At 37.6% G+C, this 72,089-nt stretch overlaps 2 protein-coding genes across 8 annotated transcripts in view; one reads left to right on the top strand and one right to left on the bottom strand.

Moving 5' to 3' along the window:
* Positions 1 to 27,768: 27,768 nt before the first annotated feature.
* On the top strand, positions 27,769 to 54,443 carry ECI2 (enoyl-CoA delta isomerase 2). 3 transcript variants are annotated; one of them, XM_053996226.1, is made up of 11 exons: positions 27,772 to 27,838; positions 38,461 to 38,650; positions 42,363 to 42,525; positions 43,816 to 43,914; positions 45,620 to 45,811; positions 46,629 to 46,698; positions 48,072 to 48,174; positions 49,749 to 49,869; positions 51,982 to 52,071; positions 52,927 to 53,070; positions 53,893 to 54,443. In XM_053996226.1, the coding sequence occupies exons 3-11, from the start codon at positions 42,403 to 42,405 to the stop codon at positions 54,046 to 54,048; spliced, it is 1,098 nt and encodes a 365-aa protein (XP_053852201.1). In that variant the 5' UTR covers positions 27,772 to 27,838; positions 38,461 to 38,650; positions 42,363 to 42,402; the 3' UTR covers positions 54,049 to 54,443. The 3 variants fall into 3 exon arrangements, with proteins under 3 accessions (XP_053852184.1, XP_053852201.1, XP_053852193.1); XM_053996218.1 differs by lacking the exon at positions 27,772 to 27,838 and adding an exon at positions 37,950 to 38,005; XM_053996209.1 differs by lacking the exon at positions 38,461 to 38,650 and having other exon boundaries at positions 27,769 to 27,838.
* Positions 54,444 to 62,230: 7,787 nt separating this feature from the next.
* The window catches only part of PRPF4B (pre-mRNA processing factor 4B), a 25,138-nt gene continuing 15,279 nt past the window's right edge, over positions 62,231 to 72,089 (bottom strand). For 2 of the 5 annotated variants that reach the window (XR_008437090.1, XR_008437093.1), the window contains exons 9-18: positions 71,862 to 72,009; positions 70,492 to 70,629; positions 69,152 to 69,305; positions 68,110 to 68,224; positions 67,472 to 67,623; positions 66,928 to 67,014; positions 64,925 to 66,255; positions 64,318 to 64,404; positions 63,451 to 63,496; positions 62,231 to 62,416 (exon numbers count right to left, since the gene is read on the bottom strand). Coding sequence is in view for 1 of the 5 variants with exons in the window: in XM_053977437.1 (XP_053833412.1) it covers positions 66,052 to 66,255; positions 66,928 to 67,014; positions 67,472 to 67,623; positions 68,110 to 68,224; positions 69,152 to 69,305; positions 70,492 to 70,629; positions 71,862 to 72,009 (998 nt within the window). In the remaining 4 variants the exon portion in view is untranslated. Of the gene's footprint in view, positions 62,417 to 63,450; positions 63,497 to 64,317; positions 64,405 to 64,718; positions 66,256 to 66,927; positions 67,015 to 67,471; positions 67,624 to 68,109; positions 68,225 to 69,151; positions 69,306 to 70,491; positions 70,630 to 71,861; positions 72,010 to 72,089 lie in introns of those variants that run through there. The other 3 variants (XR_008437092.1, XR_008437091.1, XM_053977437.1) reach the window with 3 other exon arrangements.

Here is a 72,089-nt window from a genome sequence, read left to right on the forward strand (position 1 = left end):
ATGCATGTAGGGAGGACACAAAGTTTGTGCCACTGAATGGTCTTTGGGAGTTCTACACAGTCTGCCATTCATGTAGACTTCCACATGAGCCTTTCTGCTTTGTTCCCATGCCCAGGATACTTGGGCAATATTAAAAACACTGGATGAACCCAGTCTCTATCAAATGAAATGTTTGGAGTCACAGAATTGGTATTTTCTGCAGGGAAACAACTGCACCACTGGAAAATGTCTCATTAATTTTAACAAAAAATTCGGGTTTTTTTGGTGACAGAAATCATCTGAATCTTCTGTAATATGATGTAGAAAAATGGTTCCCACTCTTCCAAATATCTTTGAAGAAAGAGAGGTAACTAGATATTAGAGACCCACAAAACACTAGTGCAGAAGCATGAATAATACCACAAGACCAAAATAGACAGAAATTTAAAATATAATTTTCCTTTCTTAACATTTTCTCACAGAAAATTGTCTTTCTTTATAAAAATTGTCTGACTTCACAAGACTATTCCTATTCTATTACAGACACCTGAAGAGAAATTAAAATAAAACTATAAAAGCTGAAAGTACATATTTGGGAGCAAGGTTTTTGTACTCTAATTGGTCAAAGCAATAGTATTGAGGAAACTAGATAAAAATTTTCAAGGAGAACCAACTTTTTGCAAGACTTGTCAAGACCTATGCTTTCTAAATGATAGCATGCTTAGGTAGAAATGACAGCATGCTTAGATAGAAAATTGTTTTCCTATTTTAAATTTGAAAATAATCACAATGTGGAACTATGACTTAAATATAGCTGATAAAATTTGTTCGTCCATGACAGCATTCCAGATAATCAGATAAAGTTCATAGTTCCAGGTTTGGATGAAAACTATCATTTATGGCAGGTTTGACCCTATACAGAATGTACAAAACTCTCCATCTTCAGCCCATGTATTGAAAATTATGCATTTAAGTGATCTTGTTTTGTAGTTAAGTTCCCAAATGTGACCTCTCACGCAACAGGATCAGGAGGCTGTAAGACTGTGAAAGACCTCTCGGGCAGCACACAGCTAGCCTCAAACAGCACAGGGAATTGCAACAGAAACTTGTGCAATACACCAAAAAGGGTGATAAAAAGAGGAGAAAGACCTACTAAGCTGAAATAAATGGGATAAGTACATAAATCAAATGCTCATTGCCAAACTGTTTTTGACCAAATCCAGGAAAGATGGAAACAATTTTGCAAATGGCAAACCTCCAGAACAATGATACCTTACATATGGCTCAGGGAATTTTGTCTTTGAAGTTAAAAGGCAGCCAAGTGTGAAATCTGTGATCAATATAGGAAGCAGAAGGAAAAAGCTAACCAGACACAAATAAAAATTCCTGATGGCATTTTAATTCCACATGCATTAGACAGCTCCCAGGGAAAAGACCAATAACTGTATATACTTTAAATAAACTGTATGCAAAATATGCAGTGTTCATCCTTAATAGTATACCTGCTTCCCTTATCAGTTAGGAACTCCTCCATTTCCATTTCCTTTTGATTCTCTAAGTTTTGAAAGGATGAGATTTTACAAAATTAAATAAATTTATTCTTTGCTAAGGAGTATTGTTGATATTTTTTAAAGAACATTCAGGAGATCCATGAAGCTACAAATATTTGCTCTTTAAGCATTTAGCAACTTTAGGAAGTATCATCAGCAATTAGAAGAAGAATTCATTTAATCTGAAATTAAATAAAACTTTATACTATTCCCACTGAAATTTCCCATGGTGAAATATTGGCTGCATGATTTCAAGAAGGCCTGGCTCTCACTGATACAAATAATCCACTTAGGAAAAGCTCGGTGAATAGTCTGACACAGCCTAAAAAAATTTTCCCTCTGCTATATCTTTCAGAAATGAAGTATTCCCAGCTTTGACTAGAGACATTTCTAAGGAACAAAGCCAAGCTCCAAAGATCAATTTTCCTCAAAACTTGGCAAACATTTCAGATTGTTTTTCTGATTTGTCTTCTTAAAATGAGATACAAAATTTTTGAATATTATATCTTTTAGTTAATACCTATTGTATTGCCATTTAAAATGGAAGGGCTTCAGCACCTCAACTGAACACATACTTAATATCCTGTCCATTTTTAAACAGGTGAACAGTGTTATTGATTTCAATAGTGTCTCACATGTCTTTTAACAAGACAGAGAACAGAAGAACAACTGGCCTCCTAGGGCAAACTCAAAACATGCACACCAGTCCTTTCCAATGTGCATTAAGTTGGGTAAACATGGCAAATGTCACTCCCCTTTGATGAAGAAAGATTTGGGAAGCGACAGGCTTGTCAATCTTGTCTCAGTTCCTGAGAAGAAAATGCATCAAATATTGTCCAAATGTTCCTGAACATCATTTTTGGACAAATGAGGGAGACAAAGGTGATGAGATCACTCGTTCAGTAAATAAGGGTATGAAAATGTATGTCATTTACCTTGCCTTTGGTAAGGCTCTTGACACAGTCTCCCAGAGAATCTTTCCATCCTATCTGGAAAGGTATGTACATGGAAAACTAGTTGAACTGCCAGCCTCAAAGAGGCTCAAAATCAAAGGGTAGTCAGTTACTAGCAATGCCTCTAAGTGTTCATCTTGGTACTGGTATTGCTTAACATCTGCCTTAAGAAACAGGGCACAACCAGTCACTGTCTGCTACCAGCACACTGCTGGCAGTAGGAACAATCTTGGCCACAGAGCCTCAAGACTACATGGAGATGGGAACCATCTGAGTATAATGCTGTTGACTGATGCCACTAGAAAGCGTATACAATAATTGCATAAAGAAATGTAACAGCACACATCCAATATGTAGAACTTACTTCATATTGACCTCAATTTATTTTCTTTTCATCTGCCTAGATACATCAGAGCAGGGAAGAAATCTACTTTTTAGGTTTTTGAAAACCAGCAGCAAGTGTCTGTCGTGACTGAGATTTCAGGGAAGTATCAGGAGCATGCTGAAGTACTTACAGCCACAAATTAGGAATCCTTTCTCATTTTCATAAAATGGCCTCCTTGATTTAAGATTAGAAATCCAGGATGGGATTTTTTATGGCTAGGCAGGCTCATCAAAAGTGTTTCAGATCTCTCAAAATTATAATATGCCATTTAATTTTCATGGATTTAATGCACTGTTTTGACATATTTCTGTTGTAGAAGTAAACCCTGAATAAGCTAGATGAAAATCATCACTTTTATTTTGTCTTCCTTTCTCTGTTCCAGTCATTTGGGTAACTATAGGTGTCCTGAACATTTTCTAAATATGAGTTGGCACTGTTCTGTGGAAGTCACAGCATCATGTTTAGTTTTTGTAACTTCTCTATGCTCAAGTGACCAAACACATTTGACTAAGAATGTATAGTGTACCTAGAAAATATATACAAAAACATTAGGGATTTATTGCCAGTTTTCCATTTATTTAAATATGTGAATAGTACCCTAAGATATCCTGTCAAATGTTAATGGAAGCTTTGGGAAGGAAATTTCTTTAGTAAAGTTCTTTTTTCGAAAACTAGAAAATAATTGGTCTGGGAATACTCTTCATTACTCTTAGGGAAGAATGAAGCATTTATAAAAAACCAAACCGCAAAAGAGACTTCATGCCTCCTGCTAGTGTCCACCATGACTGAATAGAAGTTGTATGAGACATTCCTGCATGTCGTTGGGCATCCCTCTTGACACATATCTCTTCAGCCTTTGACTTCTATAAGAGACCTACAAGGGCTTGTAGCCTATTAATTTGTGTAGGTCTGTTTGGTGGTGCAGGAACACTGCAGGTTTTGTTTATTCTCTTTGTATCTGCCCTAAGCCTCCACAAAAAAACACATTGTGAGCATTGGATTAGCAGCTTCTCTATGCTACAAGTATCCAGGCAGCCTTGAGGTGTGTTTAACTCATCCTAAAGACCTCCTTCACACCAAATACAATGATCTACAATAACACTTACAACAAACAGTTTTTGAGACTGATGGGAGACTACTGTGGAGGGCACTGTAGATGAGAACTATGGCATTTATATCCAGTTTTAGGTCTGCTTGCTGACTTTGTATCACTTGTATGCACTAATGCCCTTATTGATGAGAAAAACCTTGGACATAAACCATAAAGCATCTGCTGCTGGATTCTACTGGAATGGAGCCCCCATAAACTACAAAATAACAACCCTCTGAATTTTCCTATCTTGTTTTAATTTGAATTCATTCTTTCAGGAAGGAATTGAGTTTGATTATTGTTAATGCAAATAAAAGACTCCTGCAACTGACCACTAACAGCAAAAAGCCAAAGCAGAAGTAAACTGCCCAGAAAAAGCAATTATACCACCTTTGTGGTATACTGAATAATACATATACTGTAAACTACAGATTACCAAGCTTGTGCAATGAATTTCCAGATCCCTCCTAAGGATTTTCAAAAGCAGTTGCTAATACCACTAACATCCATTGACTTCAGAAGAAGTGCAATCAGGACATAAAGAAGCACATCTAAGCAAGTGTATATTGTCTTTTAACAGCATGACTACATCTAGACCAGAAACAATGCACTGAAGTTCTAATCCAAAGAAAAGAAAGTATAATTTGTTTCTTTTTTGTTATTTTCTAAATAAATATTAAGTAGAAATACAAATGGTTAAACAACAATATAAACTAACAACATATATTAACATAACAATTTTTGAGAGTTTCCCTCAAAATATAATTATACATTTTTATCCATGTAAACAATATCTTATCACAAAACTTACTAAGTGAGGTTCCTTCAAAAAGAACACCTAGACTTCATCTGGCAGAGAAAAATTTCCAGTAAAACTGAGGAGTATAAAATTTTGGATCCTTTACAAGGCTGTGGATTTATCTTTACAAAATACTCAATGGACTGTCTCAAGTCCCCTCCTTATTAATGAATATCAGGCTTTGCAATTATAGGTGGGAGATTTCTTTCAGTGTCTGAAGTTTGTTTGCAGAACCCTGTCCTCTCAAATTAGTCCTGCAGTTTACAAAACATTAGTACACTTGACTTTTAGTGACTGAATTTCGCGATGCTTTTCTTAAAGGCATTCACTGCCAACTAGCAACTGGGGAGACAAAATAACATTTGAAGTTTACCATACTTTAAACATGCTGCAGTTGACTTAGGGGAAGGCACAAATACTTAATATCTGCAATATTCCATTTCTTGCTTTCTCAAAAAGGATGCAAGGGCACAAATTAGTTTATGATTTGTTCATAAAACTATTCATATAAAATACAGTTATTAGAGGTTTCCATAGCTGAGCTGAGTACATGCTGTTCTATTTAGTTGCATTTATATAATCTTTCTGGAGGACAAGTCAAAGAACTGGGGAAGCCAAAGAATTTGGCCTTAGATTGGCTTCAAAAATATTAATACTCCTGGAAAGCTAAACAATAATTTGATTGCAACCATGGGACAATCTACTATAAAGTCCTCTGGCTCTCACAGTCTTGGCCCTGATTACACTTCTACCAGCAGCAGTGATGTGTAATTCAACTGGTGGCAGTGTAAAATGAGCAGGTGAGACCACAATCATCCCTTTGGAGTCCAGTACCAACTCCACATTTTTATTTGAAAAAAAAGTTTTTTCCTCTTGATTCATATTACACTTTTCTTCCTAGATATCCTGGCAGAAAACCAGTCTCTCTGTCTCTCTTTTACTTTTTTTTCTTCAGAGGTACATGGAAATTACACAGCACATGAAGAAGCTGCCAAGGACAGTTCAGCTCTAAGTGTCATAACAAGCATCATATTTCATGCATTTCTTAACCAGCCTTGATGTATTGCAGGAATGATCAAATGATCTTTGGCATGTGCGAGTGAAGGACACACCAATATACCATGTCAAAGCTACAGCAGGAGGAAGCTGGGAAATATTTCAGCCTTGAAACTCACCAAAAGCCCTCAGAAAGAGTTTCAAATCTTAGAAAACAAGACAGGGAGCTGAATACTTCCATCTTTTGCTCCTCCTGGATCTCTCTGTGGGTGGTGTCCCTTCCAACCTTAACCATTCGTTGATTCTGTGGAATTTACTTCCAAACTTACACTGACTGGGTTACTCCCCATCAGACTGACTCCTTGTTTCTGCCTCCTGCCTTCTCATGTACAGGCTGTAGAGTAGAACAAGAGCCCCCAGGAACCAGTAGGCCTGCAAAGAGGACAAGAGTGTATTAGAAGCCAGGTTACTGGGATTCCAGGCGGGCACAACAGAGAACCATGGTCAGTAACAAAAAGGAAACAGGGAAATGCCTGTGACCTCTATTACAACACAGAGCACCTTCAGTCTCAGTAACGCTGAGAACGTTGAGTGTCTGGAGAAATACTGCTTATAATAAAGTTCAAACCATCTGAGCCTGGTCTTTTGCCTCATCACCACTCAGAAAGCTGGACTGGATCCCTTACCCCATTGCTTCCTTTGTGTCTGTCAGACACAGCTCCATCACGAAACTGTACCTGAAGTAAAAGTGAATGAATCCCACATTTAAGAACAGCATCAGTTTGCATTGGTGTGTTAAGGAGACCTCTTGTTCATTCCAGGAAGTAGCAATTACTACTCTCATGAGAACAACCTCAACAATTTTACAGAAAATGTCAAAGGAGAGTGAGTAAATTAAGAACGGACATTTTTAACTTTGGTCTGTAAAAACCTGAGCCAAAACCCACCCAAGACAGCAGGAAAACGTGGTGCAGAACCTCTGTTGGAGCAGCTACACAGCTAATGTCTGTACTCTAGATGCAGCCTGCAGACAAGAGTGGCTCAAGGGACTACTTTGAAGATTGCTGTGTTGTTATCTGTGATATCAGCAAGCTACAGATCCAGATGGATTTTGAAACAGCATTTTCCTACCACAGTGGTAGTCAGTTGACAACAGCAGTTTTTTTCCAGGAAACTTTAAAAGAATTTGGGGAAAATAGGACTGTCCTTACATTGATCTATTTGCAACACATGTCCCACAGCTTTTTTAGCATCTCCTCCCACTATAGATCTTACTTATTCATGTATCCAGCCTCACTTTACTGCATCTCAGATTCCTATAAAGTCTTTTGCATCTTCTTAACTTTCATAACTCTAAAAGCAGCTTTCACAAAAAAAATAAGGCTTTGGTCTGCTCACAAGGACCTTCCTACATGAAGTAAGATTTTTGAAGTACTTGAAGTCCTGCAGATTTTATTTAAATAAAACGATGAGCCACCCACAATGAATTCAGAGGTAGTCAGTTTCTGCTGTGATTTACTCCTTTGCACAATGGTTGAGAGATTGAGACAGGAAGGGCAAGTTCTTACTGCACCAGCTAGAGCAGCAGAGAGGCTTCGGGCATATATGAAGGGAGGCAGGGAAGGAAGGAAATTAAGAGGGAGGAGCACTGGTTTTTGAGATGGGAGGAGGATAATAAACTCTCATCTCCTTTAGCAGCGAAACAGGACCAGATGGAACATCATCAGTTAATGTGTTCAAGTGCCCTGCTAGGGCATTCCTGCTAACCTCAAGGTTATTCTATTGATGGCCAATTAATGCTCATTTTTTCATTGGGCAAGACTGGGAAGATGCATTGCCTCACCCTTATTTAAAACTCTGTGATTGCTTGTTGAAAATAAAAGCAGAAAAAAAATGTCTGTTTCATTCTTATTTAAGCAACCCTCTTATCTAATTAAATCCAGATCATGTGCTTTCCCTCCTACCTCCCCCAAAATCTTTATAGAAAACCAACATAGTTAAGACCTTCTTTTAACTTTCCTTTTGTTAAACATGTTGATTTGAAAAAAAAAAACAAAAATAGAATTTCCTTCAAATGTCACTGAAAGTTAAAAATAGGAAGGTATCAGAAAAGCCTTTTATAGTGTAATCATAACAGTACCACATCACTGTTGAGCACCACAATTAGAATGATCCATTGTGACAGTGATGTGATACATCTCTGCATTTGGTCTTTCAGGAAGCAGATGTAGTGCAATTTTTGTTCTGTCTGTCAACCAATTTTTCAAATGGGGTACTCATATACTTTGAGATGCTAAAGTATTCTTTCCTTTAGATGTTGTGATATGGGCATTTTTAAAACACATTTTTGGGATGTTAAAGTAACATTATTACATAGCCACCAAATATGCTGAAGACAAGAAAAGAAAAACTAAGATTCTAGGGTACATAATACTTGGGTCCATAATACTGGATCCAAGAGCCACAGTTTGTTTGGAAGTCTGTGGCCAGGATAGTTATGTTGCCTTTCATGAATTAGGTAAGAGTTGCAGGTGTGAAATTACTTTTGATATTTAGATAATTAAATTAATTTAGGAGACAAATTCGTGCTGACATTTATAAACACGGATGCTGCTACAGTTCAGCCTGAAAATGAAATGTGAAAACCTTTAAAGGTGAAGCATCTAAAGAGGCATTTCTGAACTATATGAATACTGTGTTTTCTTTACAGTGAAGGGCCATCAGAAGAGAACTGTTTTCTTCAAAAAAATAATTCTGTTACATAATGCATAAATGATTACAAGGGTCCACAGTACACTACAATTTAAGTAAGTTAATATTAATTTATAATCAGCTTTAATAAGATATTAATGAATACTTTGTTCCTTTATTCTATATGAATTAAGATCAATTAATTCATTTAAGCAAACTTAAAGGAATTTTTAGATGCATTTATTAAGTAGATAAAAGGAAAAATATCTACCATTGCACCAAATCTTGGATATGTAAGGAATTGTAATAAATACAAAACTAATTTTAAGCCCTTATAGATATTTGAAGTACTGTGTTACAAACTGTGGAGATCCCTGTGGCCAGCCTCTAAGACCTCTAAGCTGTTAGACACAGAATCGTCTTTTTGTGATATGGATGTTACATACTCCAAAACATTGGATCAGTACTTCTTTGCAGAGAGGGCTTTGAGAAACTGCAGCTTCTTTTCTAATGGCTCTTTCTGCCAATACAGGTGACACAAACTTGCATTCACCAACATCAAGGTGTTTACCTCAGGATGACACCAATGGAAAAATTGGTGTAGGGAAAAATGAACCACAGGGGTAAGAGTTTAATTATTGCTTAAGCAACACAGCAGCTCACAGAAGAGCATGCTACCAATGTGTTGCACGAATCAACACCATGTGGAACCAGAGTATATAATAATGATATTTAACTCATAAAGGAGGCAACAGGGGTAAAAATCCAACAAAAAGCTCATAGCTATCTATAGTAAGGGAGACAGGGAGTAACGAGGGATGACTTGTTTGCTAGGGCAGAGTAGCTACTTCGTATCATTACATCTGCAATTGAACATTTAGAGAAAAAAAATTTCCTGATGTTAATTGTAGAGGTAGGAATAACTGGAATAAGGGACAGTATAAAGGCTGTTTGCAGAAGGTGTACTACTAGAAACATGCAAAAATTGACTGAAGAATTAACTGAAACCATTAGAATTTTCAGTTTTTCTACCACCCAGACTGTAACAGAAAAGTGCTGTGCAAGGCTTTTTCATCCTGCTGAAGTCAAACCTGACAACATCCATTGCTCCTTCCTCATTCAGAGATCTAGTAATTTCATAATAACATGAATTGGGTTGGTCAAATATATCACCTTTGATAAATCCACACTGTCTCCTCTCAGTGACCTTCTTCTCCTTCATGTAGTGAGGACTGACTTCCAAGGGGACTTGAGCTATAATTTCCAAAACATTTGGAAAGTTGACCCATCTGGTTGACCTATCTGGTCCCATGTATTTTTATGCATTGAAATTTCTCAAGTGAACTCTCAACTGGCCATCCAGCACTATCTCTCCTATTTGAACATGTCTCTGGGCACAAGGCTTGGGAAATGCTGATAAAGACAGAGGCATTTTTAAATCTTCTGCCACTAATTTACCCAGAGCTTTCAGCCATGGGTCATTTTCATTTGTGCTTTTTGCTGCTAAACTAGCAGTAAGCATGGTCTTGATGTTTATTATCTGTTTCAGCTCTAGCTGAACTTTTGCTTCCCTACTGCCACCTATGCCATTGTGGGCAGCCTCTATAGTCTTTCTTTGTAGTCTGTTTCTGCCTCTTACATACATTCTTTTTGCCTTGGAACTGAGCCACATGTTCCCTGTTTTGTCAAGCTGTGACACATGTACTCATTTTCCTGAGTCCTGGCATGGACAACATTTTGCTCCTTATGAGTAATAACTTGAGCTCCTTTGCTCTTCAGTGATGCCTTCTATAGTATCTCACCCACCAGCTCCCCATGAATAAGCCAAAGTCTTATACTGAAGTTGAATCTCTCCCTTGTTCTTTGCCTACCTCACCCTACTTAGGATGTTGAACATTGCTGCTCTATGGTCACTGAGGACAAAGCTACCACTGACCCCATCAAAAAATGACATCATCTCAGGTCATAGTTTTCAAAGGGCTGAGATACTCAGTCTTACAACACCGGAGAGTAAAGATCACTCCTATAATGCTGAAGTCCCAGGGCTCAGAATATTTGCAGAGGAAGGTTTACTGTGCACTAGAAAATGTGTTCATTTTCTTTTCCTTCCCAAAAAATGGAAGAAATAGCAAAGGCTGTACAGTGTATTTGTATGGATTTCATTATTTGGGGGAATTTATATCAGCTGTTGCAAGAAAGAGTTACCAATTTTGGCATGTCACATAATTATATTTATTCTTGATAGAGCAGATCACTCAAGGATTTGAAGCCATGCTCTTATCCATTTCCTTTTAAATACCCAGCAATGACAACTGTACCAGTCTCCCATGAATTCACTGGCAGCTGTTTATTTCTTTATGCCTCACTGTCTTTCTACACACTGTTGTCTCTTAAATTGTAAGCTCTTTGTGGCAGGAAAGCTCTTTGTTCATTGTTTTGTGGTGGTTTTTTTTTTTTTTCAGCACCCAGAACAACAAGGAAAGAGGTTCCTAAGATTTACCATAATACTAAACAATGCATGTTTATAATTTTTTCTATTTTTATATCTTTATAGGTGACATTTTAGATCCTTTTTACCCAGCTCAGATAGACTCAAGAAGCTGATCCATTCACATCTTCCCAAAGACAGTGGTTTCAGCTGCAGTAAGCAGAAGATTGATCCAAATAATCTTCTTCAAATATGTGTGATGCAAATACTGCCCAATAATGTCATTTACAGATATAATCAGCTTTCTGAAGAGAGACAGAAGCACAAAAAGATGACCATGTTACAGGCTGCTTTTGCCAGAGAAAGTAAACTGATCTTTGTTATACTGAGTGGTTTTGTTCAAAAATAACAGAAAAACAAATGAGAAAGAACATGATGTTGTTCTTCATGGTAGAGGAAGAGCATTCTTATTAACTTCCACTGAACAATTGACAGTACTTCAGTTTTTACAGTAGGTGCTTGGACCCAAAGAAAGGTTACTTTTCATTTTTGAAATCTTTGGAACACCAGAATACCAGTGTTTCATCATGCATTCAGTGATACACAGTCATGTAGAACAAACCTCACCTTTAAAAAAATTACACACTCTCCACAAGCACAGGTGCACAATTTCATGGATGATGAAGAAAGTAAAAACAGTTTGTCTCTGAAGGCCTCAGTTCCTCTTTCCATAGGTTTTCACAAACTGTTTCTTTTAAAATTATTTGGTAAGTTGAGTTCCTTTCAAAGCTTAGCAAGTGCTACCTAAAATGCCACTATGTTTAGAAGAGAAGCAACAAAATAATTCTTGCCTCTGGAGATGAGACTACTCAGGCCACCAGAGAGGTGGTCCAACGGTACTGACAGTCACTCTCATCCCAAATGCTTCCATGTTTAGGAAAATGGTCTACAGCTATGTAATCTATTCAAGCATTATCAAAATAGACCAGGATTACAAGAACACTGATGAATGACTCTATGTTCTCATCTATGTCTATATGTCAGACCCATTTTGTTGTGGGGGTACTTTGAATGGAACATCTTTTTGTTCCAGCAGTATTCTGAGCAAGATTTGAATAAATTAGTTGCCTTTCACCTATGTGAATAAATTTGCCAACACTTTTAAGCCTCTGCAAATAAATAATAAGAAAAATGACCTTTCATTAAGTCTGACTTGCATAATATTTTGTACTTCATGTGTTTCTTGAGAGAATCTCTAATACTCTGAAATCTGGATGTATTCCACATGACTCTATCAAAATTTAAACAATTTAGTCCTGTATTATAAATATGCCTATAATAAACTCCTGAGGAAAATTCACCACATTCACTTTACACCATGACATTCTATCAAAGATCTAAGAATTAAGAAACAAGCATTATATCTGAAAAGCAGCTATAAGGCTCTTGTAGCTTGCACATGCAAAATATTTAAGGTGTGCCTCTCAGAATTTATTTACATAATTTAGTATTTTTTCACAGGTCTGCTAGTTTTTCTGAGATGCTCATAGAAAACACTTTAAGACATGACTTCTTTTTAATGTATGTGAAAAAGAAATAGCTAGATAATTTGGGCTCATTTTTAGAGGATTCTGCAAACAGCAAAGGATTCTTGCGCGTCATCTAACAAGGCTGGCTTTTCGTGTTTGTTTTGCACTGCGAATAGAGTCCCTCACATCTCTACTGCCTTGTAATACTCTAGCTATTGCAGCTGAGGACTCACAAGGGGAAAGAGACTAATGGACCAACAATTTTATACCTCACCCCATCAGTTCTAGCTGTACCAGGACATCATGTGAGACAGAAGACTGTGCTGCCTTTTCACAGCCAAGATCAAGTCCCTTAGAGTGATAAAATCACCAGTGGTGACAAGTCTATTTATAAGGGTGATCAGAGGCTTATGCTGTACAGAGTGGCTTTTCCGTATGAGCAGCTTCTGTGAGATGGTCACCAAAACTGGTAAAGTCAGTGTTTTCCCTGCACCTACTAGTACTGCAATTATTGCCATAACACTAACAAGTAATTGATGCTGTTTACAATAGTACTGAATGCAGGTTTGTACAGTAAGTGCCAAAGGTATGGAAATAGAAACAAAGGAAGGCTTAGTGCATACTGCTCTAAATGAGAACATGTAACATAATATTCACACAGCTTCAGAAGATCCAGGTGTCCACCTAGTGTTCCTCCAAAGCATTAATTTATGGGACAGTCTCCAAAGAGCTCACAGAGCTTTAATCACATTGCAAATTCATATGTAGCTTGAACATCTGAACTAGACTTAAAAAAAACAGATTCAATAAAGTGCTGCACCCCTGTTCTCAGCAAAAAGAGGTTTCAATATCATTGTGTCAAAAGAGCAAGGCAGCTACAACTCCAGCTAAGAATAAATTTCTAGGAAGTGACAAATTTCACGTGAAACAACACAAAGACAGAATGTTTCTTTTGTCAGACAAGAAACAAAAGCTTCAAGGCACAAAGGAATCATGAAGGATTAATTACTTCACTGATACTGTCTTCCCGAAGTATGCACTTCAGCGAATCAGCAGTACTTATGATGACATCTACCAAGAAAATTGTAATACCACCTTTCAGAATTATTCACTTTCACAGACCATGTTTACTGAAGCATTCTTTGTTTACTCATGAGATTGTGGCTAGGAAGCCTAATATTTTTGATGTTTCTTCTTGCTGTAATGCCCATCATGACTACATGAATAAAGGCATCTAATAAAAGGAACTGGGTGCTACAAGTGTCATTACTGAGAGGGCCAGACAAGCTGAACTATCCAGGATACCTGTTTGTCTACAACATTCATACAATAACTTTGTCAGCTAGACATCTAGTTACCTACGTGCATTGAAATAAAAGATTTTGGTTCAGAGTGTATTTCAAAGCCCTTTTGAAAGTATTCTCTTAGTCCAGGTGGCAAATAATCTTTCTTAGACTTTAGGGATTTTTAAAGGGTTTAGTTTTATAAGAGGATAAGCATCACAGAATTGCTGACACCAGAGTACTTGTATATAGACATTTGGATAAACACAAGGCAACTGAATAATTATTCTGAACTCTTGCAGATGACAGAGGTTTGGGATTCAAAGAGATCAAGAGGATTTTGGGATCTTGCTCAAAATATTCAAGAACAACTGGATGGATCCAGCAAGAAGTGATCAGGCAGTTGACAGTCTGTGATACAAGTCCTACCATTTTTATGTGGAGCAAGGGGAAGACAGCTTCCAGATCTGCCTAGAAAGAAAAGAAAAATGTCCTAGTAAAACACCTACTAGAACTTTACAAGGGTTTGGACTTCATCTGAAAGAAAAGGGACTGTCATGAAATAATGTTATCCTCAAACAAGACAGATTTGTTTGGACCATGTTAAGTGTTGCTCTAATGTCCTTTTTATTGCTTCAAGAATTGCTCTCCTCCTCCATCCTAGGCTCAGTTTCTACAGACAATGATTAAAGACCCAGAATGAAGCAGCCTCAGGAAAAAGGAGCAGCAAAGAATGCAACTTGTGCTAAACCCAGCCCCTGGCCAGGTTGATATAATTGCTGGCCTAAGTTAGAGCTAAAGAACAAATACTGTTAATAGTAAATTGCAGAGTTTGTGGAGAGGTCACTGGCAAATCAAAACAGTGCAAAAACCTAGAATTGATTTGGTAATCCATACTTGCTGGGACACAGCAATAAAACGTGCTGACAGGTACAACAGAGACTTACGAAAGTGTTTGTTTTAAGGACATATCTGCAGATCACAACATGACAGATGAATATGTTTTTCCAGACCTTCATCAATAAACTGCATTTCATTAAATGCTTGACCAAAAAGGACAATTAAAAAGATACTATAAGCATAAGCATGACAAAGGTATTGGTAACACTTCTATGATACTTAAAGCAGTTCCTGTGTTTTATGGTAGCCAAAGAACACCGAGGAAGCCTAACTCCTCTAATTATCTGTAGAAGAGAGATGTATGCCTGTTAATTTGCTCTCAGTAGGTATAAAAATTTCAGTCACTTCTGAAGACATTCCATCAAGAGGAGTATAGGAATGAAATCCCATATAGAATACCAGAAAAAGATGGAGCAAGGGAAAAACTAAACCAAAGTTTAATCAGGAAGTGTGCTTGCTTGTAATCAATACTTGCAAAGCAGTGACTAGCCTTTGCAGCATTCTTGTTTACAAATTGCATCAGTAGTGCAAGGGAAAAATGCAAACACTCTAGTCTTGGCAAGCAGATGATTTTTTTCAGCAGACCTCTTCTGGGCTTAAGCAAATCTGGAGTTTCCTCAGTTTTGCCTCAAAATTTGCAGGAATTCTCATGGCATCTATATTGTTGGGTCATAGAATAGTTTAGGTTGGAAGGGGCTTTGCAGAGCATCTTGTTCCAACCCCCCTACCATAGGCAGGGACACTTCCCACTAGGCCAGGTTGCTCAGAGCCCCTCCAACCTGGCCTTGAATACTTAGAGGGATGAGGCATCCACAACTTCTCTGAGTAACAAGTTCCAGGGCCTCCCACTGTCACAGTAAAGAATTTCTTCCTAATGTGTAATCTCAGTGCAGCCTTTTTCAGTCTGAACCCATTTCACTACAAGTGCAACAACTGATATAAGTGAAAGCCATTAGCAATTCTTCTGCTCCAGAAATTTTCCAGTTCAACCCAGACAGCTCCTGCTCTGCAAAAGTCATCTGTATCAGCTTGCACCCTATGCAAAAGTAAAGCTGGACTTGTGCCATTTCTGCAGTATTGGCCCATGGTAACAGTCTCAGGCAACTGGGTGGTTGCAGTAAATTACATAGAATATAGAGCTGTATTAGCTATAATCTTATACTCTTCAAATAAACAGTGAAGTAAAGGGTGCTAAAAATAATTTTAAGGTTGACTGGTGGAAAGAAAATTAGTAGGTTATCTCAAGTTTACATTTAATTCCTTATAATTAACTTAGAGTACACCTAATGGCCTTACTCCAAGAAGACAGCTACCATGATTATTTATAAAACAATGGGTATGTGTTATATTTCTTAAATTGTGTTAAGAATCTTTAGTTACTAAAGAAGCATGGCTTAAGCATTACAGCTTGTGTTTGTCAGTAGGGATAAGGGGAATGATATTACAAATACACATCGATGCTGCTATGTTCCAGATTACCAAAGACCAGTAAACCCTAGATGTAGAGTTAAGCAGCATTAGAATTTATACTTCAAATGTGACCGATTGCTGACGTTTCTGATCTTACTCAGATTGCACTGCACCTTGCAATCTGAAAACTGTTCTATGGGAAAATAAGCATCTACAATGCTCTCGTTTATCTGTACTCAGCTTAATTATTTGACAGAGCATGAATCCTTTGATTAGGTTTGTTTCATTTGGATTTTATATTGTATTTGATTATCTGTGCTGATCCAGTACAAAGGATGCCACCTTAACGTCTTCTTTGCCCTCGTTTTCCAGTGCTTTACCACGAGGAGGAGCTGTAGGGAGCCTTGTAACGAGATAGAAAACTCCCATAAAATTTATCTTTGAAAACACTCTCAGTAAGCATTTGCTCCAGACTGTCACTGCTGGTACAAGTATTTCAGACAACTGCTTATAACAACTCTTATGATCAGGATAAAGCCTGCACTAGACTCTTGTCCTTTGAAATTATCCAATGTGATTTCTATTAAAACAAACAAACAAACAAACAAACAAAAACCACCCCAACAGTTTAGGTCACTAATAAATAGATTTAGCTATTTTTCCTAGCTTTTACTCTTTCTCCCAAATCCAGGATGAATGAAACTAATTGTTATTGCCAGGATTCATGCACAGTCACAAGTGTGTGCATGCAAAGGTCCCTTCTGTTTGGGAGGTGGGATTTTTTTCCAAGCAGGAAAGTCTACCAGAAGCTGAAATCTATATTTGAACTGTCTGCGTTCTCTCCAGAGAAGAAGGAAAAAATGAATTAGCATGTATTACACTCCAGTGTCCTCTAAAAATTTAGTGTACACATTATTTATAAATCCCAAGGGAGAAATTAGTAAAGAATTTAATTTGAAGGCTACAGAATTTTATGTTATTTCATGCTCAGTTTTACAGCAGCTTTACTATTTAGTTATAGAGATGTAAAACACCAACAGCATACTATGAACATGCTTGTCAAAGCAATAGTCCTGACAAATATTTTACAAGCCAAACATGCTCTGAAGTGTTTTAGCTTTTATTCCTAACCCAGATTAATGGCACATTTCTGAAAATTACTACAATTTTTTCACCTGTTAACAGCATATATATATATATATATATATATATATATATATATATATATAATATGCCACTATATCCTTCTTATTTTCATTTTATTACTGTGTTTCATCATTTAGCCTTCTCTTTCATAGAATGAGATATTTCAGTAATTTCCTGATATCTCTTCTCTTCCTACCTTTTCTATCATTCTATTTTTTTCCAATATATGAGCAGTAGAAATCAGCTCACTCTTCATGTCTGTTCATCCTTTTGCTTCTCTGCTGCCTGCTGCTGTCTACCAGCATAACAACTGGTGCCAGTGACTGGTATGATCTGGACACCTTCTTGCTAGGAATTAAAAATGAACTTGGTACAATTTCATTGCTTGCCTTTTTAGGATTGCATTTAACTTTGCAAAAGCAATTCCTATTTCCCAACTTAACATGTTCAAAAATATCATCCCAGCATATTCAGTCAAAGCTAAAGTTTTATTTTAATTGCAAGAACTTGACAATTTTGTTGTCAGTGATATAGTAATCAGGATAATTTGGAGCATTGAGATGTTCTACTAACAGCTTTCATGACTGAAAGCGATGAATCACTGTCACTGCCAAGGGTCTCTAGGCCATTGTAGGAATTGGAGCCATACATAAAAAGCTGCTGTCATGGCCATAACTGCATATATCAGGTACTCTCTCCATAAAATAACACTCTGTTTTCTTTGTGTACTGTTAAAACAGATCCAAAATCAACCAACAGACATATTTAGAGTCTTCAAAGATAAACCAGTTTAAATCTTCTGAGAAGAAAACTACAGCTCTGCACCTTCCAAGTAATTAATATTTTAATATTAAGGGAAATATCTGCAAAGCACTCTCCACACATGATTAAAAGCATTGGACAATTAAATACTGAAGGAAGGGACAATTGTATACTGAAGGAAGATGACCATTATCCTCTCCTCAACCAAGCAGTTCCACCACGACCGAGAGAATAAAACTCTATGGACTTACTGCAGCAATACAAAATTCTTTGTCAGGCACAATTTGCCCCTTTAAGCATGAGGCAACACTTGTTGCTCACAGGGCTTATAGCACTGTTGGGATGCACAGATTAAGTGCATATGTGCTAGAAGGAGACATCGTGTTTTACAACAGACTTTACCTTGTTCAAGAAACAATTCTACTTCTTGGTACAAAATCGGTTCCGTTGGACTGAAGGATGATAACAACTACTCTTGGCTATGCCAAATCCATTTTAAGCAGCTTGGGTTTCTTTGTTGAGCAGAAACAGTCTTGACGTTCATTTCAGCTACAATTCAAGGCCATTTACTGGTTACGCTCAGGTTCTCTCCATAGGGAGAGTATACTTCCACGGAGAAGTATAGGGCCCCAGGACTGTCCCAGTTAATTCTGTAATCAAGCTAGAGCCCAAGATCTCACTTCATTTGTAGTCATAACATTCCTGATTTCCTAAGTGGTGATTTCATGCAATTGGAAAATTCCATGGTCTCCATTACAGTGACATAATTTAAAGGTTTTCTCTTTGAGTTTAATGACTAGGGACTTGCACGAAAACAAAAACATTCTAAAATCTAATTGGGAAAAGGCATTTCTATAAACACTCTCCTCTAAAAGATGCATCTCAGCTCTGTGGATTAACCTGCCTTAGATAAATATTGAATGAAATTATTTAAAGCAAACAGTAACACAGGAGGAAGTCTGAGGCTGGGTTGCTGGGGAGCAGGGAAGAGGCAGGAGAAAAGAGACTGAGGGAGTAATTTGAAAAAAATAAATAAGAGGTAGATAAGAAAAACTTACAGGAGGAAAAGAGATGATTTACAAAAGAAAAAACAAGAGACAGTAGATTTTAAGTATAAAGATTTCAAAATTTGGACTAATAAGTAAGTTTTTACTTAAATTGACTCTTAAGTTACAGGACTCCTTAAGGGATATGAGGGATGTGTGTGGGGGGGGGTGATTTCCCTTAGGAAAGTACTCCTATTCTAATGGTTAATAGATTCCTTTATATGACCTGCTTATCAATCCAATTTAAAACAAAAATTATAACTTTTAAACAAATTAAATAAATCACTCACGTTACTTCACATCATTTCAAAGTAATATACCTCTAGTATCAAAGCATCTAGGTAGCAGGTTTACTTCCTTAACCTTATAAGATTTGTATGATATAGAGGCATTGCTATCCAATTCATACAGATGTGGACAAAGATACAAAGATTCAGTTCTGTTTTAAATGCTATTGAGCACAAAACTGATGTTATTATTACAGCTCAATACTTTAGCAGATCTATAAAAAAATAGAATGGATATCATATAAAATTTTCTAGACCAAATTCATCTGACTTTTTATCATCCAGTCACTCAATATCACAATGTCATTATGCACATCTTTGCCATTGGCATGTATCATTCCTTCTGTGTTCCTACTGTTCCTACTCCATCAAGAGTTGTCAGGTGAGTGGAAGAGGAAAGAGCATGAAATATATTGTCCTGGTTTCAACTGAGATAGAGTTGATTTTCTTCCTTGGAACAGGCACAATGCTGTGGTTTGGATTGTGGTTGAGACAAATTTTTACAACACACTGATGTTTATTACTAAGTAGTGCTTACCCTAAGTTAAGGATTTTTCAGTTTCCCATGCTCTGCTAGTGAGGAGGTGCACAAGAAACTGGGAGGAAGCATGGCCAGGACAGCTGACCTGAGGTGACCAAAGGGATATTCCATACTACAGAAGCACGTTGAGTATATAAACTGGGGGAAATTATCTGGGAGAGGCCAATTGCTGCTTGGGCTGGGTATTGGTCAGTAGGGGGTGAGCAAATGTATTCTGCTCTGGTTCATGGGTTTTACCTCTCTGTTTGTTTTGTCCCTTATTATCATCATCATCATTATTATTATTTGCTTCAGTTATTAAGCTGTTCTTACCTGAACCCAAGGGTTTTACCTTTTTTCTAATTCTCCTTGCCATCCCATCAGTTTCTCTGTGTGTGTGCTGAGTGAGAGGCTGTGTGTTACGTAGTTGCCAGCTGGGTTTAAACCAAGACATACATACTGACTAAAATTGACCACAGTTTCAAAATGAAACTCGCCTAAAAGCACAAACAATGCAAATAAAAATTACAAAGGAAAAATATTATGTATTAGGGTAGCTTCCAAGAATATCATCAACACCCCACAGAATCACTAGCTCAAATTTAAAGAGGAATCACCAGCCTCTGACACCTGAGTTGTGCAAGCAGTTCAAGCAAAGCTCTGAGATGGACCTACATCATACCCCTGTCAACAGATTTATGGTGGACTGGAGTCTGCTAGGTCATCCAAGCCCTGGGCTGTGGGAGGAAATGAATTAGCAGGACTCCGTCTTCAAATTACACTGGGTACAAGCAGAATGCCCTGCTCTACTTACCTCCAATCCAACTATGATCTACTGCTAAAACTCCTTTGCTGACACTGGTCACCACATGGAAAGGTGAAATAATGAAGGAACTAAGTATTACTCAACATGGTGATGCAGTCCAAATGTAAATGTTTCAGCAATCATGCCGTCTCAAAGAGTAAATGTGCTCCAAGCTGTGTCAGTTCCACTATTTTTGTAGAGAGAATAAATCAAAATGGGAAACTGGTCCAGCTAATGGGTTTTCTTGTGTGGGTTATTTTTTAAGTGCATCAGTTCTCTGATCTGGTTCACTGAATGCCCACACAAATATTGGTGTCAGCACTGCACAGTGGGCTGTGCAAGGGTGATCACAAACAAGCAGAAGCAGAGAATGCTGCCACTTACAATACCTCAAAGCCCAGAGAATCTCACACGAGATAAATGTTTACTACAACAATTATTTGATAGAGTACAAAGCTTGTGATGCAGTCTTTTGCTTACTGGAACCATTAATAGTTTCACTTTCTTCTGTCAACAAAAAAAAAAAAATGTGTAGGGATTTAATATCTTCCCCTAGCTCTCTGTCAAGTTTCATTTTAACATGCTAATTGATGCAGATTGCTGTCACTTTATAATATGGTTCCTGGAGGAGCCAAGTAACGGCCACATTTTACCTACTTATAGGTATAGTGCTTCCTGCAAAATAAAACATTTTAGGAATATAAACAGCCCAAGACAGAAAGCATACCAAATCCCTCAGGGCTATGACAGAAACCAAAACATCCCCCAGAGACAGTGCTGAAGACATAACTGTTGCTGAAAGAAGCAATCCCACTGCCTGCCAGGCCCCCTCACATCTCCCTCCTTCTCACCGGCATGAGCATGCATTCACGTGTGTGACAAAAAGGATAAGTCGTTTGGTCTGGATCACAATTAACCATTATTCATTTACTTGCTGGGTTTTACCTGGTTAATTGTAACACAGGTTGATTCCCTGAGCCGGGTCAATGCACGGCCATGAAAACAGCCCTGTCAGCAGAAAACAAGGCATGGGAGTGAACTGGGAGGGACTGAGAAAAATAGAAAAACTGCTCCTTTCAGTAGCGTGTTTGCTTATTCTGGCTGAGAGTTTCAACTATAAAATGATGGCCCAAACCACTTTTTTTTTTTTTTAATTTCAAGTGAAAGCACAAAAAGAGGAATGCCAGTTATTTGGCAAAAGGGTCTGATGAGCCCAGAATGAACACCTGCATCACCTAAGGGTTCAGGAAACTAAAAGGGACTCCAGCTTAAGAAGATTTCCATTCCTTTAATTAACAACACTTCTGCCATTTGTTGATTCATATGTAAATTAAGACTCCTGTAACTACCTCTCCTGATTGAATTCCAGGCAATAATGTTTCTTCACCAGGCTCCTTTAGTGTGAAAAACCAGTGGAACCCAACATATCATTTTAGATACATTCAAACAGGATTTTCTCATTTCCTGCATTTGCAGATTAATTTCAATGGATATCTTGCCAAAGTATTGACAAATGAGATATGATATGTAACCTTTCACAAATAGTTGTAGCATTTCAGAACAGGAGGATGAGAATGTAAATGTTCCACAGATTGTGAATAGGGGTTGCAATTCTTCAATATATTTGAAAACATACAGGTCTTGCAAAAGCTTAATACATAGGTTTGCTGGTTACTATGTAAAGCTCCACAAAATATCTTTGAAATTGCTTTCCATGTTATGGTATTTCATAAAAAAAATTATGTGCAGTTGCACTTTTGTTTCTGTTCTGGTTAAACATCTTTAGAATAATATTCCTATTCAGTTTAAATGTTCATTCAATAAACCAAGCAAGATGAGGAAAGCATAGCAATTTCCGCACACCAATACACTGGTTAGAGAGAGAGGCCTCAACACAAGATTGCCAAGTAGTTTGTTTAAACCTGAAACTCTGACTTGTAAGAGTAGCTAAGTGCCGGTCATAAGAAACACAAAAGTTATGATGATGATGACTACAAAGTAAACAGCCTTCTCCAGTGTTTGAATGCTGTAAGTAAATAGTGGATGACCAAAGTAAATAGGAATCTGCCCATATTCTATCTACAGAAAATTGTACTAGACCCTGCACAACACAGGCACCTCCTGCAACTGTATTGTAAAGGGATCAGAAGGACTGTACAGTGAAATTCTGGAGGAAAATATTGAGAGACATTACAGCACAGAGAGAGAAGAACTAAGCAATAAATTACAGTGTGACAGCTAACTTTATGGTACACTTGAGGTAAGTCCTTCAATAGCAGTATAGTGCCTAACCAATTACAGTAGTTTCCAAACAGGAGGCTTAGCCCCTCACTCCTTTGTGAAAATATTTCAGTGAGATAGGCCTAAACTGATAGTCCAGTACATAGGATCTTGATAAAAATTGTATGTATTGTCCAACCTTACTGAATGCTGAGAGTCCTGGAAAGATTCATAATTCAAGATAGAAGAGATTATATTTTTATTACATGAGGATAATCTGCAGCTAGATGAGATACATTAATTTACATTCATGGTAAAATAACTGCAATGGTTTGAAGTAACAGGGATGTTTTTGAATGGAACATTAGAGCAAAGTGTAAGAAGACAGAGGCAGCTCAAGGCATGCACCAGGTGGTCAGTAACTACTGAGAATTGTGGACCAAGAACTTGGTATTTTAGATCCAAAGCAAGCACAATGCTGCAAAAAGGCTATTCCTCCAGAATTAATGATTGCATGAAAATGAACCAGCAATTCAGCCAAGAAAAGTGGAGTATAATTTGTTAGCTCCTGATTAAGTCTCATGTTTATATTTCTCTGTTGGTAAAAAACCCTCTGTTTAAGTAAATAGATCCAAGTCTAATTCCTTCCTGATGTCAGGAACTGAGCATATTTTTCATGCTGAGGAAAAAACAGAACCCACGTAAACAGGAGATTCCAAAGACATCAGTGATTAAGACCCTTTGCTAATATTGTTAGGTTTCTACACTGTAGCAGCAAAGCTATGAAAATCCCTCTCCCACATGTCTGAAATAGGTCGTCATCATCAGTGCAAAAACCATGCTAAAATCATCACAAAGTAAGTCTTGCAGGATTTATTGGACTTGTTTTCAAGGGGAAAACTATTTGTCATGGAAATCAAGTTCTGAATAATAAAGTACACAACACATCCACTTTTTGGATAAACATTTCCATCAGAGAACAGCTGTCTTGTCAAGGTAAAGAACTGCAAATATTCAACTCCTGAGTTCAGTCCACTAACACTACAAAAAGGTTATTTTAGAAAATTTATAGGAAAAACAATCAAACACCCAACACAAAGACTACAGAAATTATTGCAAAGATGCAGGAATGATCATCAGAGAAAAAGAAAAAAAGATTATTGTACTGGTCAGACTGTAGAATGTTGCACAACTGAAGAAGAAGAAACTGGTGATGCAAATTTCCTGAAGAAACTGGTGATACAAATGATAGAGTGAACACCTCAGTATATCAAAATCAGCTTTGATTGTGTCAACACCGTTCCTCCCTTCCACCACAAAGTTACACAAAACACTTCTTGTGCAGGCTTGTATCAACAGATCAGAGAACCTGCAATTATGCTGAAACACACAGTACGTAAGTACAGATTACAACAGGCAATCATTCTGCAAACAAAACATCAGGATCTGGTGGTCTGAAGACTTAGTGCATTATTTGATGTTTCATAAGAAGGGCCCAGTGTTTTCTCTAGCACATAAATATGTGCCCATATATAAAGGGACAGAACAATAATGCATAACATTTAGCCACACTGAAAGCTGTAAGGTTTGTGACCTGTGATCTTGTGACCCCCAAGATCACTACTCCAGGAATAAGAATACATCACAAAGAAGAAACACTTAAAAACATGCTAAGATAAACCATATCACATATGTAAGGAAAAGACAACACCACTGTGGCAGCAGCTCTCTGGCCACAGAGAGCAACAGACAACTTTCCCAGGCATCACCCTGTGAAAGGCTGTGAGAAGATCAGAGAAAAGAATGAGAAACAATGCTTATCTTCACTTGCTGCACCTGTTGTGCATACGTGGAATGTGTTATGGAGATTTGTTTACCAAAGGGTGATTTCTTAATTGGCCACTGGTGATGGTGTTTGGATTCAATTGACCAATCTGGTCTGTCTGTATTGTACTATCTGTAAGTATAGTATAGTATAGTATAGTATAGTATAGTATAGTATAGTATAGTATAGTATAGTATAGTATAATATAATAAAGCAATTATCAGCCTTCTGGAATTATGGAGTCAATGCTAATTATTACCCAGCTGGGGGCCTGTGACAACACACAACCTATAGGACAGAAAGAAGTTTATGTGATGAGCTAGTCATAAAAAGGGGGAGTGGTTATGTCTTAGCTCACCTTAGCAGTGAGATAAGTGCTAGGAAAAGAGAGAAAAACTAGAGAAGAAAAAAGGAAGGAGGACATCTGGAGGCATAGGTTTCTAGAGACAGACACATAGAGCAAATTGCACTCTTGTAGACACAATACATGGATTGTGATCTGTATCTTAGAGAGGTGAAGAGAAAAATGAGTCTCTGAGGTTACGATTTCTCTATGCCACTCTGTAAGCACAGAATACTGCTGGTGTCTGTATTTAATCCTATAGTATGCAACCCATTTTTGAATGCAAAGATGCCTTTTTGCAGTCTTCAGGCAAAACTGAAAAATGTTCATGTATTTGCAGAAGTTCCAGTGTGACTTTATTAAAAAGCCTGGCCTATTTAAACTGACATACAGTCAGCATAAAGAAATTAAGCAAAATTAAACTTCTAGGCAGTAGCAGAAAATGTGAAGATGAACTAAAGGAAAGAGCATGAGAATTTTATCCAAGGATAAAAGTGCAGCCAGGCAAAAATTTTCATCTTACCATTAATAATAAAATGCTAGAGAGGGCATTGCCATGAGGGACTTGTTTGTCAAACAATAAATCTGAAGAAACCTACTAAATGAGTCCTCTAGGGAGCCCTCTCTAGATTCATTATTTTAGTGCTAGCAATATTACTACAGTAAACTTTCAATTGATATTCATTACATTACATTTCTGTAGTGATTTTTCTGGCCCTTACAAAAAACATGACTAAAATTGTTGTGTTCATAAGGTTTCAGTTTAAAAAAATGTTCCTTTAACTTGACAAAACAAATGCTAGCATTTTAGAGCCAAATTCTTCTCTTATTCACAGAATAAGCCTTGATCCTATATCTCAGAGCAAAACTTAGCCCACAGTTTGTCTTTATATGTTCAAAACACTGTCTCTAACAAGTTACATATTTGTAAGCCATGAGTTTTGTTTGACTAGGGGAAAATAAAGATATAGGTCAACAGAAGTATTTACACATTGGGAGAGTGCTTTTGAAGTCTTTTGCAAATGTGAAATAATTTCACATCAGTCTAGTGTAGCAGAGATGGAAATTGCTACTGAGAGGCTAAAACACAAATACCTGCTTTAAGTAGGTCTGTTAGAACTGTAAAGTAGTAAAGGTTGTTTCTGAAATTGAGAAATGTTAGGCTTTTGGATCTGTAATCATAAGGAAAAGTCCTATATCATGTTCAAAGAACATCCATACTTGAAACACAAGGCTACATTAGAAAATGTCAGTTACATGTGATTTGACTCAGGTCACGCGTTGTGACCTCCACAATATGAGGGGGAAAATGTGCCATCCTGATTGCTAGTCTCTAACAGTAACGTACTATTTGGAAAACTGTAATCAAACACTTAAGAAAGGAGAACTCTGAGGTCATTAGCAGCTTCAAAATATTTATCCTTGAGGAGAGTCTTAAACACATTTATTTTGGGGAGGAGCAGGGGAAGGCCCCAAGACTAAAAGGTGATTTTATTAGATGTCTTTTGAAAGGAAACTAATAGAGCTGTGTACCTGGATTGTGAGGATCTTCAGAGCACCTAGGCAAACACAAAAACATCTTTCACAGAGCAAGTCACACTAGCAAAGGAAAATTAAATACACCTTCAGGAGCTGAACATGAAAGAGCAAAAGCTGAGCAATTAATAGCGATATCTTTTAAGGGAGATGGGGCACACACTAGTGTTTATTCTGCCCTTACACAGTACCAGTGCCACTGAGGTACAGACACCAAGCCAACCAGCAGCCTGCCAGGTGATTTGTGTGTACAAACAAGAATGCAAACATTTTAGGAGCTTCCTAAATAGAAAGTTAGTACAATAAGTGGCTGTAATTAATGATGCAATGCCCACTACAAGCTGCTTTTGGGGACTGAGACAATCTTATGACAGGGCTCCAGTTTCCTGTAATTTCATTTTCCATTGGCCGCTCTGGTGACCTTGGCCGACCACCAGGTTTGTGCCACAGCTGGTTCCATTTCTGACCCTGCAGAATTTGCAGCATGTGGAACTGCCTGGTCTTCTTGTTACCCTTGCTGTGAGTGAGTTTAGGGTCTTGAGCAGCTCCTATAGGACCTTTAGACTCACAAGTTTAAGGGACCAGATGGGATTTTACCCAAGGATACTGAGGGAGCTGGCACACTAAGCTGCTCTCCATCATTTATTATCAGTACTTTGAGAGCTAGAGGTGTTTAGCCTGGAGAGGAGGAGACTTAAGGGTGACCTTATCACTCTCTACAACTGCCTGAAAGGAGGTTGAACCCAGGTGGGATTGGCCTTTTCTCCCAGGCAACCAGCGACAGAATGAGAAGATGTAGCCTCAAGCTGCACCAGGAAAGCTTCAGGCTGGACATTACGAAGAATTTCTTCACAGAAAAAGTGAAGAAGACATTGGAATAGGCTGTCCAGGGAGGTGGTGGCATCACCATCCCTGGAGGCATTCAAGAAAAAACTGCACGAAGTTCAGCTAGTTCACTTGGTGCCATGGTTTAGCTGTTGGACTCGGTGATCTCAGAGGCTTTTTCCGACCTATATGATTCTGTGCCTCCCGGGAACAGCATTGTCCGCCTGCTTTTACCGACTGGGCAGAAGCAGAAGCAGACCTAGAAGCAGAAGCAGAAGCAGAAGCAGAGCCCGAGCCCGAGCCAGAGCCCGAGCCAGAGCCAGAGCCAGAGCCAGAGCCAGAGCCAGAGCCAGAGCCAGAGCCGGCCCCGCCCTCAGGCCGCCCTCTCCGCGGCCGTGGAGGCGGCGATCCATCCCCGGGGCGGGGTTTGCCGTCTCCTCCCTCCTCCCGCCTTCTTTTCCCGTGGTTATGGCGGCTCCGGCGCTGACCTTCGTCCGGAGGCTGTGCTGGCGGCTTCCCTGCGGGACAAGGTGAGTGCCGATCGCTCCGGGGCTGGCCGGCGGGGCCGGGGCTGTCCGTGCCGGGGGCTCGGCGTGCAGAGCGGGTGCTCTGCCCGTGCCGCTGGATGAGCCGCGCTGGCGTTCCCTGGATGGCCCCGGCGTTAGTGCATCGGGCAGGGCGCCGCTCTCATCCCAAAAACGGGGCAGGTCGCTTTCTGCTAAAGCTGGGGGGACCCCTCCGGCCGTACCAACCACCTTTAAGTGTTTGAACACAGCGTGGGAGTGGGAAACCTGTGTTTCGCATTCCTGAGGCGAATATTTCACCACTAGAAAAGTTGTTGGTTAGGCTGGGGGTGAGGTATCCAAAACCGTACTGAAATGTGCAAAAGAGTGTGTGTGTTTGGGCCTTTTCTTGTTTTCTGTATTTTATTTTATCAGTCCCATAGACCATGTAATTATAAATGGTTTGGGTTAGAAGGGACCTTAAAGTTAATCTAATTCCAGCTCTCCTGCCAGGGGCAGGGGCACCTTCCACTGGGCCAGGTTACTCAGAGCCTCATCCAGCCTGGCCTTGACAAAACCAAGCTTAATTGTGTGTCCAGCCAATTAGGGCTTCTTGCTAAGACTGTTCTGGCTTTCCAGATAATCACACAATATCTTCTATGCCTTTATTTATTACATATTGCCTTTAAGCTGTTTCCAAATAAAGTGTCATGTGTGGGAGCATGCGCTGCAGCAGCTGTCCACCTTCAGAGTTAGCTGGGCAGTGAAAAGCAGAAGGGATGGCTTGAGTTGCAATTATACTTGGAATTGTGTGATATACATTTTTATTGAAAATGGCTGTATTGTGAAGTTGTTTGTATATGTTGCTGATAAAGTTGCTTGTATATGACTAAGAATCACAAAGTATGCCAATTCATAGAATTTCCTCTTCCAATCAAAAATAGCTTAATACTCAAGAAAAAGTAAGGTGTGTTAAGTATACTTGGTAAGCAAGTTCCTAGAGTAGTGAAGCAGGCATCATCATACCAATAGATTTAAAGATGTGTGATACTCTGGTAACAACATTCAGATTTGACTGTTATAACGCACACTTTCATAAGTGAAATGCTTTTACTCAAGTATCCAAGTATGTCTGTTAGGTATGAGCACATCTTAACCAAAGACTGTGAGGCCTTTATGCATTAAATTGTCATGTTTTTCACCCAAAGCTTTGTAAGAACTTATTTGAAGTAAGTACATGAACATTCTACGACAGAGGGAGAAACAAAGAGAATTGGGTGACTTCTGCCCTCATTTAAAAAAAATAACTCTCTAGGCAAGCTTTTTCAGCTAAATAATATTAATTTAATGTAGCTAGGTTGTTACAATGAAAGTGAGGGAAAGCAGTTCTAAATTGGGAAAACACGTAAAAGACTGGCCTGCTGATCATCATTAGGCTGGTGGAGTCAGATGTATTTGAAATGGCAAGATTCTATATGAGACAGGAGTTCATAAATCAGTATTAATAATGGGTTTATGTTTTTAGTATTTAATCAGATATAATAAAGACAAATAGTGCAATATTTCTAATACTGGAGCACCAGAAAGGTGAGCCTTATTTTCTGTCTAGCAGTATGCAAGCAGAATTTTATCAAAGACACTGGCAACTTTGCTGTGCCAGTGAATTTAGGAAGCATTTTTTGCAGTCTAAACTTGGAAAAAGGAGTCATATCCTTGGAAGACTGTAAGAGAAAGACTTGTGCAAATATAAAGGCAAAATGCAAGAATTGCTCTTACTTTATTTTGGTTTGTTTGTTTTTCTAAGCAGGACATTCATAATTCTTTCAGACGTGGAACTATGGGTTCCACAGACTCTTCTTGTCCTGCCATGTTGCAATATATAATATTTCAAGGTTAAATTCATCTGAGATGGGGGGGATGCTGGCACAAATGCACATTTAGAAGAGTCTTACTGGAGCCATATGCATTTGACAGTCTTTGCACTCAGGTCTTTGAGGTTGGGGGCCCCACAACACCACTGCTGTGAAGCCATATCTGCACTTAGGGCAGGTCAGAAAGACCGGTGGGCACCAAATGCTTGCTGCTGGGAAACCTCCATCTGTGCTGTCCTTGTTTTGGGGGTTTCCTTTGGGCTAGTTGTAGTGTGATCCCAACACTGAATGCCTGTCAGTGGCTGGAGGACATCTCCATGTAGTTTAGAAAGGATCTGACTTGTATGTGTCAAGCACAACCTGGGAGAGTGGAGTTGGCAGCAGTGCAGAGACTTTCTCCAAGAGCACTCTCCTGGTCAATCTTGAGACAGTAACATAGTCACACCCAAACTTCCTAGTGTGTTCCTTTGTATTTCAGCAACTTTAAAGGAGGTCAAAGACCAATTTCCCATGAGCTATTTTATTTCTCAGAAAAGCCTTTTTCATAGGAGCACTATTAAATGCTGGTCTTTAAGTAAAGTGAATTGAAAGCCAGTTAATTTTCTCTTACACTGTTGGCTTCTCTTTGCTTCTGTAGCCTGTTGGTCCCTCCCTGTGCCTGGAATACTTCCTGCTCACAGTAAATCTCCACTACACTATCTGGTTTTCAGCTTGGGAGGCAGCAGTCTTAAGAGTTCAAGTTCATTTCCATCTGTCTCTTGAGCAGCATTCCAAATCTCTTCTTGGCATCCACTTATCATCTCATGACAAAACATCTGGATGTTTACAGCCCACCCACATGTCAGGAGCTCAGGTGTTCCAGCACAATGCACAACAGTCCTTATTCAGTCTCTGCAGACTTCTTGTACTTCTGCCTGGGAGTTTATTGATCATGCACCCTAAATTGCATACTCTTTACTTGGTAGTGCAGTTGCATTTTTGCAACTGCAAATTGGTAATTATCTCAAGCACCCTTTAATAGATTTATGGCAAAGCAGGACACTATAACCCTTCCATCTTTTCCTTTACCTCTCTCTGACTGCAGACCTATAGACCCACAGAAAAGAGCTATGGCTCTTTTCTGCCTTGCCTCCAACTAAGCCAGTGAGATGTAAAGTCCTGGGTCTTTTAGCAAAGCCCAGAGACTTTACTTTACCATTAAACTGTGCTTTTATAAGGAAGTTGCTCCACTGAGCGCAGAGGAAGAACTGATCTTTTGCAGCTGAGATTATTTCTTGTTTCATCAAATGACTGCACTCAGGGGCCTCCTTCTTAGAAACAGTTCAGTATTCCAGGTCATTCCCTGAAAAAGCTTCTGGATTGCTGTTAATGATGGATCACAGGTGTTTGTTTGCTTCTTTTTAATATGTGAGGAGCACGTAAATACATTGTTCGACTGCTAGAGACATGCAATAAAGTTTCCTGCATTTGAGGAGAACTGTGTATGCCAGCACACCCAGAGAACAGGTAAGCCTTGCCTTGTGGAAAAACTCTTTGAGGCTGCTGCCATCCTGGAGGTGACCAGTAAGTCTGGTGGTATCCCCTTTTCTGTTCTGTTTCCTTTTTCCAGGTTTGGCCATAAGGACCTAATGGGCCTCAGAGAGAGTCTGCCTTGTATCCCTGGTGGGAAATGTCTAGTCTTTTCCATCAATGTTATTCAGATAGTTGTGGTTGGGTATGGACGTACAAATTTTAGGAGCTTTTTTCTGATGTTCTCATGCTGGCATCTTCTCAAGCATGCCTCTTCACCCACTTTCCCCCCACCAGGCCCTATTTCTGTATTGCAGCAGCTTTCATTTTCTTTCCTACTGTCTGCTGACATCCCTAAACCAATTCCCTTTACAAGGTGGAAGACTGGATTTTTGCAGTATTGCTATCAAGTAATAAATCAGACCATATCCTTAAAAACCCTCCTTGCAAACACTCCTGAGTCTCCTGGGGGTCTGTACTAAAACCTCTGATGCTGACAGTAGAAGTTGCTTTTATGCCTGAAACTTTTCCCCCGATGTAGGCAAGTGGGGTCTTGTTTCCCTCCTGACCTCAGTGGGGTGTGGGCAGCAGATGTCCTGCAGCCTCCCGAACATCTGCCTGCCGACTTCCCCACTCGCTAGCAGTTGAATGGGAATGCATCCTGGCTCACTGACATGGGAAATGTGTCCACATACAAGGGTTGTGTCTTATCCACAAAACACAGACCCTGATCCTACACCAGGAAAGCCCGGTGGAGTATGTTTTTTACTCCCTGAAGCTGTCTTACACAGGCTCTTGCATTTTAGTTTCTGACTCTCTGAAGTTGTGGCTCTTGGTGCTGTATTTCAGGCTGCGCTAGTGTGCCTTGCTCACCTCTTTGCTATTCCCTATCAACCAACATCTTTTTCTGTGACAGATTTCCATTTATCGGCTCTCCTTGGCTTGTGCTGGTTTCTGTGGTACTCAGGTACTCTGCTATACTCCTGCTCATGATAACCATGCTTATCTTTGCAAACTTCCTTTTGGTAGGTCAGATCTGTAGTTATAGTTGGTGTTTGTGATCTAAGTTTTGTGGGTCACAGACCCTTGCCTGGCCATGAGAAAAGCAAGCAGAGCACATATCTGCCTTGATTTTAAACCTATTTCCCCCCTAAGCTTAGTCTTTTCTGTCTTGATGAAGTCAATAGGAAGTTTAGAGAGCTCATCATACTTTTCTTACCTTTCAAGTAATAATTTTTTTTGTTTTACATATTAAAGAAACTACCTTCTTTCCTTTCTTGAAACCTTGTGCCATTTGACTTTTGCAGTAAGATTTTGCGAAATACTGGTAAAATCAGCTTCCCCTTGCATTTTTAAGGTAATTTTCAGAGTCTTTCAGAAAGGTTCTTCACACCAACAGTGGATCTTGAATTTCTCTTTAAGGGCCAGGATTCTGAAACATAGCCATTGGAATAAACTAATCCACTATGTTTTGAATATTGGGCTTAACTAGTCAAAGGAATGAACAACTAAATCTCTTAATGGGAGGCTTTCTCTGCAAATACTCATGTTAATTGCAGGGCTTACTACATCTTGTTTGCTCATGCTGGTTTACCAATACAACTTAAAAGACAACTTAAAAGGTAGTAGTGAGATGATTGGATAGTTTTCCAGAAAAGTGTCTTGGTAAACTTCTGTCCTTATGTAAGCACACTCTTAAACTGTTTCAGATGGAAATACACACAGCAGTTAAAATCAACAAAATGTAATCCAGAGCAGGAAGCTGTATGTAACTGAGCTGGATTTCACAGTTCTTAGGTAGTATTGAGCCAAGGTGTCTGGAAATCCTGAGGATTCTGGAAATCTTGTGTCATGGAACTCAGCTTTCTGAACAATCCCAGTTCTCTAGGACTCTCTTCATATGTGAGATGCTCCATCTTTGTGGTTCTTTTCTGGTCTCTTTCCAGTATGAAATGTCCATGTCTCTTGTACTGTGGAACTCGGGACTGCATGCAGTAATCCAGGTGTGGCCTCACCAGTGTTGAATAGAAGAGATTCCATTCTTAATTATGAATAAAAATTATTTATTGAGGATTAGAAATATTGTGTTGTATGGATTCTTTGTTGATTCTTTGGCCCTCCGAAAGAGCAGCTACTGTTTTTCTGGTAAGGTGTTCTGGTAATTTTTCTGGCATAAGGCCTGGTGTAAGAAGTATTTAGCTTATAGAATGGCCAACAATTCTTGAATAATTTGGTCCTTATAAGCTAACCATTAAACAGGGTAAATTTTAAATTTCAAATATGTGTGATACACAAGCTTGTAAAATTCTTACGGCTTCAAATATGTCAGTATAGTCCGCCTGTTTCTGAAACAAAAGAATCTGTTTGGTTTTGTGTTGATTTTCCTAATTGCCAGTACAAAGCCAGATCAAACACCCTTTTATTCAGAGGAAGAACTTCCAAGTTATATGAGTTATCCTCCTCTTTCCCAGATCAATAATTCTTCATGATCTCTACAATTATAGCAGAAGCCAGCCTGTGTTGCATCCCCACTTAGAACTGGCACAATTCAACACAATCCTCTGACCTCTTTCTTGGGAGCTGCTGCTTTAGGTGCAGCCTTCTAAATTCTCTAATTTAAACTTTTTACACTGACTTGGTAAGACATGACGTGAAGTCCCTTGGTATGTTTGTAATTTCAATTTCAGATTATCAGATTTTTGTTAAATAAATTGCCCCAGGTCTTTAAAGACAACCTGTTGGTCTGTTTGATTGTGGGTGCTGGGAATACTGACAAAACCAAGAGCAGTGTGCTACTTTGTGTTTAGACCTAAAGTGTTTAATTCTAAGCTGTCTGAAAGAGATCTAGATTTGGGCAGGATAAGCCATTGGCAAATACTGCTTTGTTACTGCTTTGTTCAGTATTTTTGGTCCACCCTTACTGTATCTAGATGTCATGGATTCAGGAGAGAAAGTAAACCTCGGACAAAATTTTTGCTTCCTTTCACTGATTCAGCTGCACTGTGAGGAGAGTCAGTGGGTGTTCCGATGTAGGTGGAAGCTGCAGAAGCTGGTTGTATCCTTGTCAAGAAGCCTACCTGTGTTGGCCATAAGCCATTGATATTAAAATATATGTTTTCTTGCTATCCATACAGCCAACAAGGTTTGTCCCTGCAAGCCAAATCAAAATGGCACTTTCCTTTCTCCATTGATTTTGAGTATTTGTTCATAACTTTTTGTTAAGTCACCTTGGATAACGATGTGTAAGGAATGTATTTGAGTTTTCTGCTCTCCAGTTGTTGCAATAAACTGAGTGATTCTCAAATGTCACATGTATGAGTATTGCAGCTCTATTTTTTTTTTCTGCTAATGTTCTTATTTTTAACTTTGAAGTGTGTTTCTGTCTGTAAATCTTTCTGCTTTTAGAGATGTCCTGCATGGACTGAGCATGTACAGGAAGTTCTCTCATGATTTAGTTATTCATCATGTCCAGTCAACTTAAATCTGCTGGAAAGAGAGAGTTCTTGTGGAGATTTCAGGAGATGATCCTAGTGTCCCTCCCAGCAGCTGTGATGAGAGCATAAATAAAACAAAACTGCGCATGTATAGAGCACAAAGATCAGATCATTTCATATCTCAGTGAATGGTAATCTAGAGCCTTCATTCTTAGCTATTCTTTAATATTGAAAAAGAAACTATCAAGCACAGCTGAGCCACTTGCACTAAACAACAGTGATTCAGCACTTCAATTTGCCAACAGACGCATAATTATCCTCTAGTTTTTATATGTCAAAACAGTGTAGGAGTGTAAAATAGTAAAAGCTGATAAGGATTTTTACACCAAACTTGTGTTTAGAACAATTCTTGAAACATTCTAATGTAAAGGGGAAAATAATTTGGCTTTAATTTCTTTGTTTGTTAAAGTAACAGTAAGTAAATTGTTTATAAAATATTTGAACTGATGCTTTCTACTAGTAAGATACATTGGAAATATGAGAACATTCTTATTGCCTAATAACAATAAATTTAGTTACTCATGCTGCAGTATAGTGGGGTACTGCCAGGGTCTGTGCTGGTGGAACAGGAAAGGATGGTTGTTTCCTTACATTCTGGGGATTTTTTAGGAAGGATGGAGTTCTGTCTACTGAATCATCAACTCCTTCATGGTGTTGCCATGGTTAATAAAACTTGGTATTTCCCCGAATGAACCAAATGCATTGATTTCTAGAGAATTTCTTTGATGCTTATAAGACCCCATGGATGGAACAGAGACTGTGAGCACACATGCAAGAACTCAGAGCAAATGGAATGGCATTGTAACCAACTATTAAACTAATTTATTAAATGCTTTTAGCAAATTTGTTCTAACATGCTGTGGTCAGATCTGTTGTTATCTCAACCCTTTGTGTTCCACATTGGGCATCAAAAAGGACTGTTGTGGTTTAACCCCAAGAGGAGTACCATGCAGTCACTTGCTCACCACCTCCCTTCTCCTAGTACCCCACATTTCCCAATATAAGAGAACAAAGTTGAAAGAGCAGACTAGAAATAAAAACCTGAAGCAGTTTGCCTTTATTAGTGTAAAAATTGTCAAGCTGAGGTTTCTTTTAATGTTATACACAACTCCTGTTTGTAAGGAAATCTGTCTATACAACTTAAAGGAAGAGTACTTTGCAGCTAAAAGTCTAACAGCAGCAGCAGGCACCTTTGATTTGATAGGCACACATGATAAAGTAATTCAGTAGCAAGAAAAGGAAAAGACCAATCTGAAAAGAGTATATGGTGACAAGTGTGGATAGTTAAGGGATATGAATTTCTTTGGGAACAGCGTGTAATAAGATGGCATAAAGAAAGACAGGTTTGCTTTTCTTCTACAGCCAGAAGAAACTACCCAGAATTTATCTGTAAATTTACCAGCTACACTCTCCATAGCTCTCCTGTATTTTTCCAACAGGAAAGGAGCAATGAGTGTTCCAAACATGCCACAGGATGCTCAGTTTACTTTAGCATTTTCAGGTGCCTCTTCTTTTTCCCAGCTCAGGTCTCGGTAGCTTGTATGGGGAGAATAACTGGAGAGATATGGCAGAAATGAGCTCTCTCCACTTTAAACAGTATGGGGAAAGCTCTTTTATTGCTGTATAAGTGCTCGGGCTATGTAAAAAATTTATGAGTCCTTAATGTTACATTATTATTTGTTTGGTTTCAGTAGAATATAATCAATGGCATGATGAATGATAACTTGGGGAACCTGCAGATTAAAATTTTCTAATCATTTTTATGTTAACAGCATAGACAATAGCTTCCTCTTGCCAGCAAAATAAAGCGAAGTACAACCCTAAATTTACTGTCTGCAGAAAACACTGCAAGTGAATATGGAAAATGATAAATATTGTTTTCCTAGTTACCAAGGAAGTGTGGTACTGTTAATGCTTTGCTCATTGTCATAATTATTTGGTAATTAAGCTTTATTTTTTAAAATCTTGTTAGAGATTCTGATATAAAGGCTTGGGGGGGAATGAGAGAAGTTGGTGTGTCAGGTCAGACTTAAGTCATTTTTTTTCAGATGGTTCAGTCATTTTCTCATGGTTACAGTTTAAATACAGGTTTCTGTTCCCCTCACACTTCTCATTTCCTAACAGTTGCTACAATTGCCAGTGGTGACAAGCTTTCCCACCAGCTCTGCTCCTGCGCCCCTTGATCTAGCTGAACTAATGATCTGAAGTTGCTATTCCATCTCTAGATCCCTTTTCCCTTCCAGGGAGAAAAACCGGGATAATTTTAAGGGAGGATCAAAGTGAGAGAAGTGCTGCTGAAAAAGGGGGAATGAAGCCTGTAACTGGTTGGAGTGGTACTGTCCAGGCACCAACAAGCAAGGACTGCCCCAGTGACCTCGTCAGGGAGCACGTGTGGTTCCTTGCTGTGGATGGATGTGTCCCCACAGCAGGAGGACAGAGAGCAATGAGGTCTGATTTGGTTGTTCTCCTGTGTGACTTCATAGGAGTCTTTAAGAGCAGCACTTGCTGGGGCAGGTGAAGCTCTTGAGATAGGTTTTAGGCTCCTGAACATCATAGAGAAATTGGAGATTTGGCTGGCACCTGCAAATCAGGTGTGGGTTGGGCTGGGGAAACATGTGCTGCCTCTTCTTTGCAAGGATTCAGGAGAGGCATGCTTGTTTTAAGGTGTTTAAAACAATCAGAAGGTTGTTTTAGGTTATAACCAAACACTGAGCACCGTGAGATTTGTGGGAGTTGATTGCTTTGTGTCATAACTAAACAAAAACCAACCCATACAAATCTTTAAATAGCACCAGCACACCAGTATTTCATGCAATTTTCTCTTAAGATGGAAAGAACATGAGCAGAAATAGTGCCACTTTATGATGCTGCAAAACTCTGTGTGTGGGAAATGCCAAGGGGTGGTTGCCGTACCCTTTGCTGTTCTGCATGAGCAATGTGTGGAAAGAGCAATGGAAAAAATGACAGCACCTTGAGATCATGGCAAAGAAGGAATGTTGTACACATGATGTGAAGTATTACATGTAATGGACAAAAGATGTTGCCGGATTCATTCAAGTGACAGTTTAATGTGCTTCTTGCTTCTGTCTAACAACACTTCCTGCTCTTTTTCTTGCTTGTCTCCCTGAAGCTGCTTAAAATAATATAAAATGAGTGTTTTCCATTTCTGTCAGGAGTTTTAAACCCATGTGTATCTAGCACCACCCGCTGCTTTTAATCCTAATAGGATTTTTAACTGCTTTTCTATGTGCTTTATTTCCCCAGGATCTACTAATGTTTAAAAGAAAACTTGTCCTAAGTAAATGGAATATAGATTTCAGGTATATCCATCCCTTTCTTCTGCTGAGTGTGTCTGATGTTTCCAGTGCAAAGAGATCTTTTGACTTCTGTTTAATCTTTATGAGGAAATTGCTGAGTCACTTTAAAAGTTGGCATTTTTAACTCTTCTAAAGTCCGTATGCAAGGACTACACAGAAGTGAGAGGCCTGCCTTTAACAGGCTTTGCAGTCTTTTTTTTGAATAATATAAACAGTGAGAAATTACTTTCAGTGGAATTGCAGTCCTAAATTTAAGAGACATTTGAATGTTTATTGGGATAAGGGACATTTAAGTGAACAAGTAGAGTGAATAGGATGAATGATGAGCCTCCACGGTATCCTAAATGACTGAATGGCAGCAGAGAGATGTCTGAACCAGGGGAATAAATACAAAATGGTTGTCAAACTGCATGTTTCAAGTTCAGACAGTGATGCCCAGGATTTATTTCTTTTTTCAGAGTGTACAACTTGCGAAGTCCCCAGTGACTGGTCTTGCAGGAGAGCACAGGCGTTTGTCATGGACTCTGACTGCGCTGCCAAATTGTGACTCATCTTGCTTCTGTCTCTCTGGTGGGAGCTGGCTTTTTACCCAGCTGGGGGAGGTTGCCCAGCCCTCACCACTCTTCTGTGGGTGCCTCTACAGCGAAGGTAATTTGTAGCAGTGGGGCAGTGGCAGCTAATTGGCCACTGGGTGCAGGACAATAAACAGGAAGCTTTGTGAAGGAAATTATTTCACTTTGTTGCAGTGAGTAGATGAGAAAGAGAAATACTGAGGGGTTTTTGGTTGCCTTTCCTAGGCTTCTTTTTCTGCTTGGATTAAAAGCCTGTAAGTGAGGTTCCAGGCTCTCTGCCTGCCTTGTTTGGTTTCCACAAAGTCTTGTGCAGCTGCTGAACTGGGGCATGGATTTGCTCAGTGAATGACTAGGAAGGACTCAGTGTCACAGCAAGGGAGCAGCAGATGGAGGGAGCAAGCTGTTGCACACTGTACTGCAGCAGCAGTTCCTCTGTCCTTGAGACTGTGGCATGGCACCACTGTGCAGTGCCAGAGGTGGCAGTGATGCTGTGCATGCTGAGAGGTGTCGTCTTCTCACTCTGTGTGATCTACTTGGGATCAAGGGGCTTTCTTACTGCTGTTTGTATGTACCTCTGAAGAATGAAGTCCTGCCCAAGATGAATTCATTGTGAAATAAATTAATTTTTCCTTTATGTTTTCATTCTTTGTTGTTATTTTAATAGCGAAATCATAGTAATCAGCTTAGCCTTAGTGTGTTGAGAATTGATGAGCATCTCTGATGTGTAGAAAATGTCTGTAGAGATCAGAAGACAGAAGGAATGGGGTGAATCATCAATGTCCTGCAGAGAACTGGGCGACAAGCAGCAAGGAAGAATGAAAGATAAAAGGCCTTTTCTTATAAACAGACTTTAATAAACACCTAGGTTGCACAATTTCCTATTACAAATCAGTAGGTAAGGAGGAAAAGAATGAAAGATTAAGTATTTGAAGTGGATAGATAACAATTTTACCCAAACATTTAACTAAGAAGTAAAAAGTGAATATAACCAAACAGCAAAGTTCCTCTGAGCCTGGACTTACTGAAAGATCATTCCACTTTTCTTTTCCCCAGCCAAACTTTTTTGATTGTTTTATCATCCTCTTCTAACTTGTCTACTTTGCATCCTTAATAAGGAAGAGAATTATGACTTGCTAAATGCAAAGAAACTCAAACCAAACCAACCTTAACCATAAATATGTGTGTACGTACCTTCAGACCAGCTGCTATGGCATCCTCAAATTTTGTTAATTTATGATCATTATCAAGTTGTATATAAAAGAGATTCTTACAGCCTTTTTATGATACTGACCACAGCCAGGCTGGAGTGAAATCCAGATTGTCAAACATGGTGTAAACCCAAATCTCCATTCTTAATCACAGGATCTACCTCAGTCACTGCCTATACTGACAAGAAAATTTATAGCAGATACACGGATCATCTTGGGGACAGTAGCATTCCAGTAATTCCAAAGATGGATAGCAAAATTGGAGGAAAGAAAAAAAAAGTCAAACCAAAACAACTGCTCTTCCTGCAGTCTTATTTCTTCTTCCTGTAAATGTGACTTTAAAAACACATTTGGGAATAAGAACTCAAAGTGTTATGTTCTGGGGCTCCAGGACAGACTAATGAAAGAGATGCAGTGTTAAAAATCTTGTATCTGTATCCATTTAGGTGCACTTTTGCCTGTTGAAAATATTTTTTTGATGCTGGAAACGGAGTCCACAAGTTGGCTGAATAACCTCCTGGCTATTTAAGGGATGAACTTGTTAAACTCTGACAGAGTCTTCTGAACACACCAGCTTGAATGTTGGTTACAGTGAGAGTTGTTTACCCCGTGTTTGTCTGGGTGCACTGCTATCTTAATAAAGGCTTACAGCTGATCAGCTTAAGTAAAAGGACTTTCTGTTCTTGCAACCTTTTCTGATAGCCTGTTCCATTTTGTATTGTTCAGATGCATTTCTTGCTCCTGGCACAAGGTTTTGAAGCAAATTTTGAAAATCTTTTAACTTTGAAAGAAATTCTGTGTATAAAAAAAATATTCTTTCCATGTCTGTCATTCATGCTTGGTATCTCCAAAATATCAGAACTTTGATTTTATTACCAAAGAAGGGCCATAATAGGACATAAAAACAGTAGGGCTTACAAATACTTTTACAAGACATCATCTTGCTGCATAAAATTAAAGAGAAATAAAACTAATAGGGAACAGTTCACATTCTTCACACTTGCTGCCTGCAACTTTTAGGCTTTCAGCAGAAAATAAATTTTCTTTAAAAAATAAGAGAAATGAGGACATTTTTGAGGTAGGCAGTAGAACATCTTTTAAATCCTCATTAGGTGTGTATAAAAAGGCAGCATTTCCATGATTTTAAAATGATTGTCCTGTAACAGTAATATTAACATTAAATTGATTAAGCATTCTGTCAGTCTCCGTTTGAGATACTCATTAATTTTTCAAATGAGACTGATTATAAAATCTATCATATATGATGTTCTAACATGACAGGTGTGTCTGTAAGTTAGAATAGGGAAAGTTGGGTCTTTTTACTAGAATAGAGAAGGAAGATTCATACATAAACTGCAAATATTTTTAAAATAGTAAAAATGCTTAATGTATATTGCAATTTAACAAAAAAAGAAGTGTGACAACATGCTTTTGCCCTCTTGAAGTAAATCAAAATTATAAGACTTCTTGGCTTTTGAGTCCAAGCTTTACTGAAGTAAACCTGCTTTTATGAAGTATTATAGAATTGGGTAAGGTTTGCTACTTTTGGGGGAGGTTTTGATGGAGCTGCCTTTTTCTGGTGAGAAGTTGTTCTCCCAGAATATTTTGACTGCCTTTCTTTTTCTCAAGTGTCTACAAGCTGGTTTACTTACAGTCCTTTTCCAAAGTACATATTGAAATTAGTCTTTACTTGTGCTGCCCTGAAAGGAGAACCAGACTTTCAAATTCAAATGTTTCTAGCTAGAAGCACACACACTTGAAAATATCACGAAGAGCAGACAGGCTGCATACTCAATTAATGGATGTATAAAGCTGCTAATCATAGAACCATTTAGGTTGAAAAGGGCCTCTGAGATCATCAAGTCCAACCATTAACCCAGTACTGCTAAGTCCACCACTGAACCATGCCACTAGATGCCACATAGACACATCTTTTAAATGCCTCCTGGCATGGTGACTCCACCACTTCCCTGGACAGCCTCTTCCAATGCCTGACCACTCGTCTGGATATTAGGAGGATTTTCTTTGCCAATCTAAACTTCTGCTGGTGCAACCTGAAGCTGCTCCCTCTCATTCTGTCAGTTGTTACTTGTGACAAGAGACCGACCCCCACCTGGCTACAGCCTCCTTTCAGGCAGTTGAAGAGAGTGACAAGGTCCCTCTGAGCATCCTATACTCGAGGCTAAAAAACTCCAGCTCCCTTAGTTGATCCTCATAGGATTTGTGCTCCAGACCCTTCACCAGCTTTATTCTCTTCTTTGGACACATTCCAGCACCAAAATGTCTGTCTTGTGAAGGGCCCAGAACTGAATGCATTATTCAAGGTGCTGAGTGCAAGGGAATGAGATTTAAATAATTAATAAAAATTAATAATTTCCAAAGGTTAATTATGTCACAGCAATAGCAAACTTCTAAAGCAACTTTCTTGTGACTTTTAGTATCTTGTTGTTGTTGTTTTGATTAGTGTTGTATGTAATGTTACATTTACTTCAAATGTCTTAAAAAGTAGTGTATTTGTTTCTTCTCTAGTCTTTCACAAAAATCAAGTAATGGGATTTTTTTTCCCCTGCTTACTCCCAGGCCAACACAAGCTGTTTGTGTTCCAACGATTCACCTGCACATGACTGCAGCCACCATGCAGGCCAGCCAGAAGGACTTCCAGAAGGCTCAAGAACAGCTGAAGCTTTTAAAAAAGGATCCTGGGAATGAAACTAAGTTGAAACTCTATGCCCTGTTTAAACAGGTAGGCATGACTTGACGTATTTTTTTTTTGGTAAGGAGCATTTATAATCTGAGGGGATGCGACTGTTTATTTATTTAAAATATTTATTTTAAATTTATTTAAAATACAGGCTGTTCAAATGTATTGTGTGTTAACAGGCTCTTCATTTTATATGCTCAAATTGTGTTCCTGAAATGTCAGCCCCTTAAAATGCCTAAATTCTGAAGGAAGCAAACCTGTTTTTTCATGCTTTGAGTAGAAACCTTTATTCAAATAAATAGAGCAAAATTGCATCCATTGTGTGATGCCTTCCATATAATAGTTTTGATTCAGCTTTGGAAATGGCTTATGCCTAGGAAAAAAAGAGTGGGCTGAATGCTTCCTCTTAAATTTCTTGTGTCTATAGACATCTGGGCCTATTATATAATGGTTTTGACATTTGGAAGTTGATTTCTGGGGATTTTTCCTCTCTTTTATTTTAGTATGGTCATTGTTGGTTTTGGGGTTTTTTGTTTGTTTATTTTGAATTCAAGGAACTGTTCCTCCACAGTTTGAGTGAAGGTTATTCTTTATCACAGCATAAAAGGAGACCTTTGCAGAAATAGCTTTATGTCCATAGCAGGGCTTGTATTGGTATTTCAGGAAGTATTTGTGGATCAGGTTTGACTGCAGGGTCAGTACAGGCTTGTTATGTTGAGAAGGCAATCAGTAACTCATTTAAAAAAACCTTAAAGATAGCTGATGGATCCAGGTAGCGTTATTGATTAATAATAGTCATAAATGTATTCTTTCTTTCTTTCCTGCCTCCCACTTGAAATATTTCTTTCCAATAGTTTATTTTTCTTCAGGAAAAAATGATCGTAGAATATTTCATGATAGCTCAGATTCTGCCAGTTCAGCTGATCCAATGCCCTTGCTCATAGCAGGGCCAACTTTGAAGTAAGATCCAAATTAATAGTTCCTATTCAAAGGTCTCTTCACACAGCTAACAAGTATTTAACATTCTTTATGAGTATAAAATTTTCACGGTTTTTGCAGCAGGAGAACTTAACATGCATGGGTGTTTTGGAAAGCAGTCTCTCATATTGATCACGTGCTTCTGGAAGCCCAGTACAATATTAGAAATAGCAGACACTGAAAACCTCACAGTATGCAAACTGTCAGCATATTGTCCAAACAGTATTCCTTCTCTCTCAGAGTTGAATTCTATATCCTGACCAGATAAATATTCAGAACAGTCATCATCTTTTCTACCAAATCATCTGAACTTTAATCAAAGGTTTAAATAAGCCTGTTTCTCTCTCTTTTCAGGCTACTGAAGGTCCCTGCAATGCTCCAAAACCAGGTATGCTGGACTTCGTCAAGAAAGCCAAATGGGATGCATGGAACTCTCTTGGCAATTTGTCTCAGGTGACAAAACTCATAATTCCACTTAGATACTTTGTAGATTACTCTACCTTGAAGTGCCTGGTCTTTAAGTGAGTAGCTGATGACTAAAAATATTGCATGTTAGTTGAGCGTCTCTGCTTCAGCCATCAAAATGTTTGCTACTGTATTCCTCAATCACTTCACTGCTTCACTGTTTGAAGATTTTTTTTTAGTAATTTTTTTTTAGTGTAAGCCTAGTTCTACATTATTACTGCCAGCTTGTATCTGTGTAAGTGATCTTATGTGGTGACTTCCAATGAAAATAGTGGTTTTTTTGCATTATGGTCCATTCTGCTCTTCTCTTTGAGAAAAATGGATTGAGCTTCTCAGTTCTTACAACAAAACACAAGTCCCTGAATTCAGCATATTCATAACTTTGCCATTTTAAAAAGTCAGTCTCTGATGCTGTTGACTAAAAGACTAGAAAAAATTGGTGTATTGAGAGCCTCTCTTGATTCTTTCTTTCTCAATATATCTTGATATTTTTAGTATCTTGCATAACCTTTAGAGAAGTCAAGTGAAGCAGGGAGAATAAAAATGCAGAGATACATAAGCATTCCTTTTTCATGCAGGCTTTAGTAAGTCTGACTGCATAGAGCTGCCATGGTTATCTCAGCTATTAAATGAAGGAAACAAGGTTTTCAATTCATCTGTGTCAGTGCTGCATTAGACCGGCTGCTCAGAAGTAGTAGCTGAGCTCAGTCAAAAAGATTCTTTAATATAGAAGAGGGGTTTTGTATTTTTATTTTTCTAAAAGAAAACATGGTTGCATAATCTCATGAATATCAGATATTGTTCTGCTTTGGGATTTTTGGGGTGCATTTTGATATTTTGTTTAGTTTGGGGTTTTAGGGTTATTTTTGAGACGGCCCTGCAGCTTTTAGGAGTAGTCAAGAAATACTTAAGGAAAGGAATTGGCTCCTCCAGTTAGAGTGGAGAGTGGATAGACATTTCCATGTGATACTCATTATGGATTATAGAACTGTTCCAAGTATGCTATCCTTTCAAGCCAATAAGTTGTAACAACCAAGTACTTAAAATTCTTCTAAATCATTGCTTACTTGAGAAGTAGGGAGACAGGATTCTTTAGGCTTCTGTGCGTCATGTTAGTGCTAAATGAAAACTATTGTCTTCAAGCAATTTTAAAATGCCATAAGATCCATTTCAGTGATCTTATTTTCAGCAACACATATTCTAAAATAAAAACTTTTGTTGGAGAAATGTCTGACTGGAAAGCAGAAACAAAGGATCCATAGAAACGTGTAAATGCTGGGAATATGACAAAAGTCTCTCTGGTAATCTTATTCATGGATGGGAGCACTCTTCTAGCAAAATAAATGTCATCATCCCAGTATCTATGCACTTTCATTTTGTGAATCTATTGCTACTGCCTTTAAGATGACTTAAAACGTGTTCTGCAGTGCTCAGATACAACATGTTCCCTTTCTCTCCCCCCTAACTGGAATATGTTATAATGGAGATTTTAATTTTCTTTTGTCCTGAAGCAGTCATCTTCCCCTCCCCCTCCACCCAGGTACCCATTTTATTAGTACTGCAACTGATTTCAGTTGTAGCTTTTCATAATCTTGTGTGTGTTATTTTCTTCTTACTTTTTTAAAGTATTTTTTTCTTTTTTTTTCTCAATTTTTTCCTACCTGAGTTTTTAATCTCTTTTCTTTTATATCAGGATGATGCCAGACAGAAATATGTTGAACTTATCTCAAGTCTGGTCTCTGCAGAATCTGCTAGCCAGAAGAAAGAGGCTTCTCCAGAAGAGGGCAGACATGATGGCTATGAAACATTAATAGTTACTACCAAAAACAATATCACAAAGATAATGTTTAACCGACCTGATAGGAAAAATGCCATCAACCATCAGGTAAAGAAATGAACTTGGGAGGATTAATGATTTTTTTTTTCTTTCTGAAGAAGCTACTTTAATCTTTAAAGGGTCCTTACTACGGGTTCAACAGAACTGACTGAAGCATGGTGTTCTGACCTTTGTGAGGGATCCAACAACAACCTAAGGAATAAATACCCAGTACAAAATGAAATAATTCGGCTAAATTTTTACAGATTAGGCTTTTCTGTGTCTCTTGATTTCTTTCAAACTTAATATAGGATTATGGTCTAGACTAAATTAAAATAGCAAACTGCAGGAAGACTGGCCTGTGTTTTGGATGCAAGATTTGACTGCTGTGTTGAGTATAACAAAGCATTTGTGCAGCCTTTGGCTCAGTACTGCTGCATGTATGTGTAGGTGATCTTCTGTTTCCCACAGTTATCTTCATGAGTAAGTCCATCCTGTTGGAAACATCACAATCATCCTGGTTCACAACTGCAGAGATAGCAGAGCAGGGTCTTCACCCCACTGCTGCTGATTCTTTAGTGTGTTATTTTGTCCACTTAAACTGCTGTATTGAAACTGGCTTTTTCACGTCAGTGCTTGTTTTTCCAAAAGACCTTATTTTGTCCTTTACATTTGCACTGCAAGTTTTCAGTATTGCAAGCATGTGTCTTTATGGTCCGAAGTACTTCACACGTAATACCAAACTTTCTGTGTATGATAAATTTTTCAGTAATTAAAAGGATCATAGCTAATCTATCTCTTGAGTTCCTTGTTGTCGGTGTCAATCTCATTTTTATGTTCTTTTGCAGCATCACATTTATACTTTGTTCATTTTCCTTTTATGCAGATGTACAGAGAAATTATCAAAGCGCTTGAAGAAGCTGGAAAAAATGATTCTACCATAGCAGTTATTACTGGTATGTTTTATGTGATACCAAGGTATAGTACTGACATAAAATACCTACCTGTGTTTAGACTAAGGTAAAATTAAGTGAGGAAATCCTTTCCTCTGTTATAGACCAAAGATTTTCTGAAGTGTTTTGGCAAAGTTTCTTCAAGCTGGAATTTTAAATTCTTAAGCAAGCTTGCTGTTACATCAAAACATCTTTCTCAGCTGAGGAGATGGACATGGAATGCTCCTAAAGGCTTTATTACTTTTGAATAGCTGCCTGTCTGGCCCATCCTCATTGCAGAAAAGTGTCTTTTTAGGAAATTAGCCAAAACTTGAGTTTTGGCTGACAGCTAAGTAGTGCGAATTCAAGGTGAATTTGGGCTTGAACATGTTTACTCTGAGGTAATTGCTTGCAAATTCTTCTCCACTGTCTGCTTTACCAGCACCTGGTTCCCATTCCCAGGATGCTGGATTTCCTTCCTGTAGCAATGACTGTGCACCACAGCCCTTAAAAGATAAGAAAGGCGAGTCACACAACTGAAGCTGGAAAGTCTAACACATTATATAGCTGTGAGTCAACAGCAAACACCTCTGCAAAACCTTTCTATTCCTTTTCACACAGTGAATAAGAGCACTGCAGTGTAAAGTAAGTCGCATCCTGTGAATGTCCTCATGGAACATAGGGTGATTTAGGCAATTGAGTCATGCAGTAGTCAGCTTTTAAATGCTTCTTGTTTCTTTGGCGGTGCCTCAAATTGACTTATACATTGAATACCAGCTTATCTGTTTCTTACTGAAAAATCCATCTTCCAGTACAGTGATGTCAATGCAGTGCTGTCAGTCTTGTCTTTAGACTGCTGTTCCTTTTTCTCAATAGATCATTAAAAATATGAAACTCTACCACATATTAAATAGGTTATTCTGTCTACTTTTGATTTCTTCATCAGTTTGAATGTGGGTGAAGGGAAATGCATCAACTTACATTTCCATTGTCCTGTTTAAAAAAACATTTCTCACATCTAATTGTTTGAATGGTTGCAAATTGACAGACAAAAAACCCCTAAGGAAGTGTGCAGGGAAAGAAATAAAATATTTTTTCTATCTGACAGTTACAGAAAAAAAAAAAAAAGAAAATTATTTTTCCACATCAAATATTTCACAGCTAGCATCCTTTGGCTTTTTACTGATTTTTTTTTTTCAACAAATTGACAGTCAAAACACTTTTAAACCCTAGATGTCCTTTAAGATATTGTATATAATTTGAGAAAATCCCTCTAATTTATTAATGTTATTAGACACTCAGGATGAAATTCTTTTGTAAATGTAATAAATGAAAGCTTCTCTTCTCTTTCCTACTCAGAAACCATTGGTGCATTTACTCCTATGTGTTCTCTGCAGGAAATGGAGACTACTACAGTAGTGGAAATGATCTGAATAATTTCACTAATGTCCAGCCTGGTGAAATGGAGAAGATGGCAAAAGATGGAGCAGTATTACTCAAGTAGAACATCTCAGTTTCATATATACATAAGTAACTGTAAGGGGAAAAATATAATTTGAAGGCATTGTTAGAAAACAACAGCAGAGACCCAGATCCATCTATTTAGGTGACTGTGTCTATGGGCTCATCGTGTGCATAAACCCAAAGATCCTGTGGGACGAGTGGTATTAATTGTATGAAATAAATAGATTGATATTAGAAGTCTTTTAAAATACAGTGATGCTAAAGACTTGATTTCCTTGTTTAATCCCCAAAGTACATACATGTATAATGACAAAAACACTGTTTTAACTGTATATGAAAAAATGTGGGGGGGTTTTATATCTAGCAGTGTCTGCACTAACAGGAAATGCCGAAATACCCTCACTGGCAGACTTCTTTGAACAGAGACAGGTATAATAAGCTTGTTCAAAATTGCCCAGTAATTCTGGGATCTTGGTTCTGCCTTTAAGTTTTAATTCATCTGTTAAATGAATTTATTTTCTAAGGCCAAGTAGATCAGGGATACCATCTCACATAAGGGTCTGCTTCTTTTTTCCCCTTACATAAGCAGATTCTGTCTTCTCTTTTACTTCTGTACGTGATAATTGCATCTGAGAGATGTTTGCAAATTGAATTGTTTCCTTAGGCACTTGCAATTGGTGAAAAAGCTAAAATACACAGAAAATCAGTGGGTTTGGTTTATGTTTTAAAGATGAACTGCAAGTAAAGTACTCAGTTTTGCAGTTTTTACTTAGGTGAGCTGTCTGTGGATCACAGTTGCCCCTCAAAGTGATAATGATGTGGTGTGAGCCTGTTGTGAAGATGTTACTCAGTGGTACTTGGCAAGTGTTCCCACCTGCAGTGTGGCGTTTTGCAGGGTGTTCAGCACAATGCAGGGTCTAGTGTGCTTTATGGCCTTTAACCTTGCTTTTGTGAGAAGCCTGTGTTTGTTGGGCTGTTACTGTTACACAGGCACAGTGCTTCACTACAACCAATACACAGAGATGCCAGAAAAATGGAGTTCTTGCAACACTGTTCTCTTTTGGAAAATGTTTTATTTTGAGAATGCATTTTGCACCTCTTGGATGGAGAAGCAGCTGTCAGATGAAACAAAATGCTGTTTCTCAAACGTGTGCAGAAGAGCACTAGGGAATTCTGTGTTGAGGTAGTATTATAGTGTTGGTGCCTGTTGGAGCTTCACTGCAGAACAGAGTCTGTGAAGGGAATTGCTGTCCCATGGGTGGACTTGGGATGGATGCGTAGGCAGAGGGCTCTTGTCAGTGCACTGTATTCAGCAACTGCAGCTAAAGAGGAAAACACTTCCATAACTTGATCACAGGAACTAGGAAAGCTCTGCTGACATGTACAGGTTTGATTCTTAGTTGTTAAGGAAATGCAGCTGTTTCAGATAGTTATTATTTTGTTGTAATTCATTTCTGAAAGGCTCAAAAACCATACATTACATAGTTTCCATATAGCATGGGTTTTGTTATGCAGTGTCGAATTACGTGTTTTGCAATTTGTTTATATTGGATGAAAAACACTTGAGGTCTATCTTACATCTTGCATCTTCTGTTTTCCTTTCTCTCTAGAGAGTTTGTGGGTCATTTTATTGATTTTCCTAAACCACTGATTGCAGTGGTAAATGGCCCAGCTATTGGAATCTGTGTAACAGTCCTTGCTTTGTGTGACCTTGTCTATGCTTCTGACAGGGTAAGTATATTACATGGCCTATCCCAAGACAGTCTTAAAGCCTCTTTCTGTATTAAATACGATTTGATTTGGGGTAATCTGAAAGAAAAGAACACTTCAGAAAAGAACACTTCAGAAAAGTCTAAAGGCTTTGTATATCACATCAAGGAACACCTACCTATATTAATAACCAGCACAGGGGTGCATCAGCCAGTAGTTAACATGCATGGAATTTCCCGTGCTGCAGTTAAGCTTATCAAGTTACTGACCAGCTTAGAGGCTTTTTTCTAAGAGCCCCTCTTCTAAGTTGTTGTGAAATGATGTTTGTAAGGCCCCTTTTAGGTGTGAAAGGGGGAGCAAAAGTTTATTATGGAATGGAAGTTCAGTAACTGGCTGAAGTAATTAATTACAGATCACTGATGACTGTCACTCCTGTCATATGCTTGTATAATGTGTATGATTTATTCAGTCAATTATGGCCCATAGATCTCTTTTTCTACTAGAAAAATGTTGGCTTCTTCCTCTTTCACCCCTCTCATCTGATCTTTTGTTGCTACAGGATGAACATATTTTTCCTTGTTTCTCAGTTTAAAGAACAGTCTATATGCATCGTCCCTTGGAATAACCTTAGCCATCAGTGTACTTAGCCTATTAGATATATCTCAGGTTTACCTTCTCTTCTTAGTATTTTCCTTTTTTTTTGAGCTGAACAGCTGCCATTTGTTCAGCCTTTCCTCATGTGGCCTGCAGTCACATTCCTCAAGACTCCTTCCTTTTGCTCTGTGTCTCTTTAAGCATAGTGGTACAAGCTGGACACATCACTCCAACTCGTGTCTTACTAAACATGAAATGGAGCAGAAGAACTTCTCCACATTCTGCAGGCTTTATTTCTGATTTGACATCCCACTGTGTTATTTGATTTACATACTTGTGATGTGATCTAACACCTGGATCCCTTACTGCAAAGTTGCCAGGAAAACAGTTTTCCCTATTGTGTATCACATGCTACATACCAAGTTGTTCCCAACAAACTTTAACTTGTCCATCAGTAGTATCTTCTTACTCATACCTCTCAATTTTATCAAGACTATTTGGAAGTCTAGTCACTTGCCCTCAGCATATCATCTCCTTATACCCATGAGTTAGTGTAGATTTAGTTGAAGTTTAATCCAAATATGCATAAAATGTTTTCTTCTGTTAACATTATCCTTCTTTCTTGAATGGCTTGAAGTTCATACTTTAACTTCGTTTTACTTTGTGTATATAATCATTGATGAATGCATCTTATTTTTTGCCTTGTATTTTTTTTAAATCTCTGCATGATTATATTACTTGCATACTTATTATGTGATACAGTTTTCACTTTCTACATATTTGTGTTTAAAGTCCATGGCAAGTTCATTATTTAGAGTCTGCTAGTACCTTCCTGCCTGCACTGGGACAACTTTTGCTTGAACCCTTGGTAACAGTTCTCAGAGGATTTCTATAGGATCTAACCTAGTATTTCATTAGATTATCCTTTATGACAATTTTCCTATTACCTTCAAGATTTTTGAAGCCTTCTCAAAGTTGATTGATCTCAGTTCTTACAGATTGTTCACTGTTCAGTTCTGACTTGCAGTTATGGTATTATTTTGTATGACTCCTTGCTTCATTTCTGGCACAGGCTCTTTTTAGATTTGCTTAAAATTTGGTGAAAAAAGGTTCAGTGACTTGAATTTTTCAGAAGAATAAACTTGCTTTGCCTTCAGAAAGGCAAAAATGCTTTTTTCCTCCTAAGTTATTTGGAATATGTATTTAATAACATTTAAGGTAAATGTGCATGAACATCCTTTCTGTAAAGATTTTGCACATACACATTAGTTTCTCTAAGTGCTGTATTCAATTAATGTAACTTCATCAATAGGGTTGTTGGATGTGGGAATGGAGTTATACAAAGTTGGCTCTGGGGTGCATTGAGGGAATGAAGCAATGTTACCAGATGGTATTTGAAGGCTATAATGGTGATAGGTCAGATGTGTTTGGTGTACTCTGTTTCAGTAGAAGATTTAAAATGAAAATGAAATCCTAGTACTTCAATTCCATGCTCTGATCTAAGGTTTCCTTTATTTTGTTCTCTTTTTTTTTTGCCAGGCTACATTTCACAGCCCATTTAGTCAACTTGGGCAGAGCCCAGAAGGATGTTCCTCTTACCTGTTTCCAAAAATTATGGGCTTAGCCAAGGTAAGAATTTGTGCAGTGCCTGTGGGATCATCTGACCTTTGTGTGTTGGTACCCTCTGACTGTGACAGCAAGTGTGGTCTTCTGTCCATACTTTTAATTTCTCTGTCTATTCTAGAAATAAGGAAACTAATTTATAGTAAAAAGGAAAAAAAAAAAAAAAAAAGAAAAAAAAAGGAAATAAAAAGGAAAAAAACCTGAAAAATGAAGAGACAGCAGAATCTTTTTTTTTTTTTTTCTCGGAACAGCATAAGTTGCTTCTTTTGATATCCTACAGAAAAAAATATGGGTAGTTTTAAATACTTATATTTCATGCATTAATATAATGTATTTTTTTGAGCAGGGTTTAAATCTATAAAGAACAGAACAAGTGCTTCATAGGCATCCAAGTACCAAGAGTAGTCTGTTCAGTGAGACACAGCCTGCCAGTACATGTTCTAGAAATCTTGGAGTCACTGCAAAAGTGAACAAACACATTTATGATGAGGTAATTTCAGATTGCAACCTTGGAGCTCTGCTCAAAAAGACATGTACAGTCCTAATGAACAGTAGGAACTGTAGGCCAGTCCCTAGTGATGAAGCCCAGGGGTTGATTCTGGGTATAAAACTTGCTTAACCTCTTCTTTATGGCCTGGATGATGGGACTGAGTGCTCTGCTTGAGCAAGGCCTTTGAAGTATCTGGAGATTCCTTAATAATTACAGTAATAATAATCATCACCTATTCTGTGTTCTTTTCAGAGGGCAGATATTAACAAGCAAGAGAGTAAAATGAATGTGATGTGGAAGCATGCAGCTTCCCTGTCAGATAACTCAAGTCTTGTGTCTTGTTGAATCACACTTTATTTTTTTTTTTATAGGCAAGTGAGATGTTGCTTTTCAATAAAAAGCTGACTGCAGCAGAAGCCTGTGCCCAGGGACTTGTGACTGAAGTCTTCCCTGACAGCAGTTTTCAGAAGGAAGTTTGGGCAAGATTAGAAGCTTATGCAAGCCTCCCAAAAAATGTCAGTATTTTTAATTTTTCTCCACCTTGTAAGCTGGTAGAATTCCCAATTCTTTTGCCAAACCTGTCCTGTCACTTGGTTTCACTTCATCCTTAATCAAAATAATGAGGCTCAATATATTTTCCTTCAAGCACAGATCTGTGCCTCTGCTGCTGGGAATCAGGTCCTTCTCTTCTACTCTGTCTGCATCTAAGACAGTGCACTGTCCACAGAGATGCAGTGGCTGAAAAGCCTTACAAATTAACTGATTAATCCACCTGTGCAGTGCCTCTGTGAGTGCCTTAGGTGGCTTCTTTAGGTCTTTATTTTGGCAATAGTTTATATTTAAGAACCTTACCACTGGTTCTGCAATATTATTATAGTGTGTGCACTCTGGGTACTCAAGGTGACACTGAGTGGCTTTAATTTTTGCTGAACTCAGTGTTCCTGCTCACTAGTTTAGGATTTGCAAGACTACTGAAGTCTTGCTGGTCTTGTGTTTCCTTGGACAGGAGGAGACAGCTGTGCCAGCTGCTGATAATGTGGGTGGCATTTGACACTGCAGACAGTTGAATGGGTTTTGTTTCTTTTGCCCATCTACTCTGATTGTGAGCACTTGGGGGGGCTGCTTGTTTGCTTCCCATGAGCCTTCTCCACTTTATTAGTAGTCTAGGGAATTAAATGCAATAAATACTTCCAGCAAAAAGGTTGACTGAAAGCTAAGAGATCTGATGTTAATGCAGTTGGGGTAGGATTCCAGTGTGGGTTTTATATTATTTCCTGAAGCACTAAAGTATAGAAAAGAAAACTGACCTTCCTAATGTTCCACTCTTTCTCCTGCAGTCCTTGGCAGTGTCCAAGCAGCTGTTACGAAGTATGGAAAAGGAGAAGCTCCATGCAGTCAACAGTAGAGAGTGTGAAGTGCTGACGGAGAGGTGGTTGTCTGATGAATGTGTAAATGCTATTGTCAGCTTCTTCCAGAAGAAATCAAAACTCTGATCTTCACCAGTAGGGTAATTCACCATCTGGCAGTAGCCTAATCTGCCCTCATCATTAATAAACTTCCTCTTCAAGTAGTAATTCTTATACCTTTTCATGTGGTATATCTCTGTTCTGAGTACTAGGTTAAACCTGGTTCCCAAAATTAATACACTGTTATGTGCCTTGGATCTATTATGGATATTTAGGTTGGGGAAAAAGGTTTATTATTCTGTATGCATCAGTGATGTTTCTGAATAATACTAAAGCGAATTGTCTTCCAAAAGAAGCAAGAGATTCTATAGCACTCTGTTTTGATAGCTCTTCAATAAATATCTTATGAATGATTCTTTTTATTTGTCTGGGGGGAAGGAGATACTGTATTAATAAAAAAATAAATAGAAATATTTAATTACTGTTGTGGTGATTCTTATTCTTTCTGTGAAACATCCTGAGTGAGAGGGCAAGTAGTTCCTGGGAGCCCTATTAATGTAATAATACTACAAAAAAGCATTCACTTGACTTCACATTCAACTCAAAAGTTGTTTGTTTTGAGCTTTGTGGGTCTAATCCCCAATGTATTTTTCCATTAATTGCTTCATATGACTCCTTTTCTGTGGAAAAGTGTGATGTGTTTGCTTTCCTCATGGGAAAATGCAGCCTGTGATAACCTGTTGATGGATGAAACAGCAGAAACAGGGATGCCTTGCTCAGTAGATGCCAGCATACCTCTTAAAGCAATGGGAGATAAACCACTGCTCTCTGTGAGTAATGAGAGTAAATCAGCATTACCTCTAGGGAATGGAACTCCTGTGTGGTTTTGGTTAACTTTTGGAAAAGTTAAATCAGTGACTCAGATCACTTAGAAAGTTTGTAACTTCTATGTTCACAAAATGTTTGTTTCGCATTAGCATCTTTAGTAATTTATACAAATTGTATAGGTGTCTGGTATTAAGAACAATGAAGTCTGATGAATCTCTTAAGACACTTTCTATTTACTCCATACAACAAAGCAGCAACTTTGGATAATTTCTTCTGAAATATAGTCACTTATTAATTATAGCTATTATAATTAGATTGTGAGAATTATGTAAGTGTTCCTGAATGTTCCTTTCCAAGGTATCACTGTTGGATGGTGCCCATTTTCCTAATGGGGGTGCAATGTACAACAGGATTCAGGTCCTGCTTGGCACAGTTCTACACACACCTGCTGTCTGCCTCTGTGTTTGTATAGAATCACAGGTAAATAATCAAATGGACCACATGAATACCAGAGGCAAGATACCAGCACCAAGTTTCAGAAAATAAGGTGTTCTTACACCTTACACTGATTACATCTGCAACATTCACTGATTATATTAATTACAGTTACTGCTAATACAACACCTGTTTGACTAAAAGTACATTTGAGATCAACAATTAGAAATCCAAAGTCTGTCACAACCCACAAAATTCTTCCTATAAGTGATATACTGAGTATTTTCAGGCTGCATTATGAAGCCAGCTTTTGTGTTTCTCATATTGAATTTACAGTGAATATCCATAATGACTGTGCTGTGTTGAAGTGCTTCTCCCTTATTCCAGCTGGATGTGAACACTTCCATGAAAGTAATGTTATAGATCTCTGATCTGAACAAGGACATAAAAAGTTTTCAAACAGGTTAGAATTTATGATGAAAAACTTTACAATGGTCATCAGTAAAAGGTTTCCTGCACCTAGAAACTTTCCTGGGTACTTACAGACAATTATGCACATTATATAATATTGTAGAAATCAAGCAAAATGTTTCCATTTGCAAGATTTTCTTCAAAGATTATTTTTCTTCGATTTGCAAGCAAGTAAACATTAAAATGCAATCTGTATTGCCTATAACATATACGTAATGTCAATACCAATTGGTATCAATACATTTTAGCCAAAAGTAGGTGGAATAGGTTTAGAATGCAACATGTAAAATCTGGGGAGGAAAAAACAAGCCCAAAACCTTTGTCCCTTCCTAAAATTCCCATCTTGTTCATGCAGACCCAACACCTGTGGTATGTTAAAAGCCAAGTTCAGCTTGCTGAAACTAAATTACGTGCTTGTAGCATGTTAAAAGTTTTCTAGTAAAAGATCAAAGGAAAAAGGCAAGTCGATAATTTCTGAGAAGTGTTTTCACATGCACTGTATCTCAAATTGGTTTTCTTTTTTGCAGGACTCTTGTGGACCTTTTGCTAAATTTGAGGTTATCTGAGCATCAGTGTAGCATAACAGAGGTGAACTTTGTTGGCCAAATAAATTAGGTATCCTGTTTTATTTCATATTCCCTGTGCTTATTGTGGAACAAATTTCTGATATTTGAACAAAATTTTCCTTACTTTAGCTGACTCAAAATATCAAAGAGAATGAATGTTTTATGCCTGGAAGAAGACAAATTTTTCTGAGCAGGTAAAGTAATATTTTAATAATTATATCAAGTTAAATTGAGTAGTTAATGTCATAGGCACCCACCCAGGCTAAACAGGGGAGAGCAGTGCACATAAAGATGTGTTAGCACTTTAGAATTAAATATCAACAGGTAATTATATTTATGTACTTTCTAATTGGAGCACTCAACAAGTTTTTATTAATTGATGTCAATTTTTTTTGTCATTAAAGTTAAGGAAGGGCATTTGGGAGGTAAAGCCAGTGTGTTCCAGTAAAAGCCTTGAGTCTTCTCTCAAGCATGTTAGTCTGTTGCACCCTAAAGATGCTTGTAGATATCTAAATATACAATTCATGAATCCCATTATTAGTACAATTTCTTCAGTAGATAATTATTCTCTGTCTGATTGTTGGTTTTGGTTGTTGATACAGCAGGAAGGGAGGTTTTGCTTGTCTGTTTGTCTCTTATTGGTACTGGACTTTCTCTTCCAATTTAGTTAAGATCCTGGAACTACCAGAACCACATCAGTACTTTAATTCCAAACAGCATTTCTTGTCCACCATGTATTCTAATTCATAGGAAACATTTATGCAGACTGAGAACTCCAACCTGAACTTTGAATAATCACTTACCTTGTTTTCCCTGAATGTATACACAAATAGTGATATATCCAATTTGTATCCCTCATGATGATTAGGGATATGAAATGTGTTCACCTTAATTAATAACTAGTGATGTGTAGCATTTCATGTTTTTCAGCCAGTAAAATATTTATTGCAAATGTATTTTTACCATATCTTTTAGATAAAAGTAGTGTAACTAATTTACAGATATGAAATAAGGAATTATTTACTTATTGATATGAATTAATTTTCATTAAATTCATATTGATATGAATTAATTTTAATTTATTGATATGAGTTAATTTTAAAATCTGTAAAATATTTGCATAGCTTAAAAAAAAGTAATTAAAATACTTACAGAAATTCCATGGAGTTTGCAGCAGCACACCTAAAAGAAGATAACAAAACAATTTCTAAGTTGTTGCAATTTGCATTGAAGGAATATTTTTACTGTCTTATAGCACTGCTGAATGTTGTTCTATTTAATTTTGACATTTAAAGTGATGACTGTGGAACATTTTAAAACTTTTTTTTAAAGCAGCTGAGCAACAAAAGCCAACTTCTGACATTCTGATATTGTTCCATTAGTCCTCATCTTTTGAAAATGTGTGACTTTACAGTTCTTTTGTGATACAAGTACAGAATGCCATTTTTTATCAAGTTCTGCCATTGTAAAAAGAAGTAAAAGAAAGTACAGGTAAGTACACAAAATCAGTGGAGAAATTTCTTGAAAATCTCCAAGAAGTAATAGAATCCACAGTAATAGAACAAAACATTTTGTCAAGGACAAACTGTATCAAATTGATCTAATTTCCTTCATTAGTGTGACCTGCTTGGTGTGTAAGTGGACAGCAGTGAATGTAATTGAAGTTTAATAAGGATTTTGTGCTGTTCTGCTATGCAGCTGCAATAAATAACACCAGGAGATGGGATCTAAATTAAATCATAGTTGTAGGGATGTAGAATTGGCTGAAACACTCAACAGCAGTCATCAGGTTATCAAAGTGAGAGGGCATAGATTGGGATCTGCAGGAATTACAGAACAGCTTGGGCTGGAAAAGACCTTTATAGGTCATCTAATTCCAACCTCCCTGCAATGAGCAGGGACATGTTTGACTAGATCAGGTTGCTCAGAGCCCCATCTAACATCCCCTTGAATTTTCCAGACATAGGGCATCTCCCACATCTCTGGGCAACCTGTTCCAGTGTTTCACCACCCTGATTGTAAAAGACTTTGGCCTTAATATCCAGTCTAAACCTGCTCACCCCTTCAGTTTAAAACCATTACTCCCTGCATATCACAACAGGTTCTGTTGAAAAATCCAAGTGTGGTAATGGCATGCACTTTTTCCTGGGAAAGCACACAGAATTTGCTGCTACTGCTTTTGCTGATTGTGTTTGTAAATGAGTTAGATGTCAGAAGAAAAGATTATTTTATAAAATACCTGGCTAACACCAAGTTTTAACACTCATGAGCTGGATTGTTCATAATCAAAAAGATGAATTTCAGTGAAGAGAAGCACCTTTCCACTCATACTACTACTACTGTTGTATTTATTTTCTTTTGATGATTCTACTAACAAATTATTGTCTAGCAATGCTGCAATTAGATACCCTAAGAATTGACATAATTGCTCTAAAATTGTTACCTCAGAACAATTTCAATAACTTTTTAGCAAACCTTAGATAGGTTTCAAATTTAGTTTCTGCTAATCTACTCATCTAGGACAAACAAATTCTGCAATAGGAAGTAAGAACTCAAAACCCTCTTCTATTAAACATTTCTCTTTCCCAAACCCTGCCCTTACCTCATAGTTCTTACTCTCTGAGAATATGGTCTCCCTTTGCTCTTGCTGGAAAAACAGAGAAAGGTGATACTAATGGGGTGGAGAGGGGAATTGTCCCAGGTTTTGCTGTTATGTGCTGTAGCTAGCAGAGAGCACATGGCCAGGTTTTGGAAGGTTTTTTTCTTTTCAATATGCTTTTGCAAGTGTTTTGCAAAGTCTGTATTTCAAAAGATTTAGGAAGAATGTCTGTGATATTACATTTCCTGTTACAGGACAATCTTGTAACAGTTGTGCCTTCTCCTTCTATAGTAAATCAGGAAAGCAATGGATCTATGTATGACTGTCTCTGCTCAGTCAACTAGAAACTGGGAGAACCATGTTGGGGGCTTCTGCCACTCTCCTTCCCTACTCCATAAAACTCTGTGGAAATCCAGTGGCTTAAGGAGTGCTCAGCAAAGGCAGATAATATTTTTCCTCTGTGATGAATATTAAACCAAGAAACCACTAAACATTTTTAAACTCCTACCCCTTGCATTCAAAATCCGTTAAACCGTTAAACAGTTTCCTTTGGGCCTTTCAAGCTTCATTTCCTTTTATCATTCCTATCGCAGATAAAGACCCTGATAACATTTTCTTTTCTTCTGGATAGTGTATTATCATTGGGTATTCATCACAGGGCACTGGACTGCTCATGGTTATGCAAAAAATGAGATTGGAGCTAGAACACTTTTTAGACCAAAACCAGACTGCGGTTTGTGATTTTTGATTTATTTATTTTGCCTGGCATCTAGCTGGGTTATGGACATTTGGATAGCTTTTAATTCATAACATTGCAGCACATACTCTGAATAAGACTCTGCTTTGCCACAGTCAAATTTCTGTCACTGAGGGCCAGCTGGGAAACAGGAGGGAAGCCTAGATGTTACTTTTGTTTTGATGTCTTGGTTTATGTGTTTGTTCTGTGATCAGTGTAGTAGAAAATCAAAACCATGTTGTGAATCCAATAGGAACAGTACAGAAAAGGTCCTCAGCCTCCCCCTGGCTCTAGCAGCATGAGAAGGTAAAGTGGGTGTGCACCTTCTTGTGGGAGTCTGGAACAAATCCTACACAGGATTAGTTGCAGTCTTTGAAGCAGATCGTCTGTGAGATGTCCCAAATTGCTCTCAATTCCATGTATTCAACTACTATGTAATTTACTACAGGAAATTAGGATTACTGGATTATTTTTAAAGAAAACCCTCAAGAAAGAAAAAGGGTTTTATCTAGGCATTATTTTGGATTTTTATGTGCTTATATGCGCTTGGAATTTTCATGAGCTTACAGCTCAGGTTTTTTATTAGGGCCTTATAAACATAAATAGATTGCAAATTACTTGCAAATAGGAATGGACAAGGTATATTAGCTTTAAAGAACTACAAAGCAATTTGGGTCAACTTGTGAAACCACCCATTTCCTACCCTGTCAGAGAGTGATGGATGTTCTCTGTGAAAGAAGGCACCTCTATGCCTAAATTTGCTCTGCCAGATTTAAGTCTCCCACAGGGAGTAAAAGGATAGGCATTCTGTGCATTTCAGTTTTAACTTAAAAACTCACAGTGACCAAATTTTCATTATTCTGTGTGAAGATCGCCCAAAAGAACACTGGTTGCAGGCAGTCCTCATGTTCAGCCATGATGCTGCATCTTCATTCAAGAGGCTGAAAGGAACACACCTTTACCAGTTAAACCCAGCTGGCCTAATCTGTCTGGATATTAAATCTAGACTAAATTTAATGAAATTATTTACAGAACTCTGTGTGTTGCCTTCCTAGTTGACTAGCAGATTCTCAAGTAACCATGGTAAGGAGGTCAGCTTGGCTTTAGTTGAGCAAAACCTTTTCCCTTCCCATGGAAAAGCTTCAGCCCAAATGTCAGGTTGTTTTACATGGAGTACCTCATCTGGATAACATTTTTAGGATGAGCTTTGTTTTAACATAGGAGGAAGATTTGTAGAATATCTGAACTGTCCCCTTTACACAAGGAATTTAGCTATCAGTAGTTAAGAGCTGTTTGAAAAGTGAATATGCTCTGACAGATTAAGGTGGTTACCTGTCTTTTCACCAATGAATTCAACTTCATCCTCTAAAACTATGCTTGTGCCTGATACTATGTCAGATTCTGTGACAGATCTGCCTCTCCAAACGGAAAGTGTAGCTGCAGGTTTAAATTGGCTCTCAAAGACTTGAACATGTCAGAGTTTCACTAAGAGTCTGTGAAAAGGTCCATTTCCTTTAACAATACAGAATTAGCATTTTAACCCGGCAATCAAGAGTGCTTTCTTCTCTACCTTCTTGTGCCCAGTAACTTTTGTTATCAATGCCTTCCTTTTTAAAGCTGTACAGACTTCCTTTGCTTATTAGTCTTGGTAGCTACTATCAGTCCCATTTTTCAGACTAGGTGTACTTCAGGTATCCTCAGGAACCCCTCTTGGTTTCTTTTGTTGCACTCTCACTTAAAAAGTCACTTCTGAGACTGAACCATCAACAGTTACTCTATCAGATACAGCCTATTAATTTATACCTTCCCATAAGTGTAAAATTATTTCTCAGTAACTTAAGCCAAACACTGAATCTTTGTAAATGTTCATGGATTCTCATTATTTTATAAATAATTACCTTATACCTACTTTATAGAGATACTTGGGCCACAATCATCAAAATCAATGTTTGTGAGGAAGTAATTAAGACAGTGAAGAATTCAATAGATGTATGATGGAAGGCCAAGGTTTTACATTTAGAGTAAGTATTGTCACAAGTTAAAATTAAGTTTTAATTATCTACATACTTAGATGAACAAAACTAAGACACAGAAGTGTAGAACACATTGGTAAGTCTCACTTCTGTACCCACACACAAGTATACTTAAATTAATAATGTGATACAAAATTTACAAGTTAATAAATGAAAACACACATTCCCTCCCAATTCACCATGCTACTACTCCCCACCTATTTTTTTCCCCTTATAAAGATTAATCTGTAAGTATATATAGCTTCCCTTTACTGCAATACAATGCAATTCTTTCATCCCCTGACTCAGTACAGGTTAATACATTGCTATAAAAGATAAAAAAAGACACAGTGAAAATGAAAGTCAATCCACATTAAATCTTCAGTTTTCTGAGGGTTTTTTGATTTTTGAGGGGGCTTCCAAAACTATACAAGCAATTTAACAAAAGCTCCATTTTACATGTTCAGGAAGACTTTTTCCAGAGATTCTCTAATGCCTCTGATATCTAAGGAGGCAACCCCTTTCAAAGAACTACACTTAATTCCTAGTGCATTTAAAAATTGTTCATACATTTCACAACTTTGCAGTAGGATATGGAGGCACAAAAGAAGACAGGATGAAGTCAAGTTTTAAGCATAGTTTATTAATTTCAAGCAATTGCCACTTCTCAACATCCTCCACCCACATTACAATTTTACATATGCTGTAGAAGATCCCTCTATCTCCAGCAGTATCACAGTCTGGTCTGCCTTCTGTATGGGGGTCAATATACACATAAAGGTTCTTCAGAGGTTTAATGCCACTTACCCTATGTATGGAGATAAAGTATTATTAAAAAGGTTTTAAAGGAATCATTATCTTCTATTAAAAACTCTTGAACAGTAATTAATTTTTAAACTAAATTGTATACACCAAGGTAATAAAAACACATTCTAACTCCACAGGGCTGGAATCTTGTTTTTTCAGAAGGCTTGGAAAACTGAGTATGTTAAATGTGAAACTCCTTGTCACCATGAGGGAGAAGGTAACAGAAATCAGCACAGTAGATTTAGCCAAACCTTCTCTATGTAGGACCTCTAGCAAAGACATAAATTAAAAATTTGTGCTCAGGAGGAAAAGTTAAGTTATCCTCCCTATTAGATGAGCTGAGAAATTGTTCACTGTTGCACAGCTGTTCTGTTTGCACCCAGCCACAACTGTGAGAATTCAGCTGACTGTAATGGCAGCCACAGCTACTCTCCTTAGAGACCTCAGGCTCTGGGACAGGCATTGTCCAAAACTGGAAAAGGGCCTTAATGGTGTCAAAAAATCCTCAAGTCCAGAGGTTTTTGAAGCCAGAACTAAAGAGTTTTCTACTGTTGTCAACAAGAAGTATCAGCTGGATGGGGGACTGAAACCTACTTTTTAAAAATAACCCTTTGCCAGCTATCCTCTGTATGGATAATAAGTTTGACAGAATTAAAATAAATAATAAAACTACTGAAGTTAAAGAAAAAAGTGCATCACCTGCTTAAATGTTTCCTGGTTAACACATTTATTTTAACCAAATATAATGGCCCAGTTTTTTTACTAAATGTAATAGATTTTTTACTGTTCATTCTATCATTTTAAGAATACTTAATTTAAAGGTAATGCTAGTCTACCTGCATTTAATTGCAATAAAAAATCTCTTCAACCAGAAACAAAACAATCCATGTAAAAAATTTTAATACATCGAGTATGTTTCAGGAATTATCAGTAATGCAGCAGTGTTAATCAATTCTAAATTGAAATGCTGGAAACTAAAAGATTAAGACAGAACTAGATGAAGAGTATTTTTCATATCTTTTATAGGACAGAAACCTTTGTTCATATCTTCTGGTAGCCTTCATCTTCTTTTGAGCTGCACCTACAACACAAAGAACAAGTAAACGAGCAACTTTATGCTTCTCCAGAACAGCTTAAAACAATTCTGTAGGCATTAAGGGGCATCTTTTCTACTGCTTTGTTTCTGTATCACCAACTCATTTCATTGTTTCATATTCCTAGTTTAATAAAGTACAAAGCAACAGAAAGACTAAGCTATTACTACATCTGTGTAAAAGTGCCCTCAGACGTGCTGCCTATGTTGTAACAGTGCAAGTTACACTTGCTGTATTTAACTAGCAAGCAACTAGTGTTTCACTAAGCATGAATGCTAACTTCTTTCATTTCCTGTATGAAAAAGATACCTCAACATGTAGAAATAGGGAGAGACTGGTTTTTATTAGGGATTTTACAATATAAATTGAGAAGAGACAGGTTGAAGGTTCCAAATAGGTATATAAAACCACCCATCTCCTGCTTGTTTTCGTAGTTAGTTCATTACACCTCCTTGGTGGGGTATTCCCCACCAGCAGAATGACCTGCTTTGTGGCATTTTTCCTCATTCTTGAGTGCACTAAGAGTGCATGACTGTTGCCATTATGTACCTAGATGGATACAAAAATCCTTCTTAGTTCAAAGTATTATAAAGTACGTGAAACCAGTGGGGTTTCCACACCCTGTCAGAATATATTAATAAAAAAAGGAAAACATGAACTTTTTAATATCGTCAAAGAGAACATTAAAACAGCAGTATGGACCTGAAAAGGTTGTTTCTGTTTTCCTCACGCTGTATAACCAACTCAATTGTCTCAACTCTTTTAACTTGTTGCTAAATGTTTATCTACACATGCTGTCAGAAATAACCTTGTTAGGAAGCTGAAGTTGGTGTCTCAGCAAATCAGACCCATGGAGTAGGCGTTGAGTGGCCTGTGACTCGCTTTCCTTTTTTCTCTTTCAGCACCATCAAAAAGGAAAAGTGAGAAAAACAGCACAAACATTAGTTAAAGCCTGAATTTAATCCCATGTCCTACAGGAATAATTTCATTACAATGAAAGCAGACAGACAGTATCTGTAGGGTTTTTTGCTTTGTTTTAAAGCAGTGATAATTATATATCCAATTAATATAGCCTATAGCTCTCCCAAAGATCATAACATTTAATAATCCCTTTAATTAAATGATTAATAGGAAATGCAGGGGTGGGTCTTACAAATTACCTGATTTACCATCACTGAAGACAGATTCTTTTAAAAATGGCTACAAATGCCTTGTTCACAAAAGACTTTATTATCTAATGATGCATACTGAAAACATACAGAAATCTGCATGGTCCACTTTACATGCAGCAGAACAATCTTCACTTTACAATAAGTAAGTGTCAACTGTTTTATGCAAGAGACAACACTTTAAAGTCACATTTCTTAAAGAAAAGCTTCATTTACAAAAGAAATAAAAGGTAAAGAAGCAATTACCGCTTTTAAAAAGCAGCTGCTTTGTTCAAGAGTGGAAGGTTTATGCCTGTATTGAAAGACAACATGATCACAAATAATGAAAACAATGAACAAATGAAACACTTTTAGCATAAAGCAGTACACTTTCAAAATGACATACAAATAGTTAAAAATTTCTTTATGTTGTCTATCTATCCTTTAGGTATAAGGTCTTTTGAATGAGATCCCAACATATGTAATTACTAAATGAAAACTCTTCTGTAAGTATTGGTTCTATGTCATAGTGAACTGTATTTAACAAAATGTATACAAAGTCTATAGCAAGTTGATTAAAAAAACTAAATTAATAAGAAACAGTACACTGAAGGCGCTCTATCCATCAAATGCGCTCTCTCCCAGTTTTAAATGTGATGAACAGAACAGAAGTTGTAACTATGCCACGGTTGCAATGTCAGAAAACAAAACAAGATCATTTCTCAAACATGCAGGGAATTCTGCCACAATGCTATTGTCTCTCATTTGCCAGTTGTTCCAGTAAAATAACAGCTTAAACACCGGTGATGTTGATGGGTTAGCTTACCTTCAGTGTACTGAAAGTTGTACACAACCTGCTTTAAAAGAGGAGACCATCCCTGCGGGCAGGCTCAAGAAGGAACAGACCCCCTTCGGCACTGACTACACCAAGGGCATGCTGCTGTGGCCTGCACACACACACCTAGGAAAATGTGAATATAAACAGCATTTATGCTGGCCATTTTGTAAAGACAAAAATGAAGCCAAGTCTGCTAAAAACAAATCAACCACCCAGTATTACTGCTCTCTTTTTTTTTTTCTTTCTTTTTTTTATAACAGATGCTTTTTTCTTTTTATAATATATACGAACTGCAACCATATACATTAGCATTGTACTTTTGTGCAGTCTTGGCAATTAAAACAGTTCTACAGTGAAAATTTTCACATAAGACACAAAACAGAATTACTCTAACATTTCTAAAAGAAATATCAGCCTTGATGTTAATTCAAATGTATCATTTCTTCCTCAACTTTGCAGGGGAAATATTTATGTTTATATACATTAATAACTGCTGTGAAATTTCTTCAGTCTTTGTATCTTAATTAATCAAACCCTTTGAACTTCTTCATCTGGTTTAAATTTTCTCCTGGATGAAGGCATGCTGCAGAGCCTGGTTGATGCTAATCCGTTTAGCTGGGTCTAGCATTAGAATCTGGTCCAACAAGTCCTTAAGCTGGTGCACTTTTTTACGCTGGTCTTCAGGGAGTCGTTGGCACCCAATCAAGTCTGCTAAAAGGTCCTTGGTTGGATTAATGGTGCTCATAACAGTAACCTTCTCCTACAAACACAGAAATGGTAGCCTTGTAGAACAGAAGTAATGCACAAACCCCCTATCCATCCCTTTTACAGAGCCTCAGCAGCAGCTTCTCTGCAGGCTTGTCTCGTATCTGAACAGCAACACCCTGCCCCCATAAGGCCTCATAAAATCATCATGTGCAGAGAAAAGAGTGGAAAAAACACTGTCGAGGGGGAGGCCACCAACACAGGTTCACACATGAACCTGACATCCCAGTTAACTCAGAACATGGAAGTCCAAATGGACAGTTCCCGTATCTGACCACTATTTTGTGATTCTTCTTAAATATATGTCAAGATGATACCAAAATTAATAGTGACCTCATACATATAACCATGTAATTCTAAATGTCCTTCTACAAAATGAAGGCAGAATTTCTTTTATTAATAATTTAAGGATAGATTATATGGAGATACCCTGTGTATCTACCAGATTAAATTTAGTTTTCTTAATCATGTTCCTACATCCTAGGGAAAAAAAAAAAAATCTCTTTGGCCATTTTATAACTATGCAATCTGTCCATACTGCTGCAAAAGACTTTGTAATAGCTTATAAAATCTTGTTTTTAATTAGGAAGCCAAGGTACATTTGAAAGACCATGTAGTAGGAAAGCTTGGAAAAAGCCATGGATTAGTCAACACATGGAGGACTTACCCTTTCCGTCACTTTATCTACTTCTATATACATAAAGTTGAGATTTTGATCAAAGTGCTGATCTTTGAACACACCTTTTCGAATCATCTGGAAAATGAGGAAGAGGCAAGAGTTTCAGGCAAGTTCTCTTGTGTCTTACACATTTCACAATTAACATCAATGTCTAATAATACTAAAATAAGTAATTTTATACTAATAAAAAAATACCAAACGACAGGAAGAGATGTTGAGATTGAGTACAAAGATACAGTTTAAACCCTTTAAAAAAGGACACAGTATCTTTCATTGACTTACGCATTTTTTTCAGGTCAGTGCTTAGAAGGTTTCTGTTTTCACTTTATACTTAAGTCTACGAAAAAGAAGCTGTATACTTTCACTTCATAAGATTTTAAATCAGTATAAATTATACAGTCAGAGCGAAGTCTAGTACTTACTGTTAAGAATATATAAATATGATAAGAAACAGAATTCCAGGAGAACAAAGACTCTTAAGTTCTACTGTTCATTAGAGCAGTTTAATATATTAAGTACTTATTTTTCTTACCTTGTTTGGCATCTTTCCTTTGAGATCCATGGCAAGTTTCAACATATGATTATTGGTTTTGCCAGGAAACAGTATTTTTCCTGTATAAAGCTCATATAATGTGCAGCCTACAGACCACATATCTATACCATAGTCATAGATTTTTCCTATAACTGAAACAGAGCAATTCCAGTTAATTCCATAAAGGCAAAATTTGATATAATACCACAAAAGCAGATAAATGAAAAAAATTCTGATTTGTACACTATATTGGTGCTGCTCTTCTTAGGAATAAAAAGCTACCATAAAAGAAGGACGTAAACCTTTTAGCTTTTGAAGTACCCCTATTTTAGAAAGGGAAGCTTTTACCTAACGCCTAAACTGATCAGCTTTAAATTAGCAAAAACCAAGAAGTCAGAACAATACCTCTAAATTGAAACATAATTACAACCCATGAGAATGACTTTTCACTGAGCTGATCACCAGCATACATGAAGAGTCACACGAACATGCCTTCAAAGTCTGAATTTTTGACAGCCATTGTATTCTCAGAGTCATGTTTTGCTAAGACTAGACAATAAATTCAAGTCAAATTTTCATCTGCTAATACTGGCACTTGCTGGTATGTGATAGATGTAGCTAATCCAAAATATACTTACTGATTTCTGGAGCTCGATAAAATCTACTAACTAGATAGGGTGTGATGTCATTATCTGCGACATGTGAAGCTGAGCCAAAATCACAAAGCTTTAGTATCGTTTTAGACTCGTTCACCTGCAAGTTAAACAAAAATATCTATTAGTACTATTTGTGGACAGAATTGATAACAGAACTGTAAAAGTGACAACACATTTAAGTCAGAGACAGGAAAAATATTCAGCCTTTAAATTGGAAGTTCCTTCCTCTCAGTATTCTAAAAATTATAAAATTTTCTCAAAATGAGAGTTAATGTCTTCAGACCCTACAAAATACAAAAAAAAGGTCAGTTTCATGTACTTTTCCCATAACAAAATATCTGTGAACCCAGATTTCATTCCAGATATTGAAATTTTAGCAATTTAGACTTGCAACTCCAGTATCCAGAGTACCACTTATAAAACAGCATATTATTCACATCTCATGCTTAGAGATGTGAATAGTAGATTTTACTGCTGAGACAGTAATAAGAGAACATTTTAGATAAATTAAACATCTGAGTTTGTCACAGGGATGATGTCCAAAAAAACCAAAGGAAACCACTGTATTCCTCTGATGTAGCTCACATGCCCTACTGGAAAAGAGGCATTAAGGACCTTTCCCCCTCATCTCACTCACATAAACAGAATCTCCATTCAGACCCAAACACCCTGCTTCCATTTTGCAGAAAGCAAGAACATCTCTCAAGTACTGATGGGAAAATTTTGAATATTTCTCCTGTAAGAGAAATATTCCCAAACTGTCCTACTTTGGAAAGTCTGCTTTCTATAAAGATAGATGGGAATGAATGTTTGTTTGCAAAAGATTTTATTTAGATGGTGTGTTGTATTTTTTCTCACTATTCGTACCACAATATCATTTTATATCAAAGTGCAAACCCTTAGCATTTTCAGCAAATTTGACTTCACCACTTCACCTAAATTAACAGAATTATATTAATTACAAATACTTTCTTTTACGCTACAGACCATGCAAAAAAAAGGTTTTAAATTATTTATTACTTACCAAAATATTATCTGGTTTAATATCTGCATGTAGAATATTGCATCTTTTAAGAAGTTTTAAAGCCAGGAACAATTGCTGGCTGTAGGAACGCACAGCTTTAATGTGGAGTCCAACATCTTTCCCATACTTCTTCAACACCTCTCGTAAATTCATACTGTTAAGGGAAAGGGGGAAAGAAAGAATTGGAAAGAGCTTAACAGAAAAACCGATAGTGGCCTCCTAAATTCTATGACAAACTTGAACAGACCAGTTAGCTTTACATATTTTTTGAGAAATGCAGCATTCAGCATTCCACTGTGAGCTACAGAATTGAACACAAAGGCTGGTCAATCAGATCTGTCTTATGCTGTGTAATTACTTACTGCAATAGACTTACTTAGTTCAGAGCATATTTTTAATCAATATTGATATGAGAGTATTTATTTGCAAACGAACAGGATTTTCTTAGCAACCATAAACCCTTTGTACTAATTTTTTTTCAGACATAAATTAAAAAGGAAACAGGCAAGAGATAAAAGCTGATGAGACTTTTTTGGTGACTTAAGCAGCAGACAGAAAGACAATCATTCCAGGACAAAAACATAACTGGACATAAATAAGGTGAAAGTGTCTTATCAAGAGATAGTGTAGCACAAGACAATAATTTGTTCTACAGCTTATTAATGAAATATGATGGTAATCTCACAAAATTTGCATTGTTTCAATATATAACTTATCTTCACCCCAAACATGGCAAAACTTAAAATATGACATAGACAGAAGACTTAGGATTTGAACAACTGATGTCTCTAGGTAGGAATGGGGACTAAGGCAATTAATATATCTGATCTACCATAAAAAAGTATCTACAATCAACCTGTCACAAGAACTTAATTACTTGAATAGAAAGTGAGCATGCAAAGAATCACTGTAACAATTTTCTCCCTAAGGCTGTTACTATATGTGTACTCTTTACAGAATATACAGCATTTCCTGAATTTCTCTGGGAATGCATCTTAACACAAACCCTTAAAATGAAAAATTATGAAAACTAATCAAAATACTGACATATGCAAAAAATCATTAAGACCAGTACAAGAGAGATGAACTATCTTTAATACATTATCTTGTTTCAAATATTTTCCAGGCAGAAAACTCACAACAGTGCTAAAAATAAATCAGAAATAGTCCAGTAGTCTGTGAATTTGTGCCCACAGACAATTTTTTTTTTCAAAGTTCCTTGTATTCTTGAATCTTGGCACTAGAACAAGGTATCAAAACAACAGCCAAATTCAGAAAGGTAAAGAACACACAGTAGTACTTTATCTTTTACAGAGAACCCCAAACATTTGTTATCTTACCTGAGAGGCTCAAATACCAGACAGAGATGTTGTTTGTGGTAGAAATGCCTAAACAACCGTAGACAATGAAACTTGTCATCAGGATCAGCATCGTTGAGCTTCTTTAAAAATTCCAGTTCTTTTAGGCCAGTTTTTTGCCTGAAAACAGAGAAATGTGATTATAAAAGAAAATCAGTTAAATTCTAGTATCTTTTAAAATCTAAACATTCACTTTGTGGCTATAATTATCCAGGAATGAGAAGTGTCTTCTCAATACTTAATGTACCACAGCTGAGAAACCAAGATCACAACAACGGTTTGCTGTCAGTGACTACACACTAGGTAAGTTCATTTAATTCCTGGATATTCACTGTACCTTTGCAACCTACTTATACTTTCCTTACTCTCAGTTCTATCTAAGGCTAAAACTGGATTTTGTCCTGTAACATGACAAATTTCAAATGGCACTCACTTGGGAAGTTTACTTGTTTAAAGAAGTGCTTCACCACATACAACAGTATTAAAAGATTTAAACTGAACTATGAATTCAATTACACATCCAAACTTATTACCTATACAACATACCAAACTGAAACAGCTTATCAGCCTTCCTTTTGCCTTTAAAACTTTTCTAGATACTTATTCATATAATGAAAACAAATCCAGTTATACACACAGTAAGACAACTTTTAAAACTTCCAAGGTAAAATACATGGAAAAGGTTTTCATTTAAGTTGTCATTAACAGAAGAGGACACAAGAAATTACTGTATAAATACTGCAGCAGATAATAAAAACAAGTATTGTAGACAAGTCAAGTCCTCAAATGACATAGTTTAAGAGGTATTACTTGTTAATGTTCACCCATTCTGAAAGACCTCTTTTTTATTTTGTATTTCAACAGTGAGAATGCCACCTCTTTTTATGTATCTCATATACATGCAGATGTTTAGAGAATATACAAAAATAATTCAATGTATGGAGATCTTTTTGTAAGTTGCAGATGATTGACTGGGATCCAACCCACAGCCTGCCAAACAGATTTGGTCCATTGAAACAAAATTTTTACAGTTCACATCTCCTATCTCAAGAAACGTAGGGCTCATAATTAGCTGTAACCTTGTTTGTTGCTATCACTGTTCCCTGCAATTTTGCAAATGAGAAAGTGCCTGACTAAAATACAAATACCCTTCTTCCTGTGATAGCTGTAAAGCAGTGTGGATACATAGTCCTCAAGCGCTTCCCATTATCTGGCTCGTATTAGCAGAAAAGGCAGGAATCACAGCTGTGATCTGTTACTTCACTTGAAACAAAGGGAGATTCAAGTCACACCATGAAAAACTTCCAAGTGTTCCACATGCTTTATTACCATCAAAAAAAACCATTACTTACATAAGTTCATTGTTCCTGATGATTTTCACTGCTACTTCTTGGTTTGCTCTGGCCATGTCCCTGGCTCGCACCACATTGCTGAAGACTCCCTGACCAGTGTAACCATAGACATTGTAACGTTTATCTAGAACTTCACCTATATTAACACCTGAGGGATAAAACCAAGCAAGTTCAAGTTACGAGGTACAAGCATAATGGAACTTTTTAAGAAAAATCAACCATTCTCTA

This window comes from Vidua macroura, chromosome 1 (genome assembly GCF_024509145.1).
Source record: "Vidua macroura isolate BioBank_ID:100142 chromosome 1, ASM2450914v1, whole genome shotgun sequence".
In the NCBI taxonomy this organism is placed as follows: domain Eukaryota; kingdom Metazoa; phylum Chordata; class Aves; order Passeriformes; family Viduidae; genus Vidua; species Vidua macroura.

Bases quoted from the DNA above. Each gene is read 5' to 3' on its own strand.
- ECI2 (XM_053996209.1), top strand. From the start codon at position 27,777: ATGGCGGCTCCGGCGCTGACCTTCGTCCGGAGGCTGTGCTGGCGGCTT. The intron at 52,072-52,926 runs GTAAGAATTTGT...TTTTTTTTATAG, and splicing joins AAATTATGGGCTTAGCCAAG to GCAAGTGAGATGTTGCTTTT. The intron at 53,071-53,892 runs GTCAGTATTTTT...TTTCTCCTGCAG, and splicing joins ATGCAAGCCTCCCAAAAAAT to TCCTTGGCAGTGTCCAAGCA.